Source organism: Cnephaeus nilssonii (genome assembly GCF_951640355.1).
Source record: "Cnephaeus nilssonii genome assembly, chromosome: 24".
Lineage (NCBI taxonomy): Eukaryota > Metazoa > Chordata > Mammalia > Chiroptera > Vespertilionidae > Cnephaeus > Cnephaeus nilssonii.
Genome location: NC_137095.1, coordinates 1,899,332 through 1,967,984, shown reverse-complemented (window position 1 = coordinate 1,967,984; position 68,653 = coordinate 1,899,332). Strand labels below are relative to the sequence as shown.

The 68,653-nt window shown below is 50.4% G+C and overlaps 1 protein-coding gene and 1 pseudogene across 2 annotated transcripts; both read left to right on the top strand.

Annotated features, from left to right (window-relative positions):
• Positions 1 to 52,348: 52,348 nt before the first annotated feature.
• LOC307095053 (armadillo repeat-containing protein 5-like) lies at positions 52,349 to 52,867 on the top strand (annotated as a pseudogene). The gene has a single exon. The product of its transcript is annotated as an armadillo repeat-containing protein 5-like (transcript).
• Positions 52,868 to 54,399: 1,532 nt separating this feature from the next.
• On the top strand, positions 54,400 to 56,713 carry LOC307095052 (armadillo repeat-containing protein 5-like; the record flags this gene model as incomplete). Its single annotated transcript, XM_079764219.1, is given in 7 exon segments — positions 54,400 to 54,426; positions 54,764 to 54,854; positions 54,857 to 54,880; positions 54,883 to 54,986; positions 54,990 to 55,077; positions 55,660 to 55,792; positions 55,894 to 56,713. Coding segments are annotated over 7 exon segments (1,287 nt in total).
• Positions 56,714 to 68,653: the final 11,940 nt, after the last annotated feature.

Sequence of the window (68,653 nt, the reverse complement as noted above, 5' to 3'; positions counted from 1 at the left end):
GCAGTCCTAACCTACAGAAGTTTCCATAGAGAAGGGTGTGTTTGGAGACCTAACCTCCAGAAGGTTCCATAAAGAAGGCTGTGTTCTGCAGTCCTAACCTCCACAAGGTTCCATAGAGAAGGCTGTGTTCCAGCCTCCTATCCTCCAGAAGGTTCCATAGAGAAGTCTGTGTTCTGGAGTCCTAACCTCCTGAAGGTTCCATAGATAAAGCTGTGTTCTGGAGTCCTAACCTCCAGAAGGTTCCATAGAGAAGGCTGTGTTCCAGCGTCCTAACTTCCAGAAGGTTCCATAGAGAAGGCTGTGTTCTGGAGTCCTAACCTCCAGAAGGTTCCATAGAGAAGGCTGTGTTCCAGCGTCCTAACTTCCAGAAGGTTCCATAGAGAAGGCTCCGTTCTGGAGTCCTAACCTCCAGAAGGTTCCATAGAGAAGGCTGTTTTTTGCAGTCCTAACCTCCAGAAGTTGCTATAGAGAAGGCTGGTTTTTGCAGTCCTAACCTCCAAGGTGCAATAGAGAAGGCTGTATTCTGGAGTCCTAACCTCCAGAAGGTTCCATAGAGAAGGCTGTGTTCCAGCGTCCTAACTTCCAGAAGGTTCCATAGAGAAGGCTGTGTTCCAACGTCCTAACTTCCAGAAGGTTCCATAGAGTAGGCTGCGTTCTGGAGTCCTAACCTCCAGATGGTTCCATAGAGAAGGCTGTTTTTTGCAGTCCTAACCTCCAGAAGGTGCCATAGAGAAGGCTGTTTTTTGCAGTCCTAACCTGCAGAAGTTTTCATAGAGAAGGCTGTGTTCCAGTGTCCTAACTTCCGGAAGGTTCCATAGAGAAGGCTGTGTTCTGGAGTCCTAATTTCCAGAAGGTTCCATAGAGAAGACTGTGTTCCAGCGTCCTATCCTCCAGAAGGTGCCATAGAGAAGGCTGTTTTTTGCAGTCCTAACCTGCAGAAGTTTCCATAGAGAAGGCTGTGTTCCAGCATCCTAACCTCCGTAAGGTTCCGTCGAGAAGGCTGTATTCTGGAGTCCTAGCCTCCAGAGGTTCCATAGAGAATGCTGTGGTCTGGAGTCCTAACCTCTAGAAGGTTCCATAGATAAGGCTGGGTTCTGGAGTCCTAACCTCCAGGAGGTGCCATAGAGAAGGCTGTTTTTTGCAGTTCTAACCTTCAGAAGTTTCCATCGAGAAGGCTGTACTCTGGTGTCCTAACATCCAGAAGGTCCCATAGAGAAGGCCGTGATCTGGAGTCCTAACCTCCAGAAGGTGCCCTAAGGAAGGCTGTGTTCCAGCGTCCTAACCTCCTGAAGGTTCCAAAGAGAAGGCTGTGTTCCAGCGTCCCAACCTCCAGAAGGTTCAATAGAGAAGGCTGTCTTCTGGAGTCCTAACTTCCAGAACTTTCCATAGAGAAGGCTGTGTTCCAGCTTCCTAACCTCCAGAAAGTTCCATAGAGAAGGCTGTGTTCCAGCTTCCTAACCTCCAGAATGTTTCATAGAGAAGGCTGTGTTCCAGCTTCCTAACCTCCAGAAAGTTCCATAGAGAAGGCTTTCTTCTGTAGTCCTAACCGCCGGGAGGTTCCTTAGAGAAGGTTGTATTCTGGAGTCCTAGCCTCCAGAGGTTCCATAGAGAAGGCTGTGTTCTGGAGTCTTAACCTCCAGAAGGTTCTATAGATAAGGCTGTTTTCTGGAGTCCTAACCTCCAGAAGGTGCCATAGAGAAGGCCGTTTTTTGCAGTCCTAACCTCCAGAAGTTTCCATCGAGAAGGCTGTGCTCTGGTGTCCTAACATCCAGAAGGTTCCATAGAGAAGGCCGAGATCTGGAGTCCTAACCTCCAGAAGGTTCCATTGAGTAGGCTTTGTTCCAGCGTCCTAACCTCCAGAATGTTCCATAGAGAAGGATGTGTTCTCCCGTCCTAACCTCCAGAAGGTTACATCGAGAAGGCTGTGCTCTGGTCTCCTAACATCCAGAAGGTGCCATAGAGAAGGCGGTATTCTGGAGTACTTACCTCCAGAAAGTGCCATAGAGAAGGCTGTGTTCCAGGGTCCTAACCTCGGGAAGGTTCCATAGAGAAGGCTGTGTTCTGGAGGACTAACCTCCAGAAGGTGCCATAGAGAAGGCTGTGTTCTGAAATGCTAACCTCCAGAAGGTTCCATAGAGAAGGCTGTGTTCCAGCGTCCTAACCTCCAGAAGGTTCCATAGAGAAAGCTGTGTTCTGGAGTCCTAACCTCCATAAGGTGCCATAGAGAAGGCTGTTTTTTCAGTCCTAACCTCCAGAAGTTTCTATAGAGAAGGCTGTTTTTTGCATTCCTAACATCCCGAAGTTTCCATAGAGAAGGCTGTGTTCTGGTGTACTAACCTCCAGAAGTTTCCATAGAGAAGGCTGTGTTCCGGAGTCCTAACTTCCAGAAGGTTCCATAGAGAAGGCTTTGTTCTGGAGTCCTAACCTCCAGAAGGTTCCATAGAGAAGGCTTTGTTCCAGTGTACTAACATCCAGAAGGTTCCATAGAGAAGGCTGTGTTCTGGTGTCCTAACCTCCAGAAGGTACCATAGAGAAGGCTGTGTTCCAGCGTCCTAACCTCCAGAAAGTTCCATAGAGAAGTCTGTATTCCAGGGTCCTAACCTCCAGAAGGTTCCATAGACAAGGCTGTATTCTGGAGTCCTAGCGTCCAGAGGTTCCATAGAGAAGGTTGTGTTCTGGAGTCCTAACCTTCAGAAGGTGCCATAGAGAAGGATGTGTTCCAGCGTTTTAACCGCCAGAAGGTTGCATAGAGAAGGCTGTTTTCTGGAGTCCTAACCTCCAGAAGGTTCTTTAGAATAGGCTGTGTTCCAGCGTCCTACTCTCCAGAATGTACCATAGAGAAGGATGTGTTCTGGAGTCCTAACCTCTAGAAGGTTCCATTGAGAAGGCTGTGCTCTGGTGTCCTAACATCCAGATGGTTCCATAGAGAAGGAGGTGTTCTGGAGTCCTAACCTCCAGTAAGTGCCATAGTGAAGGCTGTGTTCCAGCGTCCTAACTTCCAGAACGTTCCATTGAGAAGGCTGTGTTCCAGCGTTTTAACCGCCAGAAGGTGCCATAGAGAAGGCTGTGTTCTGGAGTCCTAACCTCCAGAAGATTCCATAGAGTAGGCTTTGTTCCAGCGTCCTAACCTCCAGAAGGTTCCATAGATAAGGCTGTGTTCTGGAGTCCTAACCTCCTGAAGGTTCCATAGATAAGGCTGTGTTCTGGATTCCTAACCTCCAGAAGGTTCCATAGAGAAGGCTGTGTTCTGGAGTCCTAACCTCCTGAAGGTTCCATAGATAAGGCTGTGTTCTGGAGTCCTACCCTCCAGAAGGTTCCATAGATAAGGCTGTGTTCTGGATTCCTAACCTCCAGAATGTTCCATAGAGAAGGATGTTTTCTGGAGTCCTAACCTCCAGAAGGTTCCATAGAGAAGGCTGTGCTCTGGTGTCCTAACATCCAGAAGGTTCCATAGAGAAGGCTGTGTTCTGGAGTCCTAACCTCCAGAAGGTTCCATAGAGAAGGCTGTGTTCCAGCGTCCTAACCTCCAAAAAGTTCCATAGAGAAGGCTTTGTTCTGGAGTCCTTACCTCCAGAAAGTGCGATAAAGAAGGCTGTGTTCCAGCGTCCTAACTTCCAGAAGGTTCCATGGAGAAGGCTGCGTTCTCGAGTCCTAACCTCCAGAAGATTCCATAGAGAAGGCTGTGTTCCAGCCTACTAACATCCAGCAGGTTCCATAGAGAAGGCTGTATTCCAGGGTCCTAACCTCCAGAAGGTTCCATAGACAAGGCTGTGTTCCAGCTTCCTATCCTCCAGAAAGTTTCATAGAGAAGGCTTTCTTCTGTAGTCCTAACCTCTGGGAGGTTCCTTAGAGAAGGCTGTATTCTGGAGTCCTAGCCTCCAGAGGTTCCATAGAGAAGGCTGTGTTCTGGAGTCCAAACCTCCAGAAGATTCCATAGAGAAGGCTGTGCTCTGGTGTCCTAACATCCAGAAGGTTCCATAGAGAAGGCCGAGATCTGGAGTCCTAACCTCCACAAGGTTCCGTAGAGTAGGCTTTGTTCCAGCGTACTAACCTCCAGAATGTTCCATAGAGAAGGCTGTGTTCTGAAATGCTAACCTCCAGAAGGTTCCATAAAGAAGGCTGTGTTCCAGCGTCCTAACTTCCAGAAGGTTCCATAGAGAAGGCTGCGTTCTGGAGTCCTAACCTCCAGAAGGTTCCATAGAGAAGGCTGTGTTCTGGAGTCCTAACTTCCAGGAGGTGCCATAGAGAAGGCTGTGTTCTGGAGTCCTAAACTCCAGAAGGTTCCATAGAGAAGGCTGCTTTTTCAGTCCTAACCTCCAGAAATTTCCATAGAGAAGGCTGTTTATTGCAGTCCTAACCTACAGAAGTTTCCATAGAGAAGGCTGTGTTCTATAGTCCTTACCTCCAGAAAGTGCCATAGAGAAGGCTGTGTTCCAGCGTAGTCACTTCCGGAAGATTCCATAGAGAAGGCTGTGTTCTGGAGTCCTAACCTCCAGAAGGTTCCATAGAGAAGGCTGTGTTCTGGAGTCCTAACCTCCTGAAGGTTCCATAGATAAGGCTGTGTTCTGGAGTCCAAACCTCCAGAAGGTTCCATAGAGAAGGCTGTGCTCTGGTGTCCTAACATCCAGAAGGTTCCATAGAGAAGGCCGAGATCTGGAGTCCTAACCTCCAGAAGGTTCCATAGAGTAGGCTTTGTTCCAGCGTACTAACCTCCAGAATGTTCCATAGAGAAGGCTGTGTTCTGAAATGCTAACCTCCAGAAGGTTCCATAAAGAAGGCTGTGTTCCAGCGTCCTAACTTCCAGAAGGTTCCATAGAGAAGGCTGCGTTCTGGAGTCCTAACCTCCAGAAGGTTCCATAGAGAAGGCTGTTTTTTGCAGTCCTAACCTCCAGAAGGTGCCATAGAGAAAGCTGTGTTCTGGAGTCCTAACTTCCAGGAGGTGCCATAGAGAAGGCTGTGTTCTGGAGTCCTAAACTCCAGAAGGTTCCATAGAGAAGGCTGCTTTTTCAGTCCTAACCTCCAGAAATTTCCATAGAGAAGGCTGTTTATTGCAGTCCTAACCTACAGAAGTTTCCATAGAGAAGGCTGTGTTCTGTAGTCCTTACCTCCAGAAAGTGCCATAGAGAAGGCTGTGTTCCAGCGTAGTAACTTCCGGAAGATTCCATAGAGAAGGCTGTGTTCTGGAGTCCTAACCTCCAAAAGGTTCTTTAGAATAGGCTGTGTTCCAGCGTCCTACTCTCCAGAATGTACCATAGAGAAGGATGTGTTCTGGAGTCCTAACCTCTAGAAGGTTCCATTGAGAAGGCTGTGCTCTGGTGTCCTAACATCCAGATGGTTCCATAGAGAAGGAGGTGTTCTGGAGTCCTAACCTCCAGTAAGTGCCATAGAGAAGGCTGTGTTCCAGCGTCCTAACCTCCAGAACGTTCCATAGAGAAGGCTGTGATCCAGCGTTTTATCCGCCAGAAGGTGCCATAGAGAAGGCTGTGTTCTGGAGTCCTAACCTCCAGAAGATTCCATAGAGTAGGCTTTGTTCCAGCGTCCTAACCTCCAGAAGGTTCCATAGATAAGGCTGTGTTCTGGATTCCTAACCTCCAGAATGTTCCATAGAACAGGATGTGTTCTGGAGTCCTAACCTCCAGAAGGTTCCATAGAGAAGGCTGTGTTCTGGAGTCCTAACCTCCTGAAGGTTCCATAGATAAGGCTGTGTTCTGGAGTCCTACCCTCCAGAAGGTTCCATAGATAAGGCTGTGTTCTGGATTCCTAACCTCCAGAATGTTCCATAGAGAAGGATGTTTTCTGGAGTCCTAACCTCCAGAAGGTACCATAGAGAAGGCTGTGCTCTGGTGTCCTAACATCCAGAAGGTTCCATAGAGAAGGCTTTGTTCTGGAGTCCTAACCTCCAGAAGGTTCCATAGAGAAGGCTGTGTTCCGTCGTCCTAACCTCCAAAAAGTTCCATAGAGAAGGCTTTGTTCTGGAGTCCTTACCTCCAGAAAGTGCGATAAAGAAGGCTGTGTTCCAGCGTCCTAACTTCCAGAAGGTTCCATGGAGAAGGCTGCGTTCTCGAGTCCTAACCTCCAGAAGATTCCATAGAGAAGGCTGTGTTCCAGCCTACTAACATCCAGCAGGTTCCATAGAGAAGGCTGTATTCCAGGGTCCTAACCTCCAGAAGGTTCCATAGACAAGGCTGTATTCTGGAGTCCTAGCCTCTAGAAATTCCATAGAGAAGGTTGTGTTCTGGAGTCCTAACCTCTAGAAGGTGCCATAGAGAAGGCTGTGTTCCAGCTTCCTAACCTCCAGAAAGTTCCATAGAGAAGGCTGTGTTACAGCTTCCTAACCTCCAGAAAGTTCCATAGAGAAGGCTGTGTTCCAGCTTCCTATCCTCCAGAAAGTTTCATAGAGAAGGCTTTCTTCTGTAGTCCTAACCTCTGGGAGGTTCCTTAGAGAAGGCTGTATTCTGGAGTCCTAGCCTCCAGAGGTTCCATAGAGAAGGCTGTGTTCTGGAGTCCAAACCTCCAGAAGGTTCCATAGAGAAGGCTGTGCTCTGGTGTCCTAACATCCAGAAGGTTCCATAGAGAAGGCCGAGATCTGGAGTCCTAACCTCCACAAGGTTCCGTAGAGTAGGCTTTGTTCCAGCGTACTAACCTCCAGAATGTTCCATAGAGAAGGCTGTGTTCTGAAATGCTAACCTCCAGAAGGTTCCATAAAGAAGGCTGTGTTCCAGCGTCCTAACTTCCAGAAGGTTCCATAGAGAAGGCTGCGTTCTGGAGTCGTAACCTCCAGAAGGTTCCATAGAGAAGGCTGTTTTTTGCAGTCCTAACCTCCAGAAGGTGCCATAGAGAAAGCTGTGTTCTGGAGTCCTAACTTCCAGGAGGTGCCATAGAGAAGGCTGTGTTCTGGAGTCCTAAACTCCAGAAGGTTCCATAGAGAGGGCTGCTTTTTCAGTCCAAACCTCCAGAAATTTCCATAGAGAAGGCTGTTTATTGCAGTCCTAACCTACAGAAGTTTCCATAGAGAAGGCTGTGTTCTGTAGTCCTTACCTCCAGAAAGTGCCATAGAGAAGGCTGTGTTCCAGCGTAGTAACTTCCGGAAGATTCCATAGAGAAGGCTGTGTTCTGGAGTCCTAACCTCCAGAAGGTTCCATAGAGAAGGCTGTGTTCTGGAGTCCTAACCTCCTGAAGGTTCCATAGATAAGGCTGTGTTCTGGAGTCCTAACCTCCAGAAGGTTCCATACATAAGGCTGTGTTCTGGATTCCTAACCTTCAGAATGTTCCATAGAGAAGGATGTTTGCTGGAGTCCTAACCTCCAGAAGGTTCCATCGAGAAGGCTGTGCTCTGGTGTCCTAATATCCAGAAGGTTCCATAGAGAAGGCTGAGATCTGGAGTCCTAACCTCCAGAAGGACCCATAGAGAAGGCCTTGTTCCAGCGTCCTAACCTCCAGAAGGTGCCATGGAGAAGGCTGTGTTCTGAAATGCTAACCTCCAGAAAGTTCCATAGAGAAGGCTGTGTTCCAGCGTCCTAACTTGAAGAAGGTTCCATAGAGAAGGCTGCGTTCTGGAGTCCTAACCACCAGAAGGTTCCATAGAGAGCTGTTTTTTGCAGTCCTAACCTCCAGAAGGTGCCATAGAGAAGGCTGTTTTTTGCAGTCCTAACCTCCAGAAGGTGCAATAGAGAAGGCTGTATTCTGGAGTCCTAACCTCCAGAAGGTTCCATAGAGAAGGCTGTGTTCCAGCGTCCTAACTTCCAGAAGGTTCCATAGAGTAGGCTGCGTTCTGGAGTCCTAACCTCCAGAAGGTTCCATAGAGAAGGCTGTTTTTTGCAGTCCTAACCTCCAGAAGGTGCCATAGAGAAGGCTGTTTTTTGCAGTCCTAACCTGCAGAAGTTTCCATAGAGAAGGCTGTGTTCCAGCGTCCTAACTTCCGGAAGGTTCCATAGAGAAGGCTGTGTTCTGGAGTCCTAACTTCCAGAAGGTTCCATAGAGAAGACTGTGTTCCAGCGTCCTATCCTCCAGAAGGTGCCATAGAGAAGGCTGTTTTTTGCAGTCCTAACCTGCAGAAGTTTCCATAGAAAAGGCTGTGTTCCAGCATCCTAACCTCCGTAAGGTTCCGTCGAGAAGGCTGTATTCTGGAGTCCTAGCCTCTTCTGTAGTCCTAACCTCCGGAAGGTTCCTTAGAGAAGGTTGTATTCTGGAGTCCTAGCCTCCAGAGGTTCCAAAGAGAAGGCTGTGTTCTGGAGTCTTAACCTCCAGAAGGTTCCATAGAGAAGGCTGTGTTCTGGAGTCCTAACCTCCAGAAGGTTCTATAGATAAGGCTGTGTTCAGGAGTCCTAACCTCCAGAAGGTGCCATAGAGAAGGCTGTTTTTTGCAGTCCTAACCTCCAGAAGTTTCCATCGAGAATGCTGTGCTCTGGTGTCCTAACATCCAGAAGGTTCCATAGAGAAGGCCGAGATCTGGAGTCCTAACCTCCAGAAGGTTCCATTGAGTAGGCTTTGTTCCAGCGTCCTAACCTCCAGAATGTTCCATAGAGAAGGATGTGTTCTGCAGTCCTATCCTCCAGAAGGTTACATCAAGAAGGCTGTGCTCTGGTCTCCTAACATCCAGAAGGTGCCATAGAGAAGGCGGTGTTCTGGAGTACTTACCTCCAGGAAGTGCCATAGAGAAGGCTGTGTTCCAGGGTCCTAACCTCGGGAAGGTTCCATAGAGAAGGCTGTGTTCTGGAATCCTAACCTCCATAAAGTGCCATAGAGAAGGCTGTTTTTTCAGTCCTAACCTCCAGAAGATTCCATAGAGAAGGCTGTGTTCCAGCCTACTAACATCCAGCAGGTTCCATAGAGAAGGCTGTATTCCAGGGTCCTAACCTCCAGAAGGTTCCATAGACAAGGCTGTATTCTGGTGTCCTAGCCTCCAGAAGTTCCATAGAGAACGTTGTGTTCTGGAGTCCTAACCTCCAGAAGGTGCCATAGAGAAGGCTGTGTTCCAGCTTCCTAACCTCCAGAAAGTTCCATAGAGAAGGCTGTGTTCCAGCTTCCTAACCTCCAGAAAGTTCCATAGAGAAGGCTGTGTTCCAGCTTCCTAACCTCCAGAAAGTTCCATAGAGAAGGCTTTCTTCTGTAGTCCTAACCTCCCGGAGGTTCCTTAGAGAAGGCTGTATTCTGGAGTCCTAGCCTCCAGAGGTTCCATAGAGAAGGCTGTGTTCTGGAGTCCAAACCTCCAGAAGGTTCCATAGAGAAGGCTGTGTTCTGGAGTCCTAACCTCCAGAAGGTGCCATAGAGAAGGCTGTTTTTTGCAGTCCTAACCTCCAGAAGTTTCCATCGAGAAGGCTGTTTTTTGCAGTCCTAACCTCCAGAAGTTTCCATTGAGAAGGCTGTGCTCTGGTGTCCTAACATCCAGAAGGTTCCATAGAGAAGGCCGAGATCTGGAGTCCTAACCTCCAGAAGGTTCCGCAGAGTAGGCTTTGTTCCAGCGTACTAACCTCCAGAATGTTCCATAGAGAAGGATGTGTTCTGCAGTCCTAACCTCCAGAAGGTTACATCGAGAAGTCTGTGCTCTGGTCTCCTAACATCCAGAAGGTTCCATAGAGAAGGCCGTGATCTGGAGTCCTAACCTCCAGAAGGTGCCATAGAGAAGGCGGTGTTCTGGAATCCTTACCTCCAGAAAGTGCCATAGAGAAGGCTGTGTTCCAGCGTCCTAACCTCTGGAAGGTTCCATCGAGAAGGCTGTGTTCTGGAGGCCTAACCTCCAGAAGGTGCCATAGAGAAGGCTGTGTTCTGAAATGCTAACCTCCAGAAGGTTCCATAGAGAACTCTATGTTCCAGCGTCCTAACCACCAGAAGGTTCCATAGAGAAGGCTGTTTTTTGCAGTCCTAACATCCCGAAGTTTCCAAAGAGAAGGCTGTGTTCTGGTGTACTCACCTCCAGAGGGTTCCATAGAGAAGGCCCTGACTGGAATCCTAACCTCCAGTAGGTGCCATAGAGAAGGCTGTGTTCCAGAGTCCTAACCTCCCGAAGATTCCAGAGAGAAGGCTGTGTTCTGGATTCCTAACCTCTAGTAGTTGCCATAGAGAAGGCTGTGTTCTGGAGTCCTAACCTCCAGAGGTTCCATAGAGAATGCTGTTTTTTGCAGTTATAACCTCCAGATGGTGCCATAGAGAAGGCTGTATTCTGGAGTCCTAACCTCCAGAAGGTGCCATAGAGAAGGCTGTGTTCCAGAGTCCTAACCTCCAGAAGGTTCCATAGAGAAGGCTGTGTTCTGGAGTGCTAACCTCCAGAAGGTTCCATAGAGAAGGCTGTGTTCCAGCTTCCTAACCTCCAGAAAGTTCCATGGAGAAGGCTGTGTTCCAGCTTCCTAACATCCAGAAAGTTCCATAGAGAAAGCTGTGTTCTGGATTTCTAACCTCCAGAAGGTGCCATAGAAAAGGCTGTTTTTTGCAGTCCTAACCTCCAGAAGGTTCCATAGAGTAGGCTTTGTCCAGCGTCCTAACCTCCAGAATGTTCCATAGAGATGGATATGTTCTGCAGTCCTAACCTCCAGAAGGTTCCATCGACAAGGCTGTGCTCTGTTGTCCTAACATCCAGAAAGTTCCATAGAGAAGGCCGAGATCTGGAGTCCTAACCTCCAGAAGGTGCCATAGAGAAGGAGGTGTTCTGGAGTCCTAACCTCCAGAAAGTGCCATAGAGAAGGCTGTGGTTCAGCGTCCTAACCTCCAGAATGTGCCATAGAGAAGGCTGTGTTCTGAAATGCTAACCTCCAGAAGGTTCCATAGAGAAGGCTGGGTTCCAGCGTCCTAACTTCCAGAGGGTTCCATAGAGAAGGCTGCGTTCTGGAGTCCTAACCTCCAGAAGGTTCAATAGAGAAGGCTGTATTTTGCAGTCCTAAGCTCCAGAAGTTTCCATAGAGAAGCCTGTTTTTTGCAGTCCTAACATCCCCAAGTTTCCATAGAGAAGGCTGTGTTCTGGTGTCCTATCCTCCAAAGGTACCGTAGAGAAGGCTGTGTTCCAGCGTCCTAACCTCCAGAAGGTTCCATAGAGAAGGCCCTGATCTGGAATCCGAAACCTCCAGAAGGTGCCATAGAGAAGGCTGTGTTCCAGAGTCCTAACCTCCAAAGATTCCAGAGAGAAGGCTGTGTTCTGGATTCCTAACCTCTAGTAGGTTCCATAGAGAAGGCTGTGTTCTGGAGTCCTAACCTCCAGAGGTTTCATAGAGAAGGCTGTGTTCTGGAGTCCTAACCTCCAGAAGGTGCCATAGAGAAGGCTGTTTTTTGCAGTCCTGACCTCTAGAAGTTTCCATAGAGAAGGCTGTGTTCTGGTGTCCTACCCTCCAAAGGTACCATAGAGAAGGCTGTGTTCCAGCGTCCTAACTTCCAGAAGGTTTCATAGAGAAGGCTGCATTCTCGAGTCCTAAGCTCCAGAAGGTTCCATAGAGAAGGCTGTGTTCCAGCGTCCTAACCTCCAGAAGTTTCCATAGAGAAGGCTGTGTTCCGGAGACCTAACCTCCAGAAGGTTCCATAGAGAAGGCTTTGTTCTGGAGTCCTAACCTCCAGAAGGTTCCATAGGGAAGGCTTTGTTCCAGCGTCCCAACCTCCAGAAGGTTCCATAGAGAAGGCTGTGTTCCAGCGTCCTAACTTCCAGAAGGTTTCATAGAGAAGGCTGCATTCTCGAGTCCTAAGCTCCAGAAGTTTCCATAGAGTAGGCTGTGTTCTGTTGTCCTAACCTTCAAAGGTACCGTAGAGAAGGCTGTGTTCCAGCGTCCTAACCTCCAGAAGTTTCCAAAGAGAAGGCTGTGTTCCGGAGTCCTAACTTCCAGAAGGTTCCATAGAGAAGGCTTTGTTCTGGAGTCCTAACCTCCAGAAGGTTTCATAGAGAAGGCTGTGTTCCAGCGTACTAACATCCAGAAGGTTCCATAGAGAAGGCTGTATTCTGGAGTCCTAACCTCCAGAAGGTTCCATAGAGAAGGCTGTGTTCCAGCGTACTAACCTCCAGAAGGTTCCATATAGAAGGCTGTGTTCCGGAGTCCACACCTCCAGAAGGTTCCATAGAGAAGGCTGTGTTCCAGTGTCCTAACCTACGGAAGGTTCCATAGAGAAGGCTGTGTTCTGGAGTCCTAGTCTCCAGAGGTTCCATAGAAAAGGCTGTGTTCTGGAGTCCTAACCTCCAGAAGGTGCCATCGATAAGGCTGTGGTCCTGTGTCCTAACCTTCAGAAGGTTCCATACGGAAGGCTGTGTTCTGGAGTCCTTACCCCCTGAAGGTTCCATAGAGAAGGCTGCGTTCCAGCGTCATAACCTACAAAAGGTTCCATAGAGAAGGCTGTGTTCCGGAATCATACCCTTCAGAAGGTTCCATAGAGAAGGCTGTGTTATTAGCGTCCTAACCTCCAGAAGGTTCCATAGAGAAGGCTGTGTTCTGGAGTCCTAGCCTCCACGGGTTCCATGGAGAAGGCTGTGTTCCAGAGTCCTAACCTCCAGAAGGTTCCATAGACAAGGCTGTATTCTGGAGTCCTAGCCTCCAGAGGTTCCATAGAGAAGGTTGTGTTCTGGAGTCCTAACCTTCAGAAGGTGCCATAGAGAAGGCTGTGTTCCAGCGTTTTAACCTCCAGAAGGTTGCATAGAGAAGGCTGTGTTCTGGAGTCCTAACCTCCAGAAGGTTCTATAGATAAGGCTGTGTTCTGGAGTCCTAACCTCCAGAATGTACCATAGAGAAGGATGTGTTCTGGAGTCCTAACCTCTAGAAGGTTCCATTGAGAAGGCTGTGCTCTGGTGTCCTAACATCCAGATGGTTCCATAGAGAAGGCCGAGATCAGGAGTCCTAACCTCCAGAAGGTGCCATAGAGAAGGAGGTGTTCTGGAGTCCTAACCTCCAGTAAGTGCCATAGAGAAGGCTGTGTTCCAGCGTCCTAAACTCCAGAATGTTCCATAGAGAAGGCTGTGTTCCAGCGTTTTAACCGCGAAAAGGTTCCATAGAGAAGGCTTTGTTCCAGCGTCCTAACCTCCAGAAGGTTCCATTGATAAGGCTGTGTTCTGGATTCCTAACCTCCAGAATGTTCCATAGAACAGGATGTGTTCTGGAGTCCTAACCTCCAGAAGGTTCCATAGAGAAGGCTGTGTTCTGGAGTCCTAACCTCCTGAAGGTTCCATAGATAAGGCTGTGTTCTGGAGTCCTATCCTCCAGAAGGTTGCATAGATAAGGCTGTTTTCTGGAGTCCTAACCTCCAGAAGGTTCCATAGAGAAGGCTGTGCTCTGGTGTCCTAACATCCAGAAGGTTCCATAGAGAAGGCTGTGTTCTGGAGTCCTAACCTCCAGAAGGTTCCATAGAGAAGGCTATGTTCCAGCGTCCTAACCTCCAAAAAGTTCCATAGAGAAGGCTTTGTTCTGGAGTCCTTACTTCCAGAAAGTGCGATAAAGAATGCTGTGTTCCAGCGTCCTAACTTCCAGAAGGTTCCATGGAGAAGGCTGCGTTCTCGAGTCCTAACCTCCAGAAGATTCCATAGAGAAGGCTGTGTTCCAGCCTACTAACATCCAGCAGGTTCCATAGAGAAGGCTGTATTCCAGGGTCCTAACCTCCAGAAGGTTCCATAGACAAGGCTGTATTCTGGTGTCCTAGCCTCCAGAAGTTCCATAGAGAAGGTTGTGTTCTGGAGTCCTAACCTCCAGAAGGTGCCATAGAGAAGGCTGTGTTCCAGCTTCCTAACCTCCAGAAAGTTCCATAGAGAAGGCTGTGTTCCAGCTTCCTAACCTCCAGAAAGTTCCATAGAGAAGGCTGTGTTCCAGCTTCCTAACCTCCAGAAAGTTCCATAGAGAAGGCTTTCTTCTGTAGTCCTAACCTCCCGGAGGTTCCTTAGAGAAGGCTGTATTCTGCAGTCCTAGCCTCCAGAGGTTCCATAGAGAAGGCTGTGTTCTGGAGTCCAAACCTCCAGAAGGTTCCATAGAGAAGGCTGTGTTCTGGAGTCCTAACCTCCATAAGGTGCCATAGAGAAGGCTGTTTTTTGCAGTCCTAAACTCCAGAAGTTTCCATCGAGAAGGCTGTTTTTTGCAGTTATAACCTCCAGATGGTGCCATAGAGAAGGCTGTATTCTGGAGTCCTAACCTCCAGAAGGTGCCATAGAGAAGGCTGTGTTCCAGCTTCCTAACCTCCAGAAAGTTCCATAGAGAAGGCTGTGTTCCAGCTTCCTAACCTCCAGAAAGTTCCATAGAGAAGGCTGTGTTCCAGCTTCCTAACCTCCAGAAAGTTCCATAGAGAAGGCTTTCTTCTGTAGTCCTAACCTCCAGGAGGTTCCTTAGAGAAGGCTGTATTCTGGAGTCCTAGCCTCCAGAGGTTCCATAGAGAAGGCTGTGTTCTGGAGTCCAAACCTCCAGAAGGTTCCATAGAGAAGGCTGTGTTCTGGAGTCCTAACCTCCAGAAGGTGCCATAGAGAAGGCTGTTTTTTGCAGTCCTAACCTCCAGAAGTTTCCATAGAGAATGCTGTTTTTTGCAGTTATAACCTCCAGATGGTGCCATAGAGAAGGCTGTATTCTGGAGTCCTAACCTCCAGAAGGTGCCATAGAGAAGGCTGTGTTCCAGAGTCCTAACCTCCAGAAGGTTCCATAGAGAAGGCTGTGTTCTGGAGTGCTAACCTCCAGAAGGTTCCATAGAGAAGGCTGTGTTCCAGCTTCCTAACCTCCAGAAAGTTCCATGGAGAAGGCTGTGTTCCAGCTTCCTAACATCCAGAAAGTTCCATAGAGAAAGCTGTGTTCTGGATTTCTAACCTCCAGAAGGTGCCATAGAGAAGGCTGTTTTTTGCAGTCCTAACCTCCAGAAGGTTCCATAGAGAAGGCTGTTTTTTGCAGTCCTAACATCCCGAAGTTTCCAAAGAGAAGGCTGTGTTCTGGTGTACTCACCTCCAGAGGGTTCCATAGAGAAGGCCCTGACTGGAATCCTAACCTCCAGTAGGTGCCATAGAGAAGGCTGTGTTCCAGAGTCCTAACCTCCCGAAGATTCCAGAGAGAAGGCTGTGTTCTGGATTCCTAACCTCTAGTAGTTGCCATAGAGAAGGCTGTGTTCTGGAGTCCTAACCTCCAGAGGTTCCATAGAGAATGCTGTTTTTTGCAGTTATAACCTCCAGATGGTGCCATAGAGAAGGCTGTATTCTGGAGTCCTAACCTCCAGAAGGTGCCATAGAGAAGGCTGTGTTCCAGAGTCCTAACCTCCAGAAGGTTCCATAGAGAAGGCTGTGTTCTGGAGTGCTAACCTCCAGAAGGTTCCATAGAGAAGGCTGTGTTCCAGCTTCCTAACCTCCAGAAAGTTCCATGGAGAAGGCTGTGTTCCAGCGTCCTAACTTCCAGAAGGTTCTATGGAGAAGGCTGCGTTCTCGAGTCCTAACCTCCAGAAGATTTCATAGAGAAGGCTGTGTTCCAGCCTACTAACATCCAGCAGGTTCCATAGAGAAGGCTGTATTCCAGGGTCCTAACCTCCAGAAGGTTCCATAGACAAGGCTGTATTCTGGAGTCCTAGCCTCCAGAAATTCCATAGAGAAGGTTGTGTTCTGGAGTCCTAACCTCCAGAAGGTGCCATAGAGAAGGCTGTGTTCCAGCTTCCTAACCTCCAGAAAGTTCCATAGAGAAGGCTGTGTTCCAGCTTCCTAACCTCCAGAAAGTTCCATAGAGAAGGCTGTGTTCCAGCTTCCTAACCTCCAGAAAGTTCCATAGAGAAGGCTGTGTTCCAGCTTCCTAACCTCCAGAAAGTTCCATAGAGAAGGCTTTCTTCTGTAGTCCTAACCTCCGGGAGGTTCCTTAGAGAAGGCTGTATTCTGGAGTCCTAGCCTCCAGAGGTTCCATAGAGAAGGCTGTGTTCTGGAGTCCCAACCTCCAGAAGGTTCCATAGAGAAGGCTGTGTTCTGGAGTGCTAACCTCCAGAAGGTGCCATAGAGAAGGCTGTTTTTTGCAGTCCTAACCTCCAGAAGTTTCCATCGAGCAGGCTATTTTTGGCGGTCCTAACCTCCAGAAGTTTCCATTGAGAAGGCTGTGCTCTGGTGTCCTAACATCCAGAAGGTTCCATAGAGAAGGCCGAGATCTGGAGTCCTAACCTCCAGAAGGTTCCGTAGAGTAGGCTTTGTTCCAGCGTACTAACCTCCAGAATGTTCCATAGAGAAGGATGTGTTCTGCAGTCCTAACCTCCAGAAGGTTACATCGAGAAGTCTGTGCTCTGGTCTCCTAACATCCAGAAGGTTACATAGAGAAGGCCGTGATCTGGAGTCCTAACCTCCAGAAGGTGCCATAGAGAAGGCGATGTTCTGGAGTCCTTACCTCCAGAAAGTGCCATAGAGAAGGCTGTGTTCCAGCGTCCTAACCTCTGGAAGGTTCCATCGAGAAGGTTGTGTTATGGAGGCCTAACCTCCAGAAGGTGCCATAGAGAAGGCTGTGTTCTGAAATGCTAACCTCCAGAAGGTTCCATAGAGAACGCTATGTTCCAGCCTTCTATCCTCCAGAAGGTTCCATAGAGAAGGCTGTGTTCTGGAGTCCTAACCTCCATAAGGTGCCATAGAGAAGGATGTTTTTTGAAGCCCTAACCTCCAGAAGTTTCCATAAAGAATGCTGTTTTTTGCAGTTATAACCTCCAGAAGTTGCCAAAGAGAAGGCTGTGTTCTGGAGTCCTAACCTCCAAAAGGTTCCATAGAGAAGGCTGTTTTTTCAGTCCTAACCTCCAGAAGTTTCCATAGAGAAGGCTGTTTATTGCAGTCCTAACCTACAGAAGTTTCCATATATAAGGGTGTGTTCTGGAGTCCTAACCTCCAGAAGGTTCCATAAAGAAGGCTGTGTTCTGCAGTCCTAACCTCCACAAGGTTCCATAGAGAAGGCTGTGTTCCAGCGTCCTATCCTCCAGAAGGTGCCATAGAGAAGGCTGTTTTTTGCAGTCCTAACCTCCAGAAGGTTCCATAGAGAAGTCTATGTTCTGGAGTCCTAACCTCTTGAAGGTTCCATAGATAAGGCTGTGTTCTGGAGTCCTAACCTCCAGAAGGTGCCATAGAGAAGGCTGTTTTTTGCAGTTCTAACCTTCAGAAGTTACCTTCGAGAAGGCTGTGCTCTGGTGTCCTAACATCCAGAAGGTCCCATGGAGAAGGCCATGATCTGGAGTCCTAACCTGCAGAAGGTGCGCTACGGAAGGCTGTGTTCCAGCATCCTAACCTCCTGAAGGTTTCAAAGAGAAGGCTGTGTTCCAGCGTCCCAAACTCCAGAAGGTTCAATAGAGAAGGATGTCTTCTGGAGTCCTAACTTCCAGAACGTTCCATAGAGAAGGCTGTGTTCCAGCTTCCTAACCTCCAGAAAGTTCCATACAGAAGGCTGTGTTCCAGCTACCTAACCTCCAGAAAGTTCCATAGAGAAGGCTGTGTTCCAGCTTCCTAACCTCCAGAAAGTTCCATAGAGAAGGCTTTCTTCTGTAGTCCTAACCTCCGGAAGGTTTTTTAGAGAAGGATGTATTCAGGAGTCCTAGCCTCCAGAGGTTCCATAGAATAGGCTGTGTTCTGGAGTCCTAACCTCCAGAAGGTTCCATAGAGAAGGCTGAGTTCTGGAGTCCTAACCTCCAGAAGGTTCCATAGATAAGGCTGTGTTCTGGAGTCCTAACCTCCAGAAGGTGCCATAGAGAAGGCTGTTTTTTGCAGTCCTAACCTCCAGAAGTTTCCATCGAGAAGGCTGTGCTCTGGTGTCCTAACATCCAGAAGGTTCCATAGAGAAGGACGATATCTGGAGTCCTAACCTCCAGAAGGTTCCGTAGAGTAGGCTTTGTTCCAGCGTCCTAACCTCCAGAATGTTCCATAGAGAAGGATGTGTTCTGCAGTCCTAACCTCTGGAAGGTTACATCGAGAAGGCTGTGCTCTGTTCTCCTAACATTCAGAAGGTTCCATAGAGAAGGCCAAGATCAGGAGTCCTAACCTCCAGAAGGTGCCATAGAGAAGGCGGTGTCTGGAGTCCTAAACTCCAGAAAGTGCCATAGAGAAGGCTGTGTTCCAGTGTCCTAACCTCCGGAAGGTTCCATAGAGAAGGCTGTGTTCTGGAGGCTTAACCTCCAGAAGGTGCCATAGAGAAGGCTGTGTTCTGAAATGCTAACCTCCAGAAGGTTCCATAGAGAACGCTGTGTTCTGGAGTCCTAACCTCCAGAAGGTGCCATAGAGAAGGATGTTTTTTGCAGTCCTAACCTCCACAAGTTTCCATAGAGAAGGCTGTTTTTTGCAGTCCTAACATCCCAAAGTTTCCATAGAGAAGGCTGTGTTCTGGTGTACTACTCTCCAGAAGGTTCCATAGAGAAGGCCCTCATCTGGAATCCTAAACTCCGGTAGGTGCCATAGAGAAGGCTGTGTTCCAGAGTCCTAACCTCCCAAAGATTTCAGAGAGAAGGCTGTGTTCTGGATTCCTAACCTCTAGTAGTTGCCATAGAGAAGGCTGTGTTCTGGAGTCCTAACCTCCAGAGGTTCCATAGAGAATGCTGTTTTTTGCAGTTATAACCTCCAGAAGGTGCCATAGAGAAGGCTGTATTCTGGAGTCCTAACCTCCAGAAGGTGCCAAAGAGAAGGCTGTGTTCTGGAGTCCTAACCTCCAAAAGGTTCCATAGAGAACGCTGTTTTTTCAGTCCTAACCTCCAGAAGTTTCCATAGAGAAGGCTGTTTACTGCAGTCCTAACCTACAGAAGTTTCCATAGAGAAGGGTGTGTTCTGGAGTCCTAACCTCCAGAAGGTTCCATAAAGAAGGCTGTGTTCTGCAGTCCTAACCTCCACAAGGTTCCATAGAGAAGGCTGTGTTCCAGCGTCCTATCCTCCAGAAGGTGCCATAGAGAAGGCTGTTTTTTGCAGTCCTAACCTCCAGTAGGTTCCATAGAGAAGTCTGTGTTCTGGAGTCCTAACCTCCTGAAGGTTCCATAGATAAAGCTGTGTTCTGGAGTCCTAACCTCCAGAAGGTGCCATAGAGAAGGCGATGTTCTGGAGTCCTTACCTCCAGAAAGTGCCATAGAGAAGGCTGTGTTCCAGCGTCCTAACCTCTGGAAGGTTCCATCGAGAAGGCTTGTTCTGGAGGCCTAACCTCCAGAAGGTGCCATAGAGAAGGCTGTGTTCTGAAATGCTAACCTCCAGAAGGTTCCATAGAGAACGCTGTGTTCCAGCGTTCTATCCTCCAGAAGGTTCCATAGAGAAGGCTGTGTTCTGGAGTCCTAACCTCCATAAGGTGCCATAGAGAAGGATGTTTTTTGAAGCCCTAACCTCCAGAAGTTTCCATAAAGAATGCTGTTTTTTGCAGTTATAACCTCCAGAAGGTGCCAAAGAGAAGGCTGTGTTCTGGAGTCCTAACCTCCAAAAGGTTCCATAGAGAAGGCTGTTTTTTCAGTCCTAACCTCCAGAAGTTTCCATAGAGAAGGCTGTTTATTGCAGTCCTAAGCTACAGAAGTTTCCATATATAAGGGTGTGTTCTGGAGTCCTAACCTCCAGAAGGTTCCATAAAGAAGGCTGTGTTCTGCAGTCCTAACCTCCACAAGGTTCCATAGAGAAGGCTGTGTTCCAGCGTCCTATCCTCCAGAAGGTGCCATAGAGAAGGCTGTTTTTTGCAGTCCTAACCTCCAGAAGGTTCCATAGAGAAGTCTATGTTCTGGAGTCCTAACCTCTTGAAGGTTCCATAGATAAGGCTGTGTTCTGGAGTCCTAACCTCCAGAAGGTGCCATAGAGAAGGCTGTTTTTTTGCAGTTCTAACCTGCAGAAGTTACCATCGAGAAGGCTGTGCTCTGGTGTCCTAACATCCAGAAGGTCCCATGGAGAAGGCCATGATCTGGAGTCCTAACCTGCAGAAGGTGCCCTACGGAAGGCTGTGTTCCAGCGTCCTAACCTCCTGAAGGTTTCAAAGAGAAGGCTGTGTTCCAGCGTCCCAAACTCCAGAAGGTTCAATAGAGAAGGATGTCTTCTGGAGTCCTAACTTCCAGAACGTTCCATAGAGAAGGCTGTGTTCCAGCTTCCTAACCTCCAGAAAGTTCCATAGAGAAGGCTGTGTTCCAGCTACCTAACCTCCAGAAAGTTCCATAGAGAAGGCTGTGTTCCAGCTTCCTAACCTCCAGAAAGTTCCATAGAGAAGGCTTTCTTCTGTAGTCCTAACCTCCGGAAGGTTTTTTAGAGAAGGATGTATTCTGGAGTCCTAGCCTCCAAAGGTTCCATAGAGTAGGCTGTGTTCTGGAGTCCTAACCTCCAGAAGGTTCCATAGAGAAGGCTGAGTTCTGGAGTCCTAACCTCCAGAAGGTTCCATAGATAAGGCTGTGTTCTGGAGTACTAACCTCCAGAAGGTGCCATAGAGAAGGCTGTTTTTTGCAGTCCTAACCTCCAGAAGTTTCCATCGAGAAGGCTGTGCTCTGGTGTCCTAACATCCAGAAGGTTCCATAGAGAAGGACGATATCTGGAGTCCTAACCTCCAGAAGGTTCCATAGAGTAGGCTTTGTTCCAGCGTCCTAACCTCCAGAATGTTCCATAGAGAAGGATGTGTTCTGCAGTCCTAACCTCCGGAAGGTTACATCGAGAAGGCTGTGCTCTGTTCTCCTAACATTCAGAAGGTTCCATAGAGAAGGCCAAGATCTTGCGTCCTAACCTCCAGAAGGTGCCATAGAGAAGGCGGTGTCTGGAGTCCTAAACTCCAGAAAGTGCCATAGAGAAGGCTGTGTTCCAGTGTCCTAACCTCCGGAAGGTTCCATAGAGAAGGCTGTGTTCTGGAGGCTTAACCTCCAGAAGGTGCCATAGAGAAGGCTGTGTTCTGGAGTCCTAACCTCCAAAAGGTTCCATAGAGAACGCTGTTTTTTCAGTCCTAACCTCCAGAAGTTTCCATAGAGAAGGCTGTTTATTGCAGTCCTAACCTACAGAAGTTTCCATAGAGAAGGGTGTGTTCTAGAGTCCTAACCTCCAGAAGGTTCCATAAAGAAGGCTGTGTTCTGCAGTCCTAACCTCCACAAGGTTCCATAGAGAAGGCTGTGTTCCAGCGTCCTATCCTCCAGAAGGTGCCATAGAGAAGGCTGTTTTTTGCAGTCCTAACCTCCAGAAGGTTCCATAGAGAAGTCTGTGTTCTGGAGTCCTAACCTCCTGAAGGTTCCATAGATAAAGCTGTGTTCTGGAGTCCTAACCTCCAGAAGGTTCCATAGAGAAGGCTGTTTTTTGCAGTCCTAACCTCCAGAAGTTGCTATAGAGAAGGCTGTTTTTTGCAGTCCTAACCTCCAAGGTGCAATAGAGAAGGCTGTATTCTGGGAAGTCCTAACCTCCAGAAGGTTCCATAGAGAAGGCTGTGTTCCAGCGTCCTAACTTCCAGAAGGTTCCATAGAGAAGGCTGTGTTCCAACGTCCTAACTTCCAGAAAGTTCCATAGAGTAGGCTGCGTTCTGGAGTCCTAACCTCCAGATGGTTCCATAGAGAAGGCTGTTTTTTGCAGTCCTAACCTCCAGAAGGTGCCATAGAGAAGGCTGTTTTTTGCAGTCCTAACCTGCAGAAGTTTTCATAGAGAAGGCTGTGTTCCAGTGTCCTAACTTCCGGAAGGTTCCATATAGAATGCTGTGGTCTGGAGTCCTAACCTCTAGAAGGTTCCATAGAGAAGGCTGTGTTCTTGACTCCTAACCTTCAGAAGATGCCATAGAGAAGGCTGTGTTCCAGCGTTTTAACCGCCAGAAGGTTCCATAGAGAAGGCTGTGTTCTGGAGTCCTTGCCTCCAGAGGTTCCATAGAGAAGGTTCTGTTCCGGAGTCCTAACCTTCAGAAGGTGCCATAGAGAAGGCTGTGTTCCAGCGTTTTAACCGCCAGAAGGTTCCATAGAGAAGGCTGTGTTCTGGAGTCCTAACCTCCAGAAGGTTCTTTAGAGTAGGCTGTGTTCCAGCGTCCTACTCTCCAGAATGTACCATAGAGAAGGCTGTGTTCTGGAGGCTTAACCTCCAGAAGGTGCCATAGAGAAGGCTGTGTTCTGAAATGCTAACCTCCAGAAGGTTCCATAGAGAACGCTGTGTTCTGGAGTCCTAACCTCCAGAAGGTGCCATAGAGAAGGATGTTTTTTGCAGTCCTAACCTCCACAAGTTTCCATAGAGAAGGCTGTTTTTTGCAGTCCTAACATCCCAAAGTTTCCATAGAGAAGGCTGTGTTCTGGTGTACTACTCTCCAGAAGGTTCCATAGAGAAGGCCCTCATCTGGAATCCTAAACTCCGGTAGGTGCCATAGAGAAGGCTGTGTTCCAGAGTCCTAACCTCCCAAAGATTTCAGAGAGAAGGCTGTGTTCTGGATTCCTAACCTCTAGTAGTTGCCATAGAGAAGGCTGTGTTCTGGAGTCCTAACCTCCAGAGGTTCCATAGAGAATGCTGTTTTTTGCAGTTATAACCTCCAGAAGGTGCCATAGAGAAGGCTGTATTCTGGAGTCCTAACCTCCAGAAGGTGCCAAAGAGAAGGCTGTGTTCTGGAGTCCTAACCTCCAAAAGGTTCCATAGAGAACGCTGTTTTTTCAGTCCTAACCTCCAGAAGTTTCCATAGAGAAGGCTGTTTATTGCAGTCCTAACCTACAGAAGTTTCCATAGAGAAGGGTGTGTTCTGGAGTCCTAACCTCCAGAAGGTTCCATAAAGAAGGCTGTGTTCTGCAGTCCTAACCTCCACAAGGTTCCATAGAGAAGGCTGTGTTCCAGCGTCCTATCCTCCAGAAGGTGCCATAGAGAAGGCTGTTTTTTGCAGTCCTAACCTCCAGTAGGTTCCATAGAGAAGTCTGTGTTCTGGAGTCCTAACCTCCTGAAGGTTCCATAGATAAAGCTGTGTTCTGGAGTCCTAACCTCCAGAAGGTGCCATAGAGAAGGCGATGTTCTGGAGTCCTTACCTCCAGAAAGTGCCATAGAGAAGGCTGTGTTCCAGCGTCCTAACCTCTGGAAGGTTCCATCGAGAAGGCTGTGTTCTGGAGTCCTAACCTCCAGAAGGTGCCATAGAGAAGGCTGTGTTCTGAAATGCTAACCTCCAGAAGGTTCCATAGAGAACGCTGTGTTCCAGCGTTCTATCCTCCAGAAGGTTCCATAGAGAAGGCTGTGTTCTGGAGTCCTAACCTCCATAAGGTGCCATAGAGAAGGATGTTTTTTGAAGCCCTAACCTCCAGAAGTTTCCATAAAGAATGCTGTTTTTTGCAGTTATAACCTCCAGAAGGTGCCAAAGAGAAGGCTGTGTTCTGGAGTCCTAACCTCCAAAAGGTTCCATAGAGAAGGCTGTTTTTTCAGTCCTAACCTCCAGAAGTTTCCATAGAGAAGGCTGTTTATTGCAGTCCTAAGCTACAGAAGTTTCCATATATAAGGGTGTGTTCTGGAGTCCTAACCTCCAGAAGGTTCCATAAAGAAGGCTGTGTTCTGCAGTCCTAACCTCCACAAGGTTCCATAGAGAAGGCTGTGTTCCAGCGTCCTATCCTCCAGAAGGTGCCATAGAGAAGGCTGTTTTTTGCAGTCCTAACCTCCAGAAGGTTCCATAGAGAAGTCTATGTTCTGGAGTCCTAACCTCTTGAAGGTTCCATAGATAAGGCTGTGTTCTGGAGTCCTAACCTCCAGAAGGTGCCATAGAGAAGGCTGTTTTTTTGCAGTTCTAACCTGCAGAAGTTACCATCGAGAAGGCTGTGCTCTGGTGTCCTAACATCCAGAATGTCCCATGGAGAAGGCCATGATCTGGAGTCCTAACCTGCAGAAGGTGACCTACGGAAGGTGTGTTCCAGCGTCCTAACCTCCTGAAGGTTTCAAAGAGAAGGCTGTGTTCCAGCGTCCCAAACTCCAGAAGGTTCAATAGAGAAGGATGTCTTCTGGAGTCCTAACTTCCAGAACGTTCCATAGAGAAGGCTGTGTTCCAGCTTCCTAACCTCCAGAAAGTTCCATAGAGAAGGCTGTGTTCCAGCTACCTAACCTCCAGAAAGTTCCATAGAGAAGGCTGTGTTCCAGCTTCCTAACCTCCAGAAAGTTCCATAGAGAAGGCTTTCTTCTGTAGTCCTAACCTCCGGAAGGTTTTTTAGAGAAGGATGTATTCTGGAGTCCTAGCCTCCAAAGGTTCCATAGAGTAGGCTGTGTTCTGGAGTCCTAACCTCCAGAAGGTTCCATAGAGAAGGCTGAGTTCTGGAGTCCTAACCTCCAGAAGGTTCCATAGATAAGGCTGTGTTCTGGAGTACTAACCTCCAGAAGGTGCCATAGAGAAGGCTGTTTTTTGCAGTCCTAACCTCCAGAAGTTTCCATCGAGAAGGCTGTGCTCTGGTGTCCTAACATCCAGAAGGTTCCATAGAGAAGGACGATATCTGGAGTCCTAACCTCCAGAAGGTTCCATAGAGTAGGCTTTGTTCCAGCGTCCTAACCTCCAGAATGTTCCATAGAGAAGGATGTGTTCTGCAGTCCTAACCTCCGGAAGGTTACATCGAGAAGGCTGTGCTCTGTTCTCCTAACATTCAGAAGGTTCCATAGAGAAGGCCAAGATCTGGCGTCCTAACCTCCAGAAGGTGCCATAGAGAAGGCGGTGTCTGGAGTCCTAAACTCCAGAAAGTGCCATAGAGAAGGCTGTGTTCCAGTGTCCTAACCTCCGGAAGGTTCCATAGAGAAGGCTGTGTTCTGGAGGCTTAACCTCCAGAAGGTGCCATAGAGAAGGCTGTGTTCTGGAGTCCTAACCTCCAAAAGGTTCCATAGAGAACGCTGTTTTTTCAGTCCTAACCTCCAGAAGTTTCCATAGAGAAGGCTGTTTATTGCAGTCCTAACCTACAGAAGTTTCCATAGAGAAGGGTGTGTTCTGGAGTCCTAACCTCCAGAAGGTTCCATAAAGAAGGCTGTGTTCTGCAGTCCTAACCTCCACAAGGTTCCATAGAGAAGGCTGTGTTCCAGCGTCCTATCCTCCAGAAGGTGCCATAGAGAAGGCTGTTTTTTGCAGTCCTAACCTCCAGAAGGTTCCATAGAGAAGTCTGTGTTCTGGAGTCCTAACCTCCTGAAGGTTCCATAGATAAAGCTGTGTTCTGGAGTCCTAACCTCCAGAAGGTTCCATAGAGAAGGCTGTTTTTTGCAGTCCTAACCTCCAGAAGTTGCTATAGAGAAGGCTGTTTTTTGCAGTCCTAACCTCCAAGGTGCAATAGAGAAGGCTGTATTCTGGGAAGTCCTAACCTCCAGAAGGTTCCATAGAGAAGGCTGTGTTCCAGCGTCCTAACTTCCAGAAGGTTCCATAGAGAAGGCTGTGTTCCAACGTCCTAACTTCCAGAAAGTTCCATAGAGTAGGCTGCGTTCTGGAGTCCTAACCTCCAGATGGTTCCATAGAGAAGGCTGTTTTTTGCAGTCCTAACCTCCAGAAGGTGCCATAGAGAAGGCTGTTTTTTGCAGTCCTAACCTGCAGAAGTTTCCATAGAGAAGGCTGTGTTCCAGCATCCTAACCTCCGTAAGGTTCCGTCGAGAAGGCTGTATTCTGGAGTCCTAGCCTCCAAAGATTCCATATAGAATGCTGTGGTCTGGAGTCCTAACCTCTAGAAGGTTCCATAGAGAAGGCTGTGTTCTTGACTCCTAACCTTCAGAAGATGCCATAGAGAAGGCTGTGTTCCAGCGTTTTAACCGCCAGAAGGTTCCATAGAGAAGGCTGTGTTCTGGAGTCCTTGCCTCCAGAGGTTCCATAGAGAAGGTTCTGTTCCGGAGTCCTCACCTTCAGAAGGTGCCATAGAGAAGGCTGTGTTCCAGCGTTTTAACCGCCAGAAGGTTCCATAGAGAATGCTGTGTTCTGGAGTCCTAACCTCCAGAAGGTTCTTTAGAGTAGGCTGTGTTCCAGCGTCCTACTCTCCAGAATGTACCATAGAGAAGGATGTGTTCTGGAGTCCTAACCTCTAGAAGGTTCCATTGAGAAAGCTGTGCTCTGGTGTCCTAACATCCAGATGGTTCCATAGAGAAAGCCGAGATCTGGAGTCCTAACCTCCAGAAGGTGCCATAGAGAAGGAGGTGTTCTGGAGTCCTAACCTCCAGTAAGTGCCATAGAGAAGGCTGTGTTCCAGCGTCCTAACCTCCAGAACGTTCCATAGAGAAGGCTGTGATCCAGCGTTTTATCCGCCAGAAGGTGCCATAGAGAAAGCTGTGTTCTGGAGTCCTAACCTCCAGAAGATTCCATAGAGTAGGCTTTGTTTCAGCGTCCTAACCTCCAGAAGGTTCCATAGATAAGGCTGTGTTCTGGATTCCTAACCTCCAGAATGTTCCATAGAATAGGATGTGTTCTGGAGTCCTAACCTCCAGAAGGTTCCATAGAGAAGGCTGTGTTCTGGAGTCCTAACCTCCTGAAGGTTCCATAGATAAGGCTGTGTTCTGGAGTCCTATCCTCCAGAAGGTTCCATAGATAAGGCTGTGTTCTGGATTCCTAACCTCCAGAATTTTCCATAGAGAAGGATGTTTTCTGGAGTCCTAACCTCCAGAAGGTTCCATAGAGAAGGCTGTGCTCTGGTGTCCTAACATCCAGAAGGTTCCATAGAGAAGGCTGTGTTCTGGAGTCCTAACCTCCAGAAGGTTCCATAGAGAAGGCTGTGTTCCAGCGTCCTAACCTCCAAAAGTTCCATAGAGAAGGCTTTGTTCTGGAGTCCTTACCTCCAGAAAGTGCGATAAAGAAGGCTGTGTTCCAGCGTCCTAACTTCCAGAAGGTTCCATGGAGAAGGCTGCGTTCTCGAGTCCTAACCTCCAGAAGATTTCATAGAGAAGGCTGTGTTCCAGCCTACTAACATCCAGCAGGTTCCATAGAGAAGGCTGTATTCCAGGGTCCTAACCGCCAGAAGGTTCCATAGACAAGGCTGTATTCTGGAGTCCTAGCCTCCAGAAATTCCATAGAGAAGGTTGTGTTCTGGAGTCCTAACCTCCAGAAGGTGCCATAGAGAAGGCTGTGTTCCAGCTTCCTAACCTCCAGAAAGTTCCATAGAGAAGCCTGTGTTCCAGCTTCCTAACCTCCAGAAAGTTCCATAGAGAAGGCTGTGTTCCAGCTTCCTAACCTCCAGAAAGTTCCATAGAGAAGGCTGTATTCTGGAGTCCTAGCCTCCAGAGGTTCCATAGAGAAGGCTGTGTTCTGGAGTCCTAACCTCCAGTAGGTTCCATAGAGAAGGCTATGTTCTGGAGTCCTAACCTCCAGAAGGTGCCATAGAGAAGGCTGTTTTTTGCAGTCCTAACCTCCAGAAGTTTCCATCGAGAAGGCTATTTTTGGCGGTCCTAACCTCCAGAAGTTTCCATTGAGAAGGCTGTGCTCTGGTGTCCTAACATCCAGAAGGTTCCATAGAGAAGGCCGAGATCTGGAGTCCTAACCTCCAGAAGGTTCCGTAGAGTAGGCTTTGTTCCAGCGTACTAACCTCCAGAATGTTTCATAGAGAAGGATGTGTTCTGCAGTCCTAACCTCCAGAAGGTTACATCGAGAAGTCTGTGCTCTGGTCTCCTAACATCCAGAAGGTTACATAGAGAAGGCCGTGATCTGGAGTCCTAACCTCCAGAAGGTGCCATAGAGAAGGCGATGTTCTGGAGTCCTTACCTCCAGAAAGTGCCATAGAGAAGGCTGTGTTCCAGCGTCCTAACCTCTGGAAGGTTCCATCGAGAAGGCTGTGTTCTGGAGGCCTAACCTCCAGAAGGTGCCATAGAGAATGCTGTGTTCTGAAATGCTAACCTCCAGAAGGTTCCATAGAGAACGCTGTGTTCCAGCGTTCTATCCTCCAGAAGGTTCCATAGAGAAGGCTGTGTTCTGCAGTCCTAACCTCCATAAGGTGCCATAGAGAAGGATGTTTTTTGAAGCCCTAACCTCCAGAAGTTTCCATAAAGAATGCTGTTTTTTGCAGTTATAACCTCCAGAAGGTGCCAAAGAGAAGGCTGTGTTCTGGAGTCCTAACCTCCAAAAGGTTCCATAGAGAAGGCTGTTTTTTCAGTCCTAACCTCCAGAAGTTTCCATAGAGAAGGCTGTTTATTGCAGTCCTAACCTACAGAAGTTTCCATAGAGAAGGGTGTGTTCTGGAGTCCTAACCTCCAGAAGTTTCCATAAAGAAGGCTGTGTTCTGCAGTCCTAACCTCCACAAGTTTCCATAGAGAAGGCTGTGTTCCAGCGTCCTATCCTCCAGAAGGTGCCATAGAGAAGGCTGTTTTTTGCAGTCCTAACCTCCAGAAGGTTCCATAGAGAAGTCTATTTTCTGGAGTCCTAACCTCTTGAAGGTTCCATAGATAAGGCTGTGTTCTGGAGTCCTAACCTCCAGAAGGTGCCATGGAGAAGGCTGTTTTTTGCAGTTCTAACCTTCAGAAGTTACCATCGAGAAGGCTGTGCTCTGGTGTCCTAACATCCAGAAGGTCCCATGGAGAAGGCCATGATCTGGAGTCCTAACCTGCAGAAGGTGCCCTACGGAAGGCTGTGTTCCAGCATCCTAACCTCCTGAAGGTTTCAAAGAGAAGGCTGTGTTCCAGCGTCCCAAACTCCAGAAGGTTCAATAGAGAAGGATGTCTTCTGGAGTCCTAACTTCCAGAACGTTCCATAGAGAAGGCTGTGTTCCAGCTTCCTAACCTCCAGAAAGTTCCATACAGAAGGCTGTGTTCCAGCTACCTAACCTCCAGAAAGTTCCATAGAGAAGGCTGTGTTCCAGCTTCCTAACCTCCAGAAAGTTCCATAGAGAAGGCTTTCTTCTGTAGTCCTAACCTCCGGAAGGTTTTTTAGAGAAGGATGTATTCTGGAGTCCTAGCCTCCAGAGGTTCCATAGAATAGGCTGTGTTCTGGAGTCCTAACCTCCAGAAGGTTCCATAGAGAAGGCTGAGTTCTGGAGTCCTAACCTCCAGAAGGTTCCATAGATAAGGCTGTGTTCTGGAGTCCTAACCTCCAGAAGGTGCCATAGAGAAGGCTGTTTTTTGCAGTCCTAACCTCCAGAAGTTTCCATCGAGAAGGCTGTGCTCTGGTGTCCTAACATCCAGAAGGTTCCATAGAGAAGGACGATATCTGGAGTCCTAACCTCCAGAAGGTTCCATAGAGTAGGCTTTGTTCCAGCGTCGTAACCTCCAGAATGTTCCATAGAGAAGGATGTGTTCTGCAGTCCTAACCTCCGGAAGGTTACATCGAGAAGGCTGTGCTCTATTCTCCTAACATTCAGAAGGTTCCATAGAGAAGGCCAAGATCTGGAGTCCTAACCTCCAGAAGGTGCCATAGAGAAGGCGGTGTCTGGAGTCCTAAACTCCAGAAAGTGCCATAGAGAAGGCTGTGTTCCAGTGTCCTAACCTCCGGAAGGTTCCATAGAGAAGGCTGTGTTCTGGAGGCTTTACCTCCAGAAGGTGCCATAGAGAAGGCTGTGTTCTGAAATGCTAACCTCCAAAAGGTTCCATAGAGAACGCTGTGTTCTGGAGTCCTAACCTCCAGAAGGTGCCATAGAGAAGGATGTTTTTTGCAGTCCTAACCTCCAGAAGTTTCCATAGAGAAGGCTGTTTTTTGCAGTCCTAACATCCCAAAGTTTCCATAGAGAAGGCTGTGTTCTGGTGTACTACCCTCCAGAAGGTTCCATAGAGAAGGCCCTCATCTGGAATCCTAAACTCCGGTAGGTGCCATAGAGAAGGCTGTGTTCCAGAGTCCTAACCTCCCAAAGATTTCAGAGAGAAGGCTGTGTTCTGGATTCCTAACCTCTAGTAGTTGCCATAGAGAAGGCTGTGTTCTGGAGTCCTAACCTCCAGAGGTTCCATAGAGAATGCTGTTTTTTGCAGTTATAACCTCCAGAAGGTGCCATAGAGAAGGCTGTATTCTGGAGTCCTAACCTCCAGAAGGTGCCAAAGAGAAGGCTGTGTTCTGGAGTCCTAACCTCCAAAAGGTTCCATAGAGAACGCTGTTTTTTCAGTCCTAACCTCCAGAAGTTTCCATAGAGAAGGCTGTTTATTGCAGTCCTAACCTACAGAAGTTTCCAAAGAGAAGGGTGTGTTCTGGAGTCCTAACCTCCAGAAGGTTCCATAAAGAAGACTGTGTTCTGCAGTCCTAACCTCCACAAGGTTCCATAGAGAAGGCTGTGTTCCAGCGTCCTATCCTCCCGAAGGTGCCATAGAGAAGGCTGTTTTTCGCAGTCCTAACCTCCAGAAGGTTCCATAGAGAAGTCTGTGTTCTGGAGTCCTAACCTCCTGAAGGTTCCATAGATAAAGCTGTGTTCTGGAGTCCTAACCTCCAGAAGGTTCCATAGAGAAGGCTGTGTTCCAGCGTCCTAACTTCCAGAAGGTTCCATAGAGAAGGCTGCGTTCTGGAGTCCTAACCTCCAGAAGGTTCCATAGAGAAGGCTGTGTTCCAGCGTCCTAACTTCCAGAAGGTTCCATAGAGAAGGCTCCGTTCTGGATTCCTAACCTCCAGAAGGTTCCATAGAGAAGGCTGTTTTTTGCAGTCCTAACCTCCAGAAGTTGCTATAGAGAAGGCTGGTTTTTGCAGTCCTAACCTCCAAGGTGCAATAGAGAAGGCTGTATTCTGGAGTCCTAACCTCCAGAAGGTTCCATAGAGAAGGCTGTGTTCCAGCGTCCTAACTTCAAGAAGGTTCCATAGAGAAGGCTGTGTTCCAACGTCCTAACTTCCAGAAGGTTCCATAGAGTAGGCTGCGTTCTGGAGTCCTAACCTCCAGATGGTTCCATAGAGAAGGCTGGTTTTTGCAGTCCTAACCTCCAAGGTGCAATAGAGAAGGCTGTATTCTGGAGTTCTAACCTCCAGAAGGTTCCATAGAGAAGGCTGTGTTCCAGCGTCCTAACTTCCAGAAGGTTCCATAGAGAAGGCTGTGTTCCAACGTCCTAACTTCCAGAAGGTTCCATAGAGTAGGCTGCGTTCTGGAGTCCTAACCTCCAGATGGTTCCATAGAGAAGGCTCTTTATTGCAGTCCTAACCTACAGAAGTTTCCATAGAGAAGGGTGTGTTCTGGAGTCCTAACCTCCAGAAGGTTCCATAAAGAAGGCTGTGTTCTGCAGTCCTAACCTCCACAAGGTTCCATAGAGAAGGCTGTGTTCCAGCGTCCTATCCTCCAGAAGGTGCCATAGAGAAGGCTGTTTTTTGCAGTCCTAACCTCCAGAAGGTTCCATAGAGAAGTCTATGTTCTGGAGTCCTAACCTCTTGAAGGTTCCATAGATAAGGCTGTGTTCTGGAGTCCTAACCTCCAGAAGGTGCCATAGAGAAGGCTGTTTTTTGCAGTTCTAACCTTCAGAAGTTACCATCGAGAAGGCTGTGCTCTGGTGTCCTAACATCCAGAAGGTCCCATGGAGAAGGCCATGATCTGGAGTCCTAACCTGCAGAAGGTGCCCTACGGAAGGCTGTGTTCCAGCATCCTAACCTCCTGAAGGTTTCAAAGAGAAGGCTGTGTTCCAGCGTCCCAAACTCCAGAAGGTTCAATAGAGAAGGATGTCTTCTGGAGTCCTAACTTCCAGAACGTTCCATAGAGAAGGCTGTGTTCCAGCTTCCTAACCTCCAGAAAGTTCCATAGAGAAGGCTGTGTTCCAGCTACCTAACCTCCAGAAAGTTCCATAGAGAAGGCTGTGTTCCAGCTACCTAACCTCCAGAAAGTTCCATAGAGAAGGCTGTGTTCCAGCTTCCTAACCTCCAGAAAGTTCCATAGAGAAGGCTTTCTTCTGTAGTCCTAACCTCCGGAAGGTTTTTTAGAGAAGGATGTATTCTGGAGTCCTGGCCTCCAGAGGTTCCATAGAATAGGCTGTGTTCTGGAGTCCTAACCTCCAGAAGGTTCCATAGAGAAGGCTGAGTTCTGGAGTCCTAACCTCCAGAAGGTTCCATAGATAAGGCTGTGTTCTGGAGTCCTAACCTCCATAAGGTGCCATAGAGAAGGCTGTTTTTTGCAGTCCTAACCTCCAGAAGTTTCCATCGAGAAGGCTGTGCTCTGGTGTCCTAACATCCAGAAGGTTCCATAGAGAAGGACGATATCTGGAGTCCTAACCTCCAAAAGGTTCCATAGAGTAGGCTTTGTTCCAGCGTCCTAACCTCCAGAATGTTCCATAGAGAAGGATGTGTTCTGCAGTCCTAACCTCCGGAAGGTTACATCGAGAAGGCTGTGCTCTATTCTCCTAACATTCAGAAGGTTCCATAGAGAAGGCCAAGATCTGGAGTCCTAACCTCCAGAAGGTGCCATAGAGAAGGCGGTGTCTGGAGTCCTAACCTCCAGAAGGTTCCATGGAGAAGGCTGCGTTCTCGAGTCCTAACCTCCGGAAGGTTCCATAGAGAAGGCTGTGTTCCAGCGTACTAACCTCCAGAAGGTGCCATAGAGAAGGCTGTATTCCAGGGTCCTAACCTCCAGAAGGTTCCATGCACAAGGCTGTATTCTGGAGTCCTAGCCTCCAGAGGTTCCATAGAGAAGGTGTGTTCTGGAGTCCTACCCTCCAGAAGGAGCCATAGAGAAGGCTGTGTTCCAGCGTTTTAACCGCCAGAAGGTTCCATAGAAAAGGCTGTGTTCTGGAGTCCTAACCTCCAGAAGGTTCTTTAGAGTAGGCTGTGTTCCAGCGTCCTAATCTCCAGAATGTTCCATAGAGAAGGCCCTGATCTGGAATCCTAACCTCCAGTAGGTGCCATAGAGAAGGCTGTGTTCCAGAGTCCTAACCTCCCGAAGATTCCAGAGAGAAGGCTGTGTTCTGGATTCCTAACCTCTAGGAGTTGCCATAGAGAAGGCTATGTTCTGGAGTCCTAACCTCCAGAGGTTCCATAGAGAAGGCTGTGTTCTGGAGTCCTAACCTACAGAAGGTGCCATAGAGAAGGCTGTTTTTTGCAGTCCTGACCTCCAGAAGTTTCCATAGAGAAGGCTGTGTTCTGTTGTCCTAACCTCTAAAGGTACCATAGAGAAGGCTGTGTTCCAGCGTCCTAACCTCCAGAAGTTTCCATAGAGAAGGCTGTGTTCCGGAGTCCTAACCTCCAGAAGGTTCCATAGAGAAGGCTTTGTTCTGGATTCCTAAACTCCAGAAGGTTCCATAGAGAAGGCTGTGTTCCAGCGTACTAACATCCAGAAGGTTCCATCGAGAAGGCTGTGTTCTGGAGTCCTAACCTCCAGAAGGTTCCATAGAGAAGGCTGTGTTCCAGCGTCCTAACCTCCAGAAAGTTCCATAGAGAAGGCTTTGTTCTGGAGTCCTTACCTCCAGAAAGTGCGATAGAGAAGGCTGTGTTCCAGCGCCCTAACTTCCAGAAGGTTCCATGGAGAAGGCTGCGTTCTCGAGTCCTAACCTCCAGAAGGTTCTTTAGAGTAGGCTGTGTTCCAGCGTCCTAATCTCCAGAATGTTCCATAGAGAAGGATGTGTTCTGGAGTCCTAACCTCCAGAAGGTTCCATTGAGAAGGCTGTGCTCTGGTGTCCTAACATCCAGAAGGTTCCATAGAGAAGGCCGAGATCTGGAGTCCTAACCTCCAGAAGGTGGAATAGAAAAGGAGGTGTTCTGGAGTCCTAACCTCCAGAAGGTTCCATAGAGAAGGCTGTGTTCCAGCGTCCTAACCTCCAGAAGGTTCCATAGAGAAGGCTGCGTTCTGGAGTCCTAACCTCCAGAAGGTTCCATAGAGAAGGCTTTGTTCCAGCGTACTAACCTCAACAAGGTTCCATAGAGAAGGCTGTATTCCAGGGTCCTAACCTCCAGAAGGTTCCATACACAAGGCTGTATTCTCGAGTCCTAGCCTCCAGAGGTTCCAACGAGAAGGCTGTGCTCTGGTGTCCTAACATCCAGAAGGTTCCATAGAGAAGGCCGAGATCTGGAGTCCTAACTCCAGAAGGTGCCATAGAGAAGGCGGTGTTCTGGAGTCCTAATCTCCAGAAAGTGCCATAGAAAAGGCTGTGTTCCAGCGTCCTACCTCAGGAAGGTGCCATAGAGAATGCTGTGTTCTGAAATGCTAACCTCCAGGAGGTTCCATAGAGAAGGCTGTGTTCCAGCGTCCTAACCTCCAGAAGGTTCCATAGAGAAGGCCCTGATCTGGAATCCTCACCTCCAGAAGGTGCCATAGAGAAGGCTGTGTTCCAGAGTCCTAACCTCCAGAAGGTTCCATAGAGAAGGCTGTGTTCTGGAGTGCTAACCTCCAGAAGGTTCCATAGAGAAGGCTGTGTTCCAGCTTCCTAACCTCCAGAAAGTTCCATGGAGAAGGCTGTGTTCCAGCTTCCTAACATCCAGAAAGTTCCATAGAGAAGGCTGTGTTCTGGATTTCTAACCTCCAGAAGGTGCCATAGAGAAGGCTGTTTTTTGCAGTCCTAACCTCCAGAAGTTTCCATCGAGAATGCTGTGCTCTGGTGTCCTAACCTCCAGAAGGTTCCATAGAGTAGGCTTTGTCCAGCGTCCTAACCTCCAGAATGTTCCATAGAGAAGGATATGTTCTGGAGTCCTAACCTCCAGAAGGTTCCATCGACAAGGCTGTGCTCTGTTGTCCTAACATCCAGAAAGTTCCATAGAGAAGGCCGAGATCGGGAGTCCTAACCTCCAGAAGGTGCCATAGAGAAGGAGGTGTTGTGGAGTCCTAACCTCCAGAAAGTGCCATAGAGAAGGCTGTGGTTCAGCGTCCTAACCTCCAGAATGTGCCTTAGAGAAGGCTGTGTTCTGAAATGCTAACCTCCAGAAGGTTCCATAGAGAAGGCTGGGTTCCAGCGTCCTAACTTCCAGAGGGTTCCATAGAGAAGGCTGCGTTCTGTAGTCCTAACCTCCAGAAGGTTCAATAGAGAAGGCTGTATTTTGCAGTCCTAACCTCCAGAAGTTTCCATAGAGAAGCCTGTTTTTTGCAGTCCTAACATCCCCAAGTTTCCATAGAGAAGGCTGTGTTCTGGTGTCCTATCCTCCAAAGGTACCTTAGAGAAGGCTGTGTTCCAGCGTCCTAACCTCCAGAAGGTTCCATAGAGAAGGCCCTAATCTGGAATCCTAACCTCCAAAAGGTGCCATAGAGAAGGCTGTTTTTTGCAGTCCTGACCTCCAGAAGTTTCCATAGAGAAGGCTGTGTTCTGGTGTCCTACCCTCCAAAGGTACCATAGAGAAGGCTGTGTTCCAGCGTACTAACCTCCACAAGGTTCCATAGAGAAGGCTGTATTCCAGGGTCCTAACCTCCAGAAGGTTCCATGCACAAGGCTGTATTCTGGAGTCCTAGCCTCCAGAGGTTCCATAGAGAAGGTGTGTTCTGGAGTCCTACCCTCCAGAAGGAGCCATAGAGAAGGCTGTGTTCCAGCGTTTTAACCGCCAGAAGGTTCCATAGAAAAGGCTGTGTTCTGGAGTCCTAACCTCCAGAAGGTTCTTTAGAGTAGGCTGTGTTCCAGCGTCCTAATCTCCAGAATGTTCCATAGAGAAGGCCCTGATCTGGAATCCTAACCTCCAGTAGGTGCCATAGAGAAGGCTGTGTTCCAGAGTCCTAACCTCCCGAAGATTCCAGAGAGAAGGCTGTGTTCTGGATTCCTAACCTCTAGGAGTTGCCATAGAGAAGGCTATGTTCTGGAGTCCTAACCTCCAGAGGTTCCATAGAGAAGGCTGTGTTCTGGAGTCCTAACCTACAGAAGGTGCCATAGAGAAGGCTGTTTTTTGCAGTCCTGACCTCCAGAAGTTTCCATAGAGAAGGCTGTGTTCTGTTGTCCTAACCTCTAAAGGTACCATAGAGAAGGCTGTGTTCCGGAGTCCTAACCTCCAGAAGGTTCCATAGAGAAGGCTTTGTTCTGGATTCCTAAACTCCAGAAGGTTCCATAGAGAAGGCTGTGTTCCAGCGTACTAACATCCAGAAGGTTCCATCGAGAAGGCTGTGTTCTGGAGTCCTAACCTCCAGAAGGTTCCATAGAGAAGGCTGTGTTCCAGCGTCCTAACCTCCAGAAAGTTCCATAGAGAAGGCTTTGTTCTGGAGTCCTTACCTCCAGAAAGTGCGATAGAGAAGGCTGTGTTCCAGCGCCCTAACTTCCAGAAGGTTCCATGGAGAAGGCTGCGTTCTCGAGTCCTAACCTCCAGAAGGTTCTTTAGAGTAGGCTGTGTTCCAGCGTCCTAATCTCCAGAATGTTCCATAGAGAAGGATGTGTTCTGGAGTCCTAACCTCCAGAAGGTTCCATTGAGAAGGCTGTGCTCTGGTGTCCTAACATCCAGAAGGTTCCATAGAGAAGGCCGAGATCTGGAGTCCTAACCTCCAGAAGGTGGAATAGAAAAGGAGGTGTTCTGGAGTCCTAACCTCCAGAAGGTTCCATAGAGAAGGCTGTGTTCCAGCGTCCTAACCTCCAGAAGGTTCCATAGAGAAGGCTGCGTTCTGGAGTCCTAACCTCCAGAAGGTTCCATAGAGAAGGCTTTGTTCCAGCGTACTAACCTCAACAAGGTTCCATAGAGAAGGCTGTATTCCAGGGTCCTAACCTCCAGAAGGTTCCATACACAAGGCTGTATTCTCGAGTCCTAGCCTCCAGAGGTTCCAACGAGAAGGCTGTGCTCTGGTGTCCTAACATCCAGAAGGTTCCATAGAGAAGGCCGAGATCTGGAGTCCTAACTCCAGAAGGTGCCATAGAGAAGGCGGTGTTCTGGAGTCCTAATCTCCAGAAAGTGCCATAGAAAAGGCTGTGTTCCAGCGTCCTACCTCAGGAAGGTGCCATAGAGAATGCTGTGTTCTGAAATGCTAACCTCCAGGAGGTTCCATAGAGAAGGCTGTGTTCCAGCGTCCTAACCTCCAGAAGGTTCCATAGAGAAGGCCCTGATCTGGAATCCTCACCTCCAGAAGGTGCCATAGAGAAGGCTGTGTTCCAGAGTCCTAACCTCCAGAAGGTTCCATAGAGAAGGCTGTGTTCTGGAGTGCTAACCTCCAGAAGGTTCCATAGAGAAGGCTGTGTTCCAGCTTCCTAACCTCCAGAAAGTTCCATGGAGAAGGCTGTGTTCCAGCTTCCTAACATCCAGAAAGTTCCATAGAGAAGGCTGTGTTCTGGATTTCTAACCTCCAGAAGGTGCCATAGAGAAGGCTGTTTTTTGCAGTCCTAACCTCCAGAAGTTTCCATCGAGAATGCTGTGCTCTGGTGTCCTAACCTCCAGAAGGTTCCATAGAGTAGGCTTTGTCCAGCGTCCTAACCTCCAGAATGTTCCATAGAGAAGGATATGTTCTGGAGTCCTAACCTCCAGAAGGTTCCATCGACAAGGCTGTGCTCTGTTGTCCTAACATCCAGAAAGTTCCATAGAGAAGGCCGAGATCGGGAGTCCTAACCTCCAGAAGGTGCCATAGAGAAGGAGGTGTTGTGGAGTCCTAACCTCCAGAAAGTGCCATAGAGAAGGCTGTGGTTCAGCGTCCTAACCTCCAGAATGTGCCTTAGAGAAGGCTGTGTTCTGAAATGCTAACCTCCAGAAGGTTCCATAGAGAAGGCTGGGTTCCAGCGTCCTAACTTCCAGAGGGTTCCATAGAGAAGGCTGCGTTCTGTAGTCCTAACCTCCAGAAGGTTCAATAGAGAAGGCTGTATTTTGCAGTCCTAACCTCCAGAAGTTTCCATAGAGAAGCCTGTTTTTTGCAGTCCTAACATCCCCAAGTTTCCATAGAGAAGGCTGTGTTCTGGTGTCCTATCCTCCAAAGGTACCTTAGAGAAGGCTGTGTTCCAGCGTCCTAACCTCCAGAAGGTTCCATAGAGAAGGCCCTAATCTGGAATCCTAACCTCCAGAAGGTGCCATAGGGAAGGCTGTGTTCCAGAGTCCTAACCTCCAAAGATTCCAGAGAGAAGGCTGTGTTCTGGATTCCTAACCTCTAGTAGGTTCCATAGAGAAGGCTGTGTTCTGGAGTCCTAACCTCCAGAGGTTTCATAGAGAAGGCTGTGTTCTGGAGTCCTAACCTCCAGAAGGTGCCATAGAGAAGGCTGTTTTTTGCAGTCCTGACCTCCAGAAGTTTCCATAGAGAAGGCTGTGTTCTGGTGTCCTACCCTCCAAAGGTACCATAGAGAAGGCTGTGTTCCAGCGTCCTAACTTCCAGAAGGTTTCATAGGGAAGGCTGCATTCTCGAGTCCTAAGCTCCAGATGGTTCCATAGAGAAGGCTGTGTTCCAGCGTCCTAACCTCCAGAAGTTTCCATAGAGAAGGCTGTGTTCCGGAGTCCTAACCTCCAAAAGGTTCCATAGAGAAGGCTTTGTTCTGGAGTCCTAACCTCCAGAAGGTTCCATAGGGAAGGCTTTGTTCTGGAGTCCTAAACTCCAGAAGGTTCCATAGAGAAGGCTTTGTTCTGGAGTCCTAAACTCCAGAAGGTTCCATAGAGAAGGCTGTGTTCCAGCGTACTAACATCCAGAAGGTTCCATAGAGAAGGCTGTGTTCTGGAGTCCTAACCTCCAGAAGGTTCCATAGAGAAGGCTGTGTTCCAGCGACCTAACCTCCAGAAAGTTCCATAGAGAAGGCTTTGTTCTGGAGTCCTTACCTCCAGAAAGTACGATAGAGAAGGCTGTGTTCCAGCGTCCTAACTTCCAGAAGGTTCCATGGAGAAGGCTGCGTTCTCGAGTCCTAACCTCCAGAAGGTTCCATAGAGAAGGCTGTGTTCCAGCGTACTAACCTCCACAAGGTTCCATAGAGAAGGCTGTATTCCAGGGTCCTAACCTCCAGAAGGTTCCATGCACAAGGCTGTATTCTGGAGTCCTAGCCTCCAGAGGTTCCATAGAGAAGGTGTGTTCTGGAGTCCTACCCTCCAGAAGGAGCCATAGAGAAGGCTGTGTTCCAGCGTTTTAACCGCCAGAAGGTTCCATAGAAAAGGCTGTGTTCTGGAGTCCTAACCTCCAGAAGGTTCTTTAGAGTAGGCTGTGTTCCAGCGTCCTAATCTCCAGAATGTTCCATAGAGAAGGATGTGTTCTGGAGTCCTAACCTCCAGAAGGTTCCATTGAGAAGGCTGTGCTCTGGTGTCCTAACATCCAGAAGGTTCCATAGAGAAGGCCGAGATCTGGAGTCCTAACCTCCAGAAGGTGGAATAGAGAAGGAGGTGTTCTGGAGTCCTAACCTCCAGAAGGTTCCATAGAGAAGGCTGTGTTCCAGCGTCCTAACCTCCAGAAGGTTCCATAGAGAAGGCTGCGTTCTGGAGTCCTAACCTCCAGAAGGTTCCATAGAGAAGGCTGTGTTCCAGCGTACTAACCTCAACAAGGTTCCATAGAGAAGGCTGTATTCCAGGGTCCTAACCTCCAGAAGGTTCCATAGACAAGGCTGTATTCTGGAGTCCTAGCCTCCAGAGGTTCCAACGAGAAGGCTGTGCTCTGGTGTCCTAACATCCAGAAGGTTCCATAGAGAAGGCCGAGATCTGGAGTCCTAACTCCAGAAGGTGCCATAGAGAAGGCGGTGTTCTGGAGTCCTAACCTCCAGAAAGTGCCATAGAAAAGGCTGTGTTCCAGCGTCCTACCTCCAGAAGGTGCCATAGAGAAGGCTGTGTTCTGAAATGCCAACCTCCAGGAGGTTCCATAGAGAAGGCTGTGTTCCAGCGTCCTAACCTCCAGAAGGTTCCATAGAGAAGGCCCTGATCTGGAATCCTCACCTCCAGAAGGTGCCATAGAGAAGGCTGTGTTCCAGAGTCCTAACCTCCAGAAGGTTCCATAGAGAAGGTTGTGTTCTGTAGTGCTAACCTCCAGAAGGTTCCATAGAGAAGTCTGTGTTCCAGCTTCCTAACCTCCAGAAAGTTCCATGGAGAAGGCTGTGTTCCAGCTTCCTAACATCCAGAAAGTTCCATAGAGAAGGCTGTGTTCTGGATTTCTAACCTCCAGAAGGTGCCATAGAGAAAGATATTTTTTGCATCCCTAACCTCCAGCAGTTTCCATAGAGAAGGCTGTTTTTTGCAGTCCTAACATCCCGTAGTTTCCAAAGAGAAGGCTGTATTCTGGTGTACTAACCTCCAGAAGGTTCCATAGAGAAGGCCCTGATCTGGAATCCTAACCTCAAGTAGGTGCCATAGAGAAGGCTGTGTTCCAGAGTCCTAACCTCCCGAAGATTCCAGAGAGAAGGCTGTGTTCTGGATTCCTAACCTCTAGTAGTTGCCATAGAGAAGGCTGTGTTCTGGAGTCCTAACCTCCAGAGGTTCCATAGAGATTGCTGTGTTCTGGAGTCCTAACCTACAGAAGGAGCCATAGAGAAGACTGTTTTTCGCAGTCCTGACCTCCAGAAGTTTCCATAGAGAAGGCTGTCTTCTGTTGTCCTAACCTCCAAAGGTACCGTAGAGAAGGCTGTGTTCCAGCGTCCTAACTTCCATAAGGTTCCATGGAGAAGGCTGCGTTCTCGAGTCCTAACCTACAGAAGATTCCATAGAGAATGCTGTGTTCCAGCGTACTAACATCCAGAAGGTTCCATAGAGAAGGCTGTATTCCAGGGTCCTAACCTCTAGAAGGTTCCATAGACAAGGCTGTATTCTGGAGTCCTAGCCTCCAGAGGTTCCATAGAGAAGGTTGTGTTCTGGAGTCCTAACCTCCAGAAGGTGCCATAGAGAAGGCTGTATTCCAGCGTTTTAACTGCCAGAAGGTTCCATAGAGAAGGCTGTGTTCTGGAGTCCTAACCTCCAGAAGGTTCTTTAGAGTAGGCTTGTTCCAGCGTCCTAATCTCCAGAATGAACCATAGAGAAGGATGTGTTCTGGAGTCCTAACCTCCAGAACGTTCCATTGAGAAGGCTGTGCTCTGGTGTCCTAACATCCAGAAGGTTCCATAGAGAAGGCCGAGATCTGGAGTCCTAACCTCCAGAAGGTGCCATAGAGAAGGCTGTGTTCCAGCGTCCTAACTTCCAGAAGGTTCCATAGAGAAGGCTGCGTTCTGGAGTCCTAACCTCCAGAAGGTTCCATAGAGAAGGCTGTGTTCTGGAGTCCTAACCTCCTGAAGGTTCCATAGATAAGGCTGTGTTCTGGAGTCCGAACCTCCAGAAGGTGTCATAGAGAAGGCTGTTTTTTGCACTTCTAACCTTCAGAAGTTTCCATCGAGAAGGCTGTGCTCTGGTGTCCTAACATCCAGAAGGTTCCATAGAGTAGGCTTTGTTCCAGCGTCCTAACCTACAGAATGTTCCATAGAGAAGGATGTGTTCTGCACTCCTAACCTCCAGAAGGTTACATCGAGAAGGCTGTGCTCTGGTCTCCTAACATCCAGAAGGTTCCATAGAGAAGGCCGAGATCTGGAGTCCTAACCTCCAGAAGGTGCCATAGAGAAGGCGGTGTTCTGGAGTCCTTACCTCCAGAAAGTGCCATAGAGAAGGCTGTGTTCCAGCGTCCTAACCTCCGGAAGGTTCCATAGAGAAGGCTGTGTTCTCTAGGCCGAACCTCCAGAAGGTGCCGTAGAGAAGGCTGTGTTCTGAAATGCTAACCTCCAGAAGGTTCCATAGAGAACGCTGTGTTCCAGCGTCCTAAACTTCAGAATATTCCATAGAGAAGGCTGTGTTCTGGACTCCTAACCTCCATAAGGTGCCATAGAGAAGGCTGTTTTTTAAAGTCCTAACCTCCAGATGTTTCCATAGAGAAGGCTGTTTTTTGCAGTCCTAACATCCCGAAGTTTCCATAGAGAAGGCTGTGTTCTGGTGTACTAACCTCCAGAAGGTTCCATAGAGAAGGCCCTGATCTGGAATCCTAACCTCCAGTAGGTGCCATAGAGAAGGCTGTGTTCCAGAGTCCTAACCTCCCGAAGATTCCAGAGAGGAGGCTGTGTTCTGGATTCCTAACCTCTAGGAGTTGCCATAGAGAAGGCTATGTTCTGGAGTCCTAACCTCCAGAGGTTCCATAGAGAAGGCTGTGTTCTGGAGTCCTAACCTACAGAAGGTGCCATAGAGAAGGCTGTTTTTTGAAGTCCTGACCTCCAGAAGTTTCCATAGAGAAGGCTGTGTTCTGTTGTCCTAACCTCTAAAGGTACCATAGAGAAGGCTGTGTTCCAGCGTCCTAACCTCCAGAAGTTTCCATAGAGAAGGCTGTGTTCCGGAGTCCTAACCTCCAGAATGTTCCATAGAGAAGGCTTTGTTCTGGAGTCCTAAACTCCAGAAGGTTCCATAGAGAAGGCTGTGTTCCAGCGTACTAACATCCAGAAGGTTCCATAGAGAAGGCTGTGTTCTGGAGTCCTAACCTCCAGAAGGTTCCATAGAGAAGGCTGTGTTCCAGCGTCCTAACCTCCAGAAAGTTCCATAGAGAAGGCTTTGTTCTGGAGTCCTTACCTCCAGAAAGTGCGATAGAGAAGGCTGTGTTCCAGCGTCCTAACTTCCAGAAGGTTCCATGGAGAAGGCTGCGTTCTCGAGTCCTAACCTCCAGAAGGTTCTTTAGAGTAGGCTGTGTTCCAGCGTCCTAATCTCCAGAATGTTCCATAGAGAAGGATGTGTTCTGGAGTCCTAACCTCCAGAAGGTTCCATTGAGAAGGCTGTGCTCTGGTGTCCTAACATCCAGAAGGTTCCATAGAGAAGGCCGAGATCTGGAGTCCTAACCTCCAGAAGGTGGAATAGAGAAGGAGGTGTTCTGGAGTCCTAACCTCCAGAAGGTTCCATAGAGAAGGCTGTGTTCCAGCGTCCTAACCTCCAGAAGGTTCCATAGAGAAGGCTGCGTTCTGGAGTCCTAACCTCCAGAAGGTTCCATAGAGAAGGCTGTGTTCCAGCGTACTAACCTCAACAAGGTTCCATAGAGAAGGCTGTATTCCAGGGTCCTAACCTCCAGAAGGTTCCATACACAAGGCTGTATTCTGGAGTCCTAGCCTCCAGAGGTTCCAACGAGAAGGCTGTGCTCTGGTGTCCTAACATCCAGAAGGTTCCATAGAGAAGGCCGAGATCTGGAGTCCTAACTCCAGAAGGTGCCATAGAGAAGGCGGTGTTCTGGAGTCCTAACCTCCAGAAAGTGCCATAGAAAAGGCTGTGTTCCAGCGTCCTACCTCAGGAAGGTGCCATAGAGAATGCTGTGTTCTGAAATGCTAACCTCCAGGAGGTTCCATAGAGAAGGCTGTGTTCCAGCGTCCTAACCTCCAGAAGGTTCCATAGAGAAGGCCCTGATCTGGAATCCTCACCTCCAGAAGGTGCCATAGAGAAGGCTGTGTTCCAGAGTCCTAACCTCCAGAAGGTTCCTTTAGAAGGCTGTGTTCTGGAGTGCTAACCTCCAGAAGGTTCCATAGAGAAGGCTGTGTTCCAGCTTCCTAACCTCCAGAAAGTTCCATGGAGAAGGCTGTGTTCCAGCTTCCTAACATCCAGAAAGTTCCATAGAGAAGGCTGTGTTCTGGATTTCTAACCTCCAGAAGGTGCCATACAGAAGGCTGTTTTTTGCAGTCCTAACCTCCAGAAGTTTCCATCGAGAATGCTGTGCTCTGGTGTCCTAACCTCCAGAAGGTTCCATAGAGTAGGCTTTGTCCAGCGTCCTTACCTCCAGAATGTTCCATAGAGAAGGATATGTTCTGGAGTCCGAACCTCCAGAAGGTTCCATCGACAAGGCTGTGCTCTGTTGTCCTAACATCCAGAAAGTTCCATAGAGAAGGCCGAGATCGGGAGTCCTAACCTCCAGAAGGTGCCATAGAGAAGGAGGTGTTGTGGAGTCCTAACCTCCAGAAAGTGCCATAGAGAAGGCTGTGGTTCAGCGTCCTAACCTCCAGAATGTGCCTTAGAGAAGGCTGTGTTCTGAAATGCTAACCTCCAGAAGGTTCCATAGAGAAGGCTGGGTTCCAGCGTCCTAACTTCCAGAGGGTTCCATAGAGAAGGCTGCGTTCTGGAGTCCTAACCTCCAGAAGGTTCAATGGAGAAGGCTGTATTTTGCAGTCCTAACCTCCAGAAGTTTCCATAGAGAAGCCTGTTTTTTGCAGTCCTAACATCCCCAAGTTTCCATAGAGAAGGCTGTGTTCTGGTGTCCTATCCTCCAAAGGTACCGTAGAGAAGGCTGTGTTCCAGCGTCCTAACCTCCAGAAGGTTCCATAGAGAAGGCCCTAATCCGGAATCCTAACCTCCAGAAGGTGCCATAGGGAAGGCTGTGTTCCAGAGTCCTAACCTCCAAAGATTCCAGAGAGAAGGCTGTGTTCTGGATTCCTAACCTCTAGTAGGTTCCATAGAGAAGGCTGTGTTCTGGAGTCCTAACCTCCAGAGGTTTCATAGAGAAGGCTGTGTTCTGGAGTCCTAAACTCCAGAAGGTGCCATAGAGAAGGCTGTTTTTTGCAGTCCTGACCTCCAGAAGTTTCCATAGAGAAGGCTGTGTTCTGGTGTCCTACCCTCCAAAGGTACCATAGAGAAGGCTGTGTTCCAGCGTCCTAACTTCCAGAAGGTTTCATAGAGAAGGCTGCATTCTCGAGTCCTAAGCTCCAGAAGGTTCCATAGAGAAGGCTGTGTTCCAGCGTCCTAACCTCCAGAAGTTTCCATAGAGAAGGCTGTGTTCCGGAGTCCTAACCTCCAAAAGGTTCCATAGTGAAGGCTTTGTTCTGGAGTCCTAACCTCCAGAAGGTTCCATAGGGAAGGCTTTGTTCCAGCGTCCCAACCTCCAGAAGGTTCCATAGAGAAGGCTGTGTTCCAGCGTCCTAACTTCCAGAAGGTTTCATAGAGAAGGCTGCATTCTCGAGTCCTAAGCTCCAGAAGATTTCATAGAGAAGGCTGTGTTCCAGCGTACTAACCTCCAGAAGGTTCCATAGAGAAGGTTGTATTCCCGGGTCCTAACCTCCATTAGGTTCCATAGACAAGGCTGTATTCTGGAGTCCTAGCCTCCAGAGGTTCCATAGAGAAGGATGTGTTCTGGAGTCCTAACCTCCAGAAGGTGCCATAGAGAAGGCTGTATTCCAGCGTTTTAACCGCCAGAAGGTTCCATAGGGAAGGCTGTGTTCTGTCGTCCTAACCTCCAGAAGGTTCTTTAGATTAGGCTGTTTTCCAGCGTCCTAATCTCCAGAATGTTCCATAGAGAAGGATGTGTTCTGGAGTCCTAACCTCCAGAAGGTTCCATAGGGAAGGCTGTGCTCTGGTGTCCTAACATCCAGAAGGTTCCATAGAGAAGGCCGAGATCTGGAGTCCTTACCTCCAGGAGGTGCCATAGAGAAGGCGGTGTTCTGGAGTCCTAACCTCCAGAAAGTGCCATAGAGAAGGCTGTGTTCCAGCGTCCTAACCTCCAGAAGGTTCCATAGAGAGGGATGTGTTCTGGAGTCCTAACCTCCAGAAGGTTCCATAGAGAAGGCTGTGTTACAGCGTACTAACCTCCACAAGGTTCCATAGAGAAGGCTGTATTCCAGGGTCCTAAACTCCAGAAGGTTCCATAGACAAGGCTGTATTCTGTAGTCCTAGCCTCCAGAGGTTCCATAGAGAAGGTTGTGTTCTGGAGTCTTAACCTCCAGAAGGTGCCATAGAGAATGCTGTGTTCCAGCGTTTTAACTGCCAGAAGGTTCCATAGAGAAGGCTGTTTTTTGCAGTCCTAACCTCCAGAAGTTTCCATCGAGAAGGCTGTGCTCTGGTGTCCTAACCTCCAGAAGGTTCCATAGAGTAGGCTTTGTTCCAGCGTCCTAACCTCCAGAATATTCCATAGAGAAGGATGTGTTCTGGAGCCCTAACCTCCAGAAGTTTCCATGGAGAAGGCTGTGCTCTGGTGTGCTAACATCCAGAAGGTTCCATAGAGAAGGCGGTGTTGTGGAGTCCTAACCTCCAGAAAGTACCATAGAGAAGGCTGTGTTTCAGCGTCCGAACCTCCAGAAAGTGCCATAGAGAAGGCTGTGTTCCAGCTTCCTAACCTCCAGAAAGTTCCATAGAGAAGGCTTTCTTCTGGAGTCCTAACAACCGGAAGGTTCCTTAGAGAAGGCTGTATTCTGGAGTCCTAGCCTCCACAAGTTCCATAGAGAAGGCTGTGTTCTGCAGTCCTAACCTCCAGAATGTTCCATAGAGAAGGCTGTGTTCTGGAGTCCTAACCTCCAGAAGGTTCCATGGATAAGGCTGTGTTCTGGAGTCCTAACCTCCAGAAGGTGCCATAGAGAAGGCTGTTTTTTCAGTCCTAACCTCCAGAAGTTTTCATAGAGAAGGCTGTTTATTGCAGTCCTAACCTACAGATGTTTCCATAGAGAAGGCTGTGTTCTGGAGTCCTAACCTCCAGAAGGTTCCATATCGAAGGCTTTGTTCTGTAGTCCTTACCTCCAGAAAGTGCCATAGAGAAGGCTGTGTTCCAGCGTCCTAACTTCCGGAAGGTTCCACAGAGAAGGCTGTGTTCTGGAGTCCTAACCTCCAGAAGGTTCCATAGAGAAGGCTGTGTTCTAGCGTCCTAACCTCCAGAAGGTGCCATAGAGAAGGCTGTTTTTTGCAGTCCTCACCTCCAGAAGTTTACATATAGAAGGCTGTGTTCCAGCATCCTAACCTCCGGAAGGTTCCGTAGAGAAAGCTGTATTCTGGAGTCCTAGCCTCCAGAGGTTCCATAGAGAAGGCTGTGTTCTGGAGTCCTAACCTCCAGAAGGTTCCATAGAGAAGGCTGTGTTCTGGAGTCCTAACCTCCAGAATGTTCTATAGAGAAGGCTGTGTTCCAGCGTCCTAAACTCCAGAAGGTGCCATAGAGAAAGCTGTTGTTTGCAGTTCTAACCTTCAGAAGTTTCCATCGAGAAGGCTGTGCTCTGGTGTCCTAACATCCAGAAGGTCCCATAGAGAAGGCCGTGATCTGGATTCCTAACCTCCAGAAGGTGCCCTAGGGAAGGCTGTGTTCCAGCGTCCTATCCTCCTGAAGGTTCCAAAGAGAAGGCGGTGTTCCAGCGTCCCAACCTCCAGAAGGTTCAATAGAGAAGGCTGTCTTCTGGAGTCCTAACCTCCAGAACGTTCCATAGAGAAGGCTGTGTTCCAGCTTCCTAACCTCCAGAAAGTTCCATAAAGTAGGCTGTTTTCCAGCTTCCTAACCTCCAGAAAGTTCCATAGAGAAGGCTGTGTTCCAGCTTCCTAACCTGCAGAAAGTTCCATAGAGAAGGCTTTCTTCTGGAGTCCTAACCTCTGGAAGGTTCCTTAGAAAAGGCTGTATTCTGGAGTCCTAGCCTCCAGAGGTTCCATAGAGAAAGCTGTGTTCTGGCGTCCTAACCTCCAGAAGGTTCCATAGAGAAGGCTGTGTTCTGGCGTCCTAACCTCCAGAAGGTTCCATAGAGAAGGCTGTGTTCTGGCGTCCTAACCTCCAGAAGTTTCCATAGATAAGGCTGTGTTCTGGAGTCCTAATGTCCAAAAGTTCCATAGAGAAGGCTGTGTTCCAGCGTACTAACATCCAGAAGGTTCCATAGAGAAGACTGTGTTCTGGAGTCCTAACCTCCAGAAGGTTCCATAGAGAAGGCTGTGTTCCTGCGTCCTAACCTCCAGAAAGTTTCATAGAGAAGGCTTTGTTCTGGGGTCCTTACCTCCAGAAAGTGCGATAGAGAAGGCTGTGTTCCAGCGTCCTAACTTCCAGAAGGTTCCATGGAGAAGGCTGCGTTCTCGAGTCCTAACCTCCAGAAGATTCCATAGAGAAGGCTGTGTTCTGGAGTCCTAACCTCCAGAAGGTTCCATAGAGAAGGCTGTGTTCCAGCGTGCTAACTTCCAGAAGGTTCCATGGAGAAGGCTGCGTTCTCGAGTCCTAACCTCCAGAAGATTCCATAGAGAAGTTTGTGTTCCAGCGTACTAACATCCAGAAGGTTCCATAGAGAAGGCTGTATTCCAGGGTCCTAACCTCCAGAAGGTTCCATAGACAAGGCTGTATTCTGGAGTCCTAGCCTCCAGAGGTTCCATAGAGAAGGTTGTGTTCTGGAGTCCTAACCTCCAGAAGGTTCTTTAGAGTAGGCTGTGTTCCAACGTCCTAATCTCCAGAATGTTCCATAGAGAAGGATGTGTTCTGGAGTCCTAACTTCCAGAAGGTTCCATTGAGAAGGCTGTGCTCTGGTGTCCTAACATCCAGAAGGTTCCATAGAGAAGGCCGAGATCTGGAGTCCTAAACTCCAGAAGGTGGAATAGAGAAGGTGTTCTGGAGTCCTAACCTCCAGTAAGTGCCATAGAGAAGGCTGTGTTCCAGCGTACTAACCTCCAGAAGGTTCCATAGAGAAGGCTGCGTTCTGGAGTCCTAACCTCCAGAAGGTTCCATAGAGAAGGCTGTGTTCCAGCGTACTAACCTCCACACGGTTCCTTAGAAAAGACTGTATTCCAGGGTCCTAACCTCCAGAAGGTTCCATAGACAAGGCTGTATTCTGGAGTCCTAGCCTCCAGAGGTTCCATAGAGAAGGTTGTGTTCTGGAGTCCTAACCTCCAGAAGGTGCCATAGAGAATGCTGTGTTCCAGAGTTTTAACCGCCAGATGGTTCCATAGAGAAGGCTGTGTTCTGCAGTCCTAACCTCCAGAAGATTCCATAGAGTAGGCTTTGTTCCAGCGTCCTAACCTCCAGAATGTTCCATGGAAAAGGATGTGTTCTGGAGTCCTAACATCCAGAAGGTTCCATAGAGAAGGCCGAGATCTGGAGTCCTAACCTCCAGAAAGTGCCATAGAAAAGGCTGTGTTCCAGCGTCCTACCTCCAGAAGGTGCCATAGAGAATGCTGTGTTCTGAAATGCTAACCTCCAGAAGGTTCCATAGAGAAGGCTGTGTTCCAGCGTCCTAACATCCAGAAGGTTCCATAGAGAAGGCTACGTTCTGGAGTCCTATCCTCCAGAAGGTTCCATAGAGAAGGCTGTTTTTTGCAGTCCTAACCTCCAGAAGGTTCCATAGAGAAGGATGTTTTTTCAGTCCTAACCTCCAGAAGTTTCCATAGAGAAGGCTGTTTATTGCAGTCCTAACCTACAGAAGTTTCCATAGAGAAGGCTGTGTTCTGGAGTCCAAACCTCCAGAAGGTTCCATATAGAAGGCTTTGTTCTGTAGTCCTTACCTCCAGAAAGTGCCATAGAGAAGGCTGTGTTCCAGCGTCATAACTTCCGGAAGGTTCCATAGAGAAGGCTGTGTTCTGGAGTCCTAACCTCCAGAAGGTTCCATAGAGAAGGCTGTGTTCTGGAGTCCTAACCTCCAGAAGGTTCCATAGAGAAGGCTGTGTTCTGGAGTCCTAACCTCCAGAATGTTCTATAGAGAAGGCTGTGTTCCAGCGTCCTAAACTCCAGAAGGTGCCATAGAGAAGGCTGTTTTTTGCAGTTCTAACCTTCAGAAGTTTCCATCGAGAAGGCTGTGCTCTGGTGTCCTAACATCCAGAAGGTCCCATAGAGAAGGCCGTGATCTGGATTCCTAACCTCCAGAAGGTGCCCTAGGGAAGGCTGTGTTCCAGCATCCTAACCTCCTGAAGGATCCAAAGAGAAGGCGGTGTTCCAGCGTCCCAACCTCCAGAAGGTTCAATAGAGAAGGCTGTCTTCTGGAGTCTTAACCTCCAGAACGTTCCATAGAGAAGAGTGTGTTCCAGCTTCCTAACCTCCAGAAAGTTCCATAGAGTAGGCTGTGTTCCAGCTTCCTAACCTCCAGAAAGTTCCATAGAGAAGGCGGTGTTCCAGCTTCCTAACCTGCAGAAAGTTCCATAGAGAAGGCTTTCTTCTGGAGTCCTAACTTCCGGAAGGTTCCTTAGAGATGGCTGTATTCTGGAGTCCTAGCCTCCAGAGGTTCCATAGAGAAGGCTTTGTTCTGGCGTCCTAACCTCCAGAAGGTTCCATAGAGAAGGCTGTGTTCTGGCGTCCTAACCTCCAGAAGGTTCCATAGAGAAGGCTGTGTTCTGGAGTCCTAACCTCCAGAAGGTTCCATAGATAAGGCTATGTTCTGGAGTCCTAACCTCCAGAAGTTTCCATCGAGAAGGCTGTGCTCTGGTTTCCTAACATCCAGAAGGTTCCACAGAGAAGGCCGAGATCTGGAGTCCTTACCTCCAGTAGCTTCCATAGAGAAGGCTGTGTTCTGGAGTCCTAACCTCTAGAAGGTGCCATAGAGAATGCTGTGTTCCAGCGTTTTAACCGCAAGAAGGTTCCATAGAGAAGGCTGTGTTCTGGAGTCCTAACCTCCAGAAGGTTCCATGGAGAAGGCTGTGTTCCAGCGTCCTAACCTCCAGAAGGTGCCATAGAGAAGGCTGTTTTTTGCAGTCCTAACCTCCAGAGGTTCCATAGAGAAGACTGTGTTCCAGCATCCTAACCTCCGGAAGGTTCCGTAGAGAAGGCTGTATTCTGGAGTCCTAGCCTCCAGAGGTTCCATAGAGAAGGCTGTGTTCTGGAGTCCTAACCTCCAGAAGGTTCCATAGAGAAGGCTGTGTTCTGGAGTCCTAACCTCCAGAAGTTTCCATAGATAAGGCTGTGTTCTGAAGTCCTATCCTCCAGAAGGTGCCATAGAGAAGGGCGTTTTTTGCAGGTCTAACCTTCAGAAGTTTCCATCGAGAAGGCTGTGCTCTGATGTCCTAACATCCAGAAGGTCCCATAGAGAAGGCCGTGATCTGGAGTCCTAACCTCCAGAAGGTGCCCTAGGGAAGGCTGTGTTCCAGCGTCCTAACCTCCTGAAGGTTCCAAAGAGAAGGCGGTGTTCCAGCGTCCCAACCTCCAGAAGGTTCAATAGAGAAGGCTGTCTTCTGGAGTCCTAACCTCCAGAACGTTCCATAGAGAAGGCTGTGTTCCAGCTTCCTAACCTCCAGAAAGTTCCATTGAGAAGGCTGTGTTCCAGCTTCCTCGCTTCCAGAAAGTTCCATAGAGAAGGCTGTGTTCCAGCTTCCTAACCTGCAGAAAGTTCCATAGAGAAGGCTTTCTTCTGGAGTCCTAACCTCCGGAAGGTTCCTTAGAGAAGGCTGTGTTCCAGCGTCCTAACCTTCAGATGGTTCCATAGAGAAGGCTGTGATCCAGGGTCCTAACCTAAAGAAGGTTCCATAGAGAAGGCTGTTTTTTGCAGTCCTAACCTCCAGAAGTTTCCATTGAGAAGGCTGTGCTCTGGTGTCCTAACATTCAGAAGGTTCCATAGAGAAGGCCGTGATCTGGTGTCCTAACCTCCAGAAGGTGCCATAGAGAAGGCTGTGTTCTGGAGTCCTAACCTCCAGAAGGTTCCATAGAGAAGGCTGTGTTCTGGAGTCCTAACCTCTAGAAGGTGCCATAGAGAATGCTGTGTTCCAGCGTTTTAACCACAAGAAGGTTCCATAGAGAAGGCTGTGTTCTGGAGTCCTAACCTCCAGAAGGTTCCATAGAGTAGGCTTTGTTCCAGCGTCCTAACCTCCAGAATGTTCCATAGAGAAGGATGTTTCATGGAGTCCTAACCTCCAGAAGGTTCCATCGAGAAGGCTGTGCTCTGGTCTCCTAACATCCAGAAGGTTCCATAGAGAAGGCCGAGATCTGGAGTCCTAACCTCCAGAAGGTGCCATAGAGAAGGCAGTGTTCTGGAGTCCTAACCTCCAGAAAGTGCCATAGAGAAGTCTGTTTTCCAGCGTCCTAACCTCCAGAAGGTGCCATAGAGAAGGCTGTGTTCTGAAATGCTAACCTTCAGAAGGTTCCATAGAGAAGGCTGTGTTCCAGCGTCCTAACTTCCAGAAGGTTCCATAGAGAAGGCTGCGTTCTGGAGTCCTAACCTCCAGAAGGTTCCATAGAGAAGGCTGTTTTTTGCAGTCCTAACCTCCAGAAGGTGCCATAGAGAAGGCTGTATTCTGGAGTCCTAACCTCCAGAAGGTGCCATAGAGAAGGCTGTGTTCTGGAGTCCTAACCTCCAGAAGGTTCCATAGAGAAGGCTGTTTTTTGCAGTCCTAACCTCCAGAAGTTTCCATAGAGAAGGCTGTTTATTGCAGTCCTAACCTACAGAAGTTTCCATAGAGAAGGCTGTGTTCTGGAGTCCTAACCTCCAGAAGGTTCCATATAGAAGGCTTTGTTCTGGAGTCCTTACCTCCAGAAAGTGCCATAGAGAAGGCTGTGTTCCAGCGTCCTAACTTCCGGAAGGTTCTATAGAGAAGGCTGTGTTCTGGAGTCCTGACCTCCAGAAGGTTCCATAGAGAAGGCTGTGTTCCAGCGTCCTAACCTCCAGAAGGTGCCATAGAGAAGGCTGTGTTCTGGAGTCCTAACCTCTAGAGGTTCCATAGAGAAGGCTGTGTTCTGGAGTCTTAACCTCCAGAAAGTGCCATAGAGAAGGCTGTGTTCCAGCGTCTTAACCGCCAGAAGGTTCCATAGAGAAGGCTGTGTTCTGGAGTCCTAACCTCCAGAAGGTTCCATAGAGTAGGCTGTGTTCCAGCGTCCTAACCTCCAGAATGTTCCATAGAGAAGGATGTGTTCTGGAGTCCTAACCTCCAGAAGGTTCCATCGAGAGGGCTGTGTTCCAGCGTCCTAACCTCCAGAAGGTTCCATAGAGAAGGCTGTGTTCTGGAGTCCTAACCTCCAGAAAGTGCCATAGAGAAGGCTGTGTTCCAGCGTCCTAACCTCCAGAGGGTGCCATAGAGAAGGCTGTGTTCTGAAATGCTAACCTCCAGAAGGTTCCATAGAGAAGGCTGTGTTCCAGGGTACTAACCTCCAGAAGGTTCCATAGAGAAGGCTTTGTTCTGGAGTCCTAACCTCCAGAAGGTTCCATAGAGAAGGCCATTTAAAAAGCGTCAGAGGAGGTGACTGGCTATCTCCCTCTCTTCCAGTTCAGCTCCTTCAGATCAGAGGCTAGAGGGGGGCGGAACCTTTGGCCTGAGCCAAGATGGCGGCTGCGAAACCAACCTCTATGGGCTAGCTCTCTTTCTGCCTTGCGCAGCTCATGGTGGCGGCCGGGGAGGGTGTAGGTGGAACAAAGGATACAGCTACCAAGGAGACACCCTTGTGCCGTGCGCTCTTAGCTCTCTGCACGCGCCACGTCAAGGCAAGAAGGGGGCGGGGGGGGGGGGGCAATCGAGTGCTTCCGGGCACGTGGCGGGCTCCTCCCCCTTCTGGCGCTGCTAGGGCGAGCGTCTTCAGCGGACCCCGCCCCGTGCCTTGCTGGCCCCGGCTCCTCCCCTTGGTCGATCAGTCTGCGGCTTCGGCTGGCCCCGCCCCTTCGGCTGGCCCCGCCCCCTCCACTGCGTCCTTGGTGATGCCCTCGCAGCCTGTGTGCCTGCACAAGACCCTGGACTTGGCGCTTAGCATCCTAGCCAACTGCTGGACAAAAGGGGCGTGCCGGACTGAAGTGCGCAGACTCGGAGGCATTCTGTCTTTGGGTAAGTGCTCCGCCCCCTTGTCCTAGAAGGATTCCATGCACTCCCCCTCCTGGCCTGAGCTTTGGCGGCGTCTTGAGTTCTTTGTGTTGGATCCTGCGTTATGACCACACGGTGCCCACACTTCTCGAGCTTTCACGCCTCGTTAGGTTACAGCTCTGTTACACATTATACTCGAGCTCTCTCAGATCAATAATTACAGCCATTTCTCCCTCGCCTCTGGGCTGGTGAGGCTAAAGGGATTATTTGGTGACTTTTCGATGATTTTTACCCTCCATTTATGAGGTTCACGGCAGACAGTGTCTCCTGAACGTCCGGCCCTGTGCAGGGCTGTCATCTGATGAGCTAGAGCTCAGAAGATGTAGTGGTCAGAAAAGTGGGCTCTGCAGTCAGCTAGACCCCTAGAGGCTAGGATTCCTTGTTGCACAACGGGATAATAATAGCTACCTCGCATAACTGGAGACGGGAGAAAATGAAATACAGATATAGAACACAGATGCTCTAAACATGAACTGGGTACTTCTAGCTAAAAACAAGCAGTTAACAAATCCTAACAAGACAGCAAGCTTTTCTGTTTACCAGCTAAGTTGGCGCCGCCTAGTGGCAATGTTGTGAATACAGTTTACTTATAGCCTGTATGAAATTATACGGGTTAAAAAAGTGTTTTATTGATTTCAGAGAATTAGAAACATCAGTGATGAGAGAGAATGGCGCCCTCTATGACGTCTGACTGAGGCCAGGACAGTGTGTCGAGCCCTCCATGACCGCTATCTGAGACTGGGACTGTGGACAGAGCCGTCTATGACCTCTGATTGAGGCTGGGCCTGTGGACAAGGCTCTCTATGTCCTCTGATTGAGTTTGTGCCAGTAAACAGAGCCCATTATGACCTCTAACTGAAGCCGGGCCTGTGGTCAGAGCCCTCAATGACCTCTTCCTGAGGCTGGGCCTGTGGACAAAGCCCTCTATGATCTCTGCCTGAGGGTGGGACTGTGAATCGAGCCCTACATGACATCTGATTGAAGCTGGAAGGCTTTGTTCTGGAGTCTTTAACTCCAGAAAGTGCGATAGAGAAGGCAGTGTTCCAGCGTCCTAACTTCCAGAAGGTTCCATAGAGAAGGCTGCGTTCTGGAGTCCTAACCTCCAGAAGGTTCCATAGAGAAGGCTGCGTTCTGGAGTCCTAACCTCCAGAAGGTTCCATATAGAAGGCTGTGTTCCAGTGTCCTAACCTCCGGAAGGTTCCATAGAGAAGGATGTGTTCCAGCGTCCTAACGTCCAGAAGGTTCCATAGAGAAGGCTGTGTTCTAGTGTCCTAACCTCCAGAAGGTTCCATAGAGAAGGCTGTGTTCCAGCGTCCTAACCTCCCGAAGGTTCCATAGAGAAGGCTGTGTTCTGGAGTCCTAACCTCCAGAAGGTGCCATAGAGAAGGCTGTGTTCTGGAGTCTTAACCTCCAGAAGGTGCCATAGAGAAGGCTGTATTTTGCAGTCCTAACCTCCAGAAGTTTCCATAGAGAAGGCTGTGTTCTGGTGTCCTAACCTCCAGAAGGTTCCATAGAGAAGACCATGATCTGGATTCCTAACCTCCAGAAGGTGCCATAGAGAAGGCTGTGTTCTGGAGTCCTAACCTCCAGAAAGTGCCATAGAGAAGGCTATGTTCCAGCGTCCTAACTTCCGGAAGGTTCCATAGAGAAGGCTGTGTTCTGGAGGCCTCTGACTGAGGCAGGTCCTGTGGAAGGAGTCCTCCATGACCTTTGCTTGAGGTTGGGACTGTGGTTGGAGCCCTCCGTGTCCTCTGACTGAGGATGGGCCAGTGGATGGAGCCCTCTATGACCTCTGACTGAGGCTGGGCCTGTGGATGGAGCCCTCCATGACCTCTTCCTGAGGGCATACCTTTTGTTGGAGGCTTCTATTACCCCTGACCGAGGAGCCGTGGGGCCGCAAGGGGCCAGCGCTGCTGCTGCTTTCGCGCTTCTCCCAGGCTCCAGACCCGAGCGGGGCGCTGGTGACCGGCCCGGCCCTTGCAGCCTGCTGGCCTACGTGACGGGGCGCCGGGCCCACCGAGCCCTCACGCGCTGCGCATCCTGGCGCGCCTCACCTGCAACCCGGCCTGCCTCAAGGCCTTCGTGCGCAGCTACGGAGCCGCGCTGCTGTGAGCCTGGCTGGTGCTGGGTGTCACCTCGGACGACTGGCCCACGCTGCGTGCCCGGCCCCCCAGTCTGCGCAGCCAGCACTGGGAGCTGGGTGTGTCCCTGCCCCTTCCGCTCTGTCCTCCACTTACCCCTCAGTGAGCCCAGAACCTCCCCTTACCCACCACTCCTCCTTCTCACTGCCCTCTGCCCACCATCCAAACAACCCAGCCACCAGGGGTGGAGGGTGCCATCCCGCCCCCTCCTGCTCCACCATCCCAGCCTGCAGAGTTCGGCTCCATCCCGGGCCCAAGCTTTGGGGCCCCAACAATTTAGAATTGCACCTGTTGGCATTTCCTTCCCTAATCTACTCTGGGTTATGCGGTGTCACTGGCTTGTGAAACCAGGCTCAGGAGCCATGTCCTTTTAGGCCCAACCCCCATATCCAACACTACCCTGTCTCCTGGGCCCCTGACTCACTCCCTGACATCCCACTTCCTGTTCCTACCCTCCACTTCCAATTCCCGGTCTCTTGGCCCCATCCCTCAGGGCCTGCGCCAGCCTCCTTCCCTGCGCCCTGGGTTCTTGCCCTGAGGTTTTTCCCACCTTCTTTTCGGGGCCGGAAGCCTGTGTTACCCATCCCTCCCCAGTCTCGGACACCAGCTCCCAACCTGACCCACTCTGCCCACCCCTGCAGGTGAGATGCTGCTGCAGAACCTGACAGTGCAGGCTGAGTCGCCCTTTGGAGTGGGTACCCTCACTCACCTGCTGCTCTCTGGGAGTCCTGAGGACCGTGTGGCCTGTGCACTGACCTTGCCCTTCATTTGTCGGTGAGGGGGGTGGGGGTGCCTTGCAGGGGTCAGGGGAGCGAGGTTGCTGTTGCCCAGTCGCACCTTTTCCACCTTCTGAAAGATTCTCTTTCTCCCCATAGGAAGCCCTCTCTGTGGCGCCGGCTGCTTCTGGACCAGGGCGACCTCCAACTCCTCCTCTCGGCCCTGACGCGACCAGCTCCGCATCCACTCTTCCTCTTCTTTGCTGCAGACTCCCTCTCCTGCCTCCAAGGCCTGGTGTCTCCCACTGTGAGCCCAGCCCTCCCACCTGCAACCCCCTTGGACCCAGACCCGCCCTCCCATTGCCACTATGAACCTCTGCTGGGCCTAGATCCCATCCCAGCCCCGGATCTACACTTCCTGCTGGACTCAGGCCTACGGCTCCCTGCCCAGCGAGCTGCCTCATCCACTGCCTCCCCTTTCTTCCGGGCCCTGCTAGCTGGCAGCTTTGCTGAAGCCCAGATGGACCTGGTACCTCTTCGAGGCCTATCACCCAGCGCAGCCTGGCCTATCCTGCATCACCTGCATGGCTGCCGGGGCTGTGGGGCAACCCTGAGGCCCATTCCCCCGCCAGGCCAGCCCCTGCTGGGCTCAGAGGCTGAGGAGGCACTGGAGGCTGCTGGCCGTTTCCTGCTGCCTGGGCTGGAGGAGGAACTGGAAGAGGCTGTGGGCCGTATCCACCTGGGATCCCAAGGTGGCCCAGAGTCAGTGGGTGAGGTATTCCGCCTGGGCCGGCCCTGGCTGGCTGCCCACTGTGCACGCTGGACCCTGGGGCCAGGGCAGTGCCCACGGAAGCGGGCTCTGGCCTTAGTGGGGCTTGTGGAGGCAGCAGGAGAAGAAGCAGGTCCCCTGACTGAGGCTTTACTGGCTGTGGTGATGGGAGTTGAAGAGGGGAGCAAGGGTCCCAGCCTAGACTCTTGATATCCCCTCGGAGGGGACCCAAGAATGAATTGGCAAGAAGAAGGCCTCCCAGCGTGGCACAGGGAGGAGGCTGAGCAGGAGTCACCACTGAGGACTGACGAGAGGATGGACCTGGGCCCCAGGACGATGGGCCGAAGACTCAGGAGTGAGAAGCCGAGGCCACGGTCTGGGCATGGGGCCCGCGAGATGGAGACGAGCCCAGCCTTTGGGAGTGGGATTAAAACTTAGGAGTTGGATATTCCTGTTGTGTGTGTCTCTGCTTACTCTCCTGTGGGCATCTCCTTACCCTTCACCCATCAAGAGGGTCTTGTCTAGGTCTCTGTGTCTCAATATAGGCCTCCCTGGCGTGTAGGAGTTGAGTAGTAATAGGCCATGGTTCCCGGAGCCCTGGGATAGGGTAGAGTCCCAGGCTTCTCCCTAGGATGTGGTTATGGGCCTGAGGGAAGCCTGCTTCCTGCTCACGTGACTTCATTGCTCAGACAGCCACTCAGCTGACACAGACCTTGCTCAGGCTGAGCGGGCTGTGCTGAGGGAATGCTGTGAGTTTGGCGAGGCATGGCCAAGGCCTTGGCATTGCTGTTTTCTGAGTGGCCATCACCCACCTTGGGCCTTCCATCCCTGGGTCTGTTTTCATCTCTCGGGCCAAGTGTCCTCCTGCTGGGTTCCTGTCTTAGTCATGCCCAGAGAGAGCCGAAGCCTGGGCTGGCATTGAGGTGAGGGAGGAGCTTGTGTTATTTTGGTCTCCAATGTAGAGCCTCCGTCACCTGGCTCCCAGGTCACTGAGCACTCGGGTGGCAGCTAACTGAGGAGAATGCCTGGACTGAGTCTGCCAGTGGCCTCGGGAGCTAAGGCTGGCACTGCTGTCTCCAGGAGTGTCTGTCCAGGTGTCTGATCAGGCTGTGCATTAGAACCCCCAGGGAGCTTATTAAACACATTGACACCTATTGACGCCTGAGCCCTTTCTGATTGAATTGGACTGAGGGAGGGTGCCCTGGGCACCAGATTGTTCTGATTTGCTGCTGTTTTTGTTTTGTTCTGTTTTTCTCTCCTTCAGTTTAATTGACATGGCCTATTGCCTTGCAGAAAAACATGAATTGAAGATCAGTTCTTGTACAGATCTCAGCTCAATATCAGGGTTATATTATAAGAGATAGTATTACCAAATATAACTACACCATTGAGAACTATCTATGACACTATGATTCTTATTATGTTTTTTCTGAATTACAGTTTAAAATAAGGATTGTACCCTATTCTACCCTCGTAAGTCTTGTTTTAAGCATTTACTCCATCTACAACAGCATTGTATACCTCAATTCCACATCCAAAAAGGTGTGCACAGTAAGAAGTTACATTTTAAGTAAAAATGACAGTCCTGTCTGGTGTGATCAGTGGTTAGAGCATTGGCCCACACATTGAAGAGTTGCCAGTTTGATACCTGGCCCTGGTTGGGGCATGTGCGGGGAGGCAACAAATCAATGTGTCTCTCTCACACCAATGTTTCTCTCTCTTCCCTCCCTCTCTCCCTTCCACTCTCTCTAAAAAAATCAATGGAAAAAATATCTTCAGGTGAGGATTAACTAACTCACTCACTCACTCAATAAATAAATAATAGGCTGTCTGGCGTGGCTCAGTGGTTGAGCGGTGACCTGTGGACCAGGAGGTCACGGTTTGATTCCCAGTCAGGCCATATGCCCAGGTTGTGGGCTCGATCCCCAGTAGGGAGTGTGCAGGGGGCAGCCGATCAGTGATTCTCTATCATCATTGATGTTTCTCTCTCCCTCTCCCTTCTTCTTGAAATCAATAAAAATAAAATTTTAAAAAATAAATAATAATTAAAATTACACATATAAATCAAAGCCTATGTGAAATATTAAATACTCTCTCCACTTAACAAAACCACCATTTTGTATGGAATAATTTGCAATGATGCTATTATTATATCTTGTAAATGCAATGAGAGGAAACCCATTCTTTCGTGGCATGTTGGTGGGCACAACAGCTCATGTGGCCTGCTGAATTTTGAAGACTAAAGTGCTCAGGTCTGGATTGAGACCCACAGTCCAGTGGCTGCAGCACCATTGTGTCTGTCCAAGCCAACTATAGAGTGTCTCATTTCAATCTTTTAAAAAAATTTTTTTATTGATTTTAGAGAGAGAGATAGAGAGAGAGAAACATCAATTATGAGAATCATTGATCGGCTGCCTCCTGCATGCCCCCTACTGGAGATCGAGCCCACAACCCAGGCATATGCCCTGACCAAAATTGAACTGTGATCTCATGGTTCATAGGTCAATGCTCAACCACTGAGCCACGCTGGCCAGGCTCGTTTCACTCCTGATTTCTCAGGGTCTCGATCCAAGGAGGGCTTCTTGTTCCTTGGTGGCTGGCCGGAGTTTGCGTCTTGCTTTCTTTGCTGTGTTCATCGGTATCTTTGGAACAGGTCTGGGCCTCCCTGTTGGGGAAGGCTTTGTCTTGAAGGCGGGCTGGGGTCTGGCTGCCTGGGAGTGTTTTCTCAGCCTGCATGGGCCTGGGTTTCAGTTGAACTCTATGTCTGTTTTCAAGTCTTGGAGGAAAGGTCCTGCCTTACCGCCTGAGGAGGGTCCATTGTGTCTGTCTGTCTCTGAGAGATTTCTTTGTGGTTAGTATTGTGCCTTTTGGGATCTCTGTTTATGTCATTGTTTGTCTGGGTCTCTAAGGGAAAGTCTCTGAACCTGGGATCTGCCTGAGTTTTAGAACATCATTTCTGCTCCAGCCCCGAAATTCTGCCTGGAGTAAGTCTCTCAGGGAAGGCTGGGTGGGAGGGGGCTCTGTCCTAGCCTCAGGGTGCTAACTTTGAGAGGTGTCTGCTTGGGGGCCTCGGTTTGCGTCTGAGAGTGGCTCTGGGCGGACGATCCCGGGCTCGGTCTGGAAGAGCCACTTCTCTGAGTCTGGCTGTGGCTGCCTGGGGCTTCCTGCAGCTGAGGCCAAGGCTGGGGTGTGGCTGCCCCCCCGCAAGAAGGCTGACGGGCTGGGCCTGCGTGGACCGCAGCCCTCCCTCCCTTACACGCCCCCACACAGGATTCTCCCCTTCATTGCCCCCCACCTTTCCCTCCAGCCCCATCCCAACGGATCCCGGCTTCCTTACATGGTCACGGCTGGGCCTGTAGATGGAGCCCTCTATGAGCTCTGACTAAGGCTTGGCCTTTGGACATAGCCCTCTATAACCTCTGATTGAGACTAGGCCTGTGGACAAAGCCCATTATGACCTCTGCCTGAGGCTGGGCCTGTGGACGAAGCTCTCCATGGCCTCTGCCTGAGGATGGCCCTGTGGAGGGAGCCCTTTATGTCCTCTGACTGAGGCTGGGCCTGTAGATGGAGCCCTCTATGTCCACTGCCTGATTCCTGGCCTGTTGATGGAGTGCTCTATGACATCTGACTGAGGCTGGGCCTGTGGACGAAGCCCTCCATGACCTCTACCTGAGGCCTGTCCTGTGGTTGGAGCCCTCTATAACCTCTGACTGAGGCTGGGAATGTGGATGGAGCTCTCCATGACATTGGATTGACCCTGGGCCTGTAGACAGAGCCTTCTATGACTTCTGCCTGAGGCTGGTCCTGTGGACGGAACACTATATGACTTCTGGTTGAGGCTGGGACTGTGGATGGAGCCCTCCATGTCCTCTGAGAGAGGCTGGGCATGTGGATGGAGCCCTCCCTGTCCTCTGACTGAGTCTGGGCCTATGGTTGGAGCCCTCCATGATCTCTTACTATGGCTGGTGCTGTGGATGGAGCCCTCTATGACCTCTGCATGAGGCTAAGCCTGTGGATGGAGCCCTCTATGACCTCTGACTGAGGCCTGGCCTTTGGATGGAGCCTTCTATGACCACTGACTAAGGCCGGTCCAGTGGTTGGAGCCCTCCATGACCTCTGTCGGAGGCTGGGCCTCTGGAAGGAGCCCCTATTGACCTCTGACTGTGGCTGTACCTGTGGATGGAGCCCTCTATGACCTCTGACTGAGGCATAGCCTTTGGGGGAAGACCTCTATGACCTCTCACTGAGGCCGGGCTAGTGGATACAGCCCTCTATGACCTCTGACTGAGGCCGGGCCCATGGTTAGAGCCCTCAATGACCTCTTTCTGAGGCTGTATCTGTGGATGGAGCCCTCTATGACCTCTGATTGAGGCTTGGTGTGTGGTTTGGCCCTCTATGACCTCTGACTGACCCTGGGCCTGTGGATGAAGGCTTCTAAGACCAATGACAGAGGTTGGACCTGTGGATGGAGCTCTCTATGACCTCTGACTCAGGCTGGGCCTGTGGACGGAGCTCTCCATGACCTCTGACTGTGGCTGGGGCTGTGGATGGAGCCCTCCATGACCTCTTACTGAGGCTGGGGCTGGTGATGGAGCCCTCTATGACCTCTGCCTGAGAAGGGCCTGTGGATGGAGCTTTCTATGACCTCCTACTGAGGCCACTCGAGGGGTTGAAGCCCTCCATGACCACTGTCTGAGGCTGGGCCTGTGGATGGAGCCCCTATTGGCCTCTCACTGTGGCTTTCCCTGGGAATGGAGCCCTCTATGACCTCTGACTGAGGCTGGTCCTGTTAACGGAGTCCTCCATGACCTTTGTATGAGGCTCGGCCTGTAAATGGAGCCCTCCATGTCCTCTGACTGATGATGGGCCTGTGGATGGAGCCCTCTATGACCTCTGACTGATGCCTGGCCTGTGGAAGGAACCCTCTATGACCTCTGACTGAGGCCAGGACAGTGCGTCGAGCACTCCATGACCGCTATCTGAGGCTGGGACTGTGGACAGAGCCTTCTATGACCTCTGATTGAGGCTGGGCCTGTGGACATGGCTCTCTATGTCCTCTGATTGAGGTTGTGCCTATGGACAGAACCCATTATGACCTCTGCCTGTAGCCGGGCCTGTGGTCAGAGCCCTCAATGACCTCTGGTGAGGCTGGTGCTGTGGATGGAGCCCTCTATGACCTCTGCATGAGGCTAGGCCTGTGCATGGAGCCCTATATGACCTCTGACTGAGACCTGGCCAGTGGTTGGAGCCCTCCATGACCTCAGTCAAAGGCTGGGCCTGTGGACAGAGCCCTCTCTGACGTCTGCTTGAGGCTTGGACTGTAGATGGAGTCCTCCATGACATCTGATTGAAGCTGATTGTTTGGAAGGAGCCCTCTATGACCTCTGACTGAGGCTGGTCCTGTGGATGGAGCCCTCCATGACCTCTTTATGAGGCCGGACTTGTGGTTGGAGCCCTGCATGATCTCTTACTGAGGCTGGTGCTGTGGATGGAGCCCTCTATGACCTCTGCATGAGGCTAGGCCTGTGCATGGAGCCCTATATGACCTCTGACTGAGGCCTGGCCTTTGGATGGAGTTTTCTAAGACCACTGACTAAAGCCAGGCCAGTGGTTGGAGCCCTCCATGACCTCTATCCGAGGCTGGGCCTCTGGAAGGAGCCCCTATTGACCTCTGACTGTGGCTCTACCTGTGGATGGAGCCCTCCATGACCTCTGACTGAGGCGTAGACTTTGCGGGGAGACCTCTATGACCTCTGGCTGAGGCCGGGCATGTGGTTGGAGCCCTCCATGACTTCTGTCTGAGGCTGGGCGTGTGGATGGAGCCCCTATTGCCCTCTTACCGAGGCTGGTCCTGTGAATGGAGCCCTCTATGAGCTCTGACTGAGGCAGGTCCTGTGGAAGGAGTCCTCCATGACCTCTGACTGAGGCTGGGACTGTGGTTGGAGCCCTCCATGACCTCTTCCTGAGGGCATACCTTTTGTTGGAGGCTTCTATTACCCCTGACTGAGTCTGAACCTGTGGTTGGGACCCTCCATGACATCTGACTGAGGTTGGGACTCTGGATGGAGCCCTCGATGTCCTCTGACTGAGGCTGGTCCTGTGGAAGGAGCCCTCCATGTCCTCTGACTGTGGCTGGGCCTGTGGATAGAGCCCTACATGAACTCTTACTGAGGCTGGGGCTGGGGATGGAGCCCTCTATGACATCTGTGTGAGAAAAGTCTGTTGATGGAGTCTTGTATGACCTCTACTGAGGCCGGTCCAGTGGTTGGAGCACTCCATGACCTCTGTCTCAGGCTGTGCCTGTGGATGGAGCCCCTATTGACCTCTCACTGTGGCTTTCCCTGTGGTTGGAACCCTCTATGACCCCTGACTTAGGCTGCGCTTGTGATTGGAGACCTCCATGATCTCTGACTGAAGATGGGCCTGTGGATGGAGCCCTCTATGAGCTGTGACTAAGGCTTGGCCTTTGGACATAGCCCTCTATAACCTTTGATTGAGACTAGGCCTGTGGACAAAGCCCATTATGACCTCTGCCTGAGGCTGGGCCTGTGGACGGAGCTCTCCATGACCTCTGCCTGAGGATGGACCTGTAGATGGAGCCCTCTATGTCCTCTGCCTGATTCTTGGCCTGTTGATGGAGCCCTCTATGACATCTGACTGTGGCCGGGCCAGTGGTTGGAGTTCTCTATGACCTCTGTCTTAGGCTGGGGCTGTGGACGGAGCCCTCTATGACTTCTGCCTGAGGCTGGGCCTGTGAAAGGAGCCCTCCATGTCCTCTGACTGTGGCCTGGGGATGGAGCCCTCCATGAACTCTTACTGAGGATGGGGCGGTGGATGGAGCCCTCTCTGACCTCTGCCTGAGTAGGGCCTATGGATGGAGCCTTCTATGACCTCAGACTGAGGCTGGACCTGTGCATGGAGCCCTCCATGTCCTCTGACTGAGGCTGGGACTGTAGATGGAGCCTCCATGATTTCTGCCTGAGGCCATCCTGTGGATGGAGCCCGCTATGGCCTCAGACTAAGGCTTGGCTTGTGGACATAGCCCTCTATAACCTCTGATTGAGGCTGGGCGTTTGGACAAAGCCCATTATGACCTATGACTGACGCTGGGCCTACGGATGGAGCTCACTATGACCTCTGACTGAGGTTGGGCCTGTGAATGTAGCCCTCTATGAAGTGTGACTGAGGCTGGGCGTGTGAATGGAGCCATCCATGTCCTCTGACTGAGGATGGGCCTGTGGATGGAGCCCTCTATGACCTCTGACTGACGCTGGGCATGTGGACGGAGCCCTCATTGACCTGTGACAGAGGCTGGTCCTGTGGTTGGAACCATCCATGACCTGTGACTGAAGCTGGGCCTGAGGACGGAGCCTTCTATGAACTCTGCCTGAGCCGGGCCTGTGGATGGAGCCTGCTATGTCCTCTGACTAAGGCTTGGCTTGTGGACATAGCCCTCTATAACCTCTGATTGAGGCTGGGCCTGTGGACAAAGCACATTATGACCCCTGCCTGAGGATTGGCCTGTGGATGGACCCCTCTCTGACCTCTGCCTGATGCCTGGCCTGTGGATGGAACACTCTATGACCTCTGACTGAGGCCGGGACAGTGTGAGGAGCCCTCCATAACCTCTATATGAGGCTGGGACTGTGGACAGAGCCTTCTATGACCTCTGATTGAGGATGGGCCTGTAGACAGGGCACTCTATGTCCTCTGATTGAGGTTGTGCCTGTGGACAGAGCCCAGTATGACCTCTGCCTGAAGCCGGGCCTGTGGTCAGAGTCCTCAATGACCTCTTCCTGAGGCTGGGCCTGTGGACAGAGCCCAGTATGACCTCTGCCTGAGGTTGGGACTGTGAATCCAGGCCTACATGACATCTGATGAAAGGTGCACCTTTGGACGGAGCCCTCCATGTCCTCTGAATGAGGCTGGGCATGTGGAGGGAGGCCTCAATGACCTCTGACTGACGCTGGTCCTGACGTTGGAGCCCTCCATGACGTCTGACTGAAGCTGGGCCCATGGATGGAGCCCTTTATATCCTCTGATTGAGGCTGGTCCTGTGGTTAAACCCTCCATGACCTCTGACTGAGGCTGGTCCTGTGGTTGGAGCACTCCATGACCTCTGCTGAGGCTGGGCCTGTGGATGGAGCCCCTATTGACCTCTTACTGTGGCTTTCCCTGTGGATGGATCCCTCTATGACCACTCACTTACGCTGGGCTTGTGATTGGAGACCTCCATGACCTCTGACTGAAGCTGGGCCTGTGGATGGAGCCCTCTATGTCTGCCTGATTCCTGGCCTGTTGATGGATCCCTCTATGACATTTGACTGTGGCCGGGCCAGTAGTTGGAGCTCTCTATGACCTCTGTCTGAGGCTGGGCTTGTGGACAGAGCCCTCTTTGGCATCTGCCTGAGGCTTGGACTGTAGATGGAGCCCTCCATGACCTCTTCATGAGGCCGGACCTGTGGTTGGAGCCCTCTATGGCCTCTGCCTGAGGCTGGGAATGTGGATGGATCTCTCCATGACATCGGATTGAGCCTGGGCCTGTGGACGGAGCCCTCTATGACTTCTGCTTGAGGCTGGGCCTGTGGATGGAGCCCTCTCTGTCCTCTGACTGAGGCTGGGACGGTGGATGGAGCCCTCTATGTCCTCTGAATGAGGCCGGGCCAGTGGATGGAGCCTGCTATGGCCTCTGACTAAGGCTTGGCTTGTAGACATAGCCCTCTATAACCTCTGATTGAGGCTGGTCTTGTGAACATAGCCCTAAATAACCCCTGATTTAGGCTGGGCCTGTGGACAAAGACCATTATGACACCTGCCTGAGGCTTGGCCTGTGGATGGACCCCTCTCTGACCTCTGCCAGATGCCTCGCCTGTGGATGGAACCCTCTATGACCTCTGGCTGAGGCCGGGACAGTGCGTGGAGCCCTCCATGACCTCTATCTGAGGCTGGGACTGTGGACAGAGCCTTCTATGACCTCTGATTGAGACTGGGCCTGTGGACAGGGCACTCTGTGTCCTCTGATTAAGGTTGTGCCTGTCGACAGAGCCCATTATGACCTCTGCCTGAGGCTGGGACTGTGGATGGAGCCCTCCATGACATCTGATTGAAGCTGGGTGTTTGGAAGTAGCCCTCTATGACCTCTGCCTAAGGCTGGGACTTTGGCTAGAGCCCTCCATGACCTCTTCATGAGGCTGGTCCTGTGGTTGGAGCCCTCTATGGCCTCTGCCTGAGGGGGGGAATATGGATGGAGCTCTCCATGCCATCGGATTGAGCCTGGGCCTGTGGACAGAGCCCTCTATGACTTCTGCCTTAGGCTGGGCCTATTGACGGAGCCCTATATGACTTCTGCTTGAGGCTGGGACTGTGGATGGAGCCCTCCATGTCCTCTGACTGAGGCTGGGCCTGTGGATGGAGCCCTCCCTGTCCTCTGACTGAGTCTGGGCCTGTGGATGGAGCCCTCCATGACCTCTTACTGAGGCTGGTGCTGTGGATGGAGCCCTCTATGACCTCTGCATGAGGCTAGGCCTGTGCATGGAGCCCTATATGACCTCTGACTGAGGCCTGGCCTTTGGATGGAGCCTTCTATGACCTCTGACTAAGGCAGGGCCTGTGGTTGAAACCCTCCATGACCTCTGTCAGAGGTTGGGCCTCTGAAGGAGCCCCTATCGACCTCTGACTGTGGCTCTACCTGTGGATGGAGCCCTCTATGACCTCTGAATGAGGCCTAGCCTTTGTGGGGAGATCTCTATGACCTCTGACTGAGGCCGGGCATGTGGTTGGAGCCCTCAATGACTTCTGTCTGAGGCTGGGCGTGTGGATGGAGCCCCTATTGCCCTCTTACCGAGGCTGGTCCTGTGAATGGAGCCCTCTATGAGCTCTGACTGAGGCAGGTCCTGTGGAAGGAGTCCTCCATGACCTTTGCTTGAGGTTGGGACTGTGGTTGGAGCCCTCCATGTCCTCTGACTGATGATGGGCCTGTGGATGAAGCCCTCTATGACCTCTGACTGATGCCTGGCCTGTGGAAGGAACCCTCTATGACCTCTGACTGAGGCCAGGACAGTGCGTCGAGCACTCCATGACCGCTATCTGAGGCTGGGACTGTGGACAGAGCCTTCTATGACCTCTGATTGAGGCTGGGCCTGTGGACATGGCTCTCTATGTCCTCTGATTGAGGTTGTGCCTGTGGACAGAACCCATTATGACCTCTGCCTGTAGCCGGGCCTGTGGTCAGAGCCCTCAATGACCTCTTACTGAGGCGGGGCCTGTGGATGGAGCCCTCTATGAACCCTGACTGAGTCTGTACCTGTGGTTGGAGCCCTCTATGACCTCTGACTGAGGCTGTTCATGTGTATGGAGCCCTCTATGACCTCTATCTAAGGCTTTGCCTGTGGATGGAGCCCTCCATGACCGCTTATTGAGGCTGGGACTATGGACAGAGCCCTCTATGACCTCTTCTTGAGGCTGGGCCTGTGGAAAGGGCACTCAATGTCCTCTGATTGAGGTTAGGCCTGTGGACAGAGCCCATTATTACCTCTGCCTGAAACTGGGCCTATGGTCGGAGCCCTCAATGACCTCTTACTGAGGCTGGGCCTGTGGACAGAGCCCAGTATGACCTCTGCCTGAGGATGGGACTGTGAATTGAGCCCTCCATGACATCTGATTGAAGCTGGGCCTTTAGATGGATTCCTCTATGACTGCTGACTGAGGCTGGGCATGTGGATGGAGCCCTCCATAACCTCTTCCTGAGTATAGGCCGGCGGATGGAGCCCTCTATGACCTCAGACTGAGGCTGGACCTATCAATGGAGCCCTCTATGACATATGACGGTGGCTGGGCCCGAGGACGGAGCTCTCAATGACCTCTGTCTGAGGCTGGGCCTGTGTATGGAGCCCTCTATGACCTCTAGCTGAGGCTGGGCCTGTATACAGAGCCCTCCATGACCTTATCCTGAGGCTGGGTCTGTGAACGGAACCCTCCCTGACCTCTACCTGAGGCCTGGACTGTGGTTGAAGCCCTCTATGACATCTGACTGAGGCTGGGCCTGTGGACTGAGCCCTCCATGACCTCTGCTCGAGGCCAGGCCTGTGGATGGAGCCGTCCATGACCTCTTCGTGAGTATAGGCCTGCGGATGGAGCCCTCCATGACCTCTGAATGAGGGTGGGGCTGTGGATGGAGCCCTATATGACCTCTGCCTGAGGTTTCCTGTGGATCGTTCCCTCCATGACCTCTGCCTGAGGCTGGGCCAGTGGATGGTCCCTCCATGACCTCTAACTGAGGGTGTGCCTGTGGATGGAGCCCTCTATGACCTCTGAGGCTGGGCATGTGGATGGAGCCCTCCATGACCTCTGACTGAAGCTGGGCCTGTTGACTGAGCCCTCCATTTCCTCTGCCCGAGGCCAGGTCTGTGGATGGACCCCTCCATGATCTCATACTGAGAGTGGGGCTGTGGATGGAGCCCTATATGACCTCTGCCTGAGGTTGCGCCAGTGCATGGGCCCTTCATTTCCTCTGACTGAGGGTGGCCCTGTGGATCTAGCCCTCCATGACCTCTGACTGAGGCTGGTCCTGTGGATGTAATCTTCTGTGACCGCTGACTGAGGCTGGGCCTGTGGATGGAGCCCTCCATGTCCTCTGACTGAGGCTGAGCCTGTCGTTGGAGCCCTCCATGACCAGCTTCAATCACAGGTTATAGAGGGCTATGTCCACAAGACCAACCTCAATCAGAGGTTATAGAGGGCTCTATGACCTCTGACTGAGGCTGGGCCTGTGGATGTAGCCCTCTGTGACATCTGCCTGAGGCCAGGCCTCTGGACAGAGCCTCCATGACCTGTGACTGAGGTTGGGCCTGTGGATGGAGCACTCCATGTCCTCTGACTGAGACTGGGCCTGTGGAGGGAGCCATCTATGACCTCTGACCGTGGATGGGCATGTGGACAGAGCCCTGCATGACCTCTGACTGAGGCTGTACCTGTTGATGGAGTCCTGTATGACCACTGACTGATGTCCGGCCACTGGTTAGAGCCCTCTATGTCCACTATCTGAGGCTGGGAGTGTGCATGGAGCCCTCCATTACATCTCATTAAGGCTGGGTTTGTGGACGGAGCCCTCCATGACCTCTGATTGAGGCTGGGGCTGTGGACAGAGCCTTC